This window comes from Rhinopithecus bieti, unplaced genomic scaffold (genome assembly GCF_001698545.2).
Source record: "Rhinopithecus bieti isolate Rb0 unplaced genomic scaffold, ASM169854v2 scaffold_27016, whole genome shotgun sequence".
Classification (NCBI taxonomy): Eukaryota; Metazoa; Chordata; class Mammalia; order Primates; family Cercopithecidae; genus Rhinopithecus; species Rhinopithecus bieti.
Window position 1 is genome coordinate 391,660 of NW_016812222.1, and position 72,089 is coordinate 463,748.

The 72,089-nt window shown below is 40.9% G+C and overlaps 2 protein-coding genes across 4 annotated transcripts; both read right to left on the bottom strand.

Moving 5' to 3' along the window:
- Positions 1-3,652: 3,652 nt before the first annotated feature.
- Positions 3,653-37,663, bottom strand: RAD21L1 (RAD21 cohesin complex component like 1). Of its 3 annotated transcripts, XR_001889883.1 has the most exons (15): positions 37,571-37,663; positions 35,111-35,286; positions 33,702-33,831; positions 32,074-32,167; positions 29,502-29,608; positions 25,497-25,667; positions 24,005-24,100; positions 22,981-23,094; positions 20,553-20,779; positions 20,207-20,306; positions 19,233-19,357; positions 16,788-16,883; positions 14,374-14,451; positions 9,047-9,326; positions 3,653-3,697 (listed from the first exon to the last, which is right to left on the bottom strand). XR_001889883.1 is itself a non-coding variant. In XM_017895753.1 (14 exons), the coding sequence occupies exons 2-14, from the start codon at positions 35,252-35,254 to the stop codon at positions 9,138-9,140; spliced, it is 1,668 nt and encodes a 555-aa protein (XP_017751242.1). In that variant the 5' UTR covers positions 35,255-35,286; positions 37,571-37,663; the 3' UTR covers positions 8,901-9,137. The 3 variants fall into 3 exon arrangements, 2 of the variants coding, with proteins under 2 accessions (XP_017751242.1, XP_017751239.1); XM_017895753.1 differs by lacking the exon at positions 3,653-3,697 and having other exon boundaries at positions 8,901-9,326; positions 16,788-16,880; XM_017895750.1 differs by lacking the exon at positions 3,653-3,697 and having other exon boundaries at positions 8,901-9,326.
- Positions 37,664-48,308: 10,645 nt separating this feature from the next.
- On the bottom strand, positions 48,309-53,288 carry CUNH20orf202 (chromosome unknown C20orf202 homolog). Its single transcript, XM_017895695.1, has 3 exons — positions 53,245-53,288; positions 52,932-53,109; positions 48,309-49,717 (listed from the first exon to the last, which is right to left on the bottom strand). Exons 2-3 carry the CDS (start codon positions 53,064-53,066, stop codon positions 49,484-49,486), a joined length of 369 nt encoding a protein of 122 aa, XP_017751184.1. The 5' UTR covers positions 53,067-53,109; positions 53,245-53,288; the 3' UTR covers positions 48,309-49,483.
- Between the last annotated feature and the right edge of the window lie 18,801 nt (positions 53,289-72,089).

Here is a 72,089-nt window from a genome sequence, read left to right on the forward strand (position 1 = left end):
CTTCTTTCTGAACCAGCCCTGTCTGATCTGTCATTACTTTGCTCTAAACCATCCAGTGGTTTTCTGTAACCATCCAGTGGTTTTCTGTATCGCTCTCCACTACATGCCCTTATCTTACTCCAGCTCTCTGACTTCATCTTACATGGCTCTCCCCATCACTCACTTTTCTCCCATCAAACTCTCCTTCTTGCTGAGGCCTCACTGCTGGGTCTTTGCATTTGCTGTCCCCTTTGCCTAAAGCATGCCAGAGAGCCACATGGTTCAATCCGTCCCCCCCTCCAGGTCTCTGCTCAAATGTTACTGTCTCAGGGAGGCCTTCCTTAACCATTCTACATAAAATACTAACTCCCTCCTCTCCATCTCCTTTGCACCTAGTTTTGCTATATTGAATTACCAGCTGACATAGTGTATATTTACTATTTGTCATTTGTCACTCCCACTAGAATGTATACTTCATGAGGGAAGGCACTTTGTTTTTTTCCCTTGCTGTATTTCCAGTGTCCAGAGCAGTGCCTAACATAGTAGGAGCTCAATAAATATTGACTAAGCACACATTGTGCCCAGCCCCAGTCTCCTATGGGAACACTCGGCCAGATGCCATCCTGGAAGTCTTTTTGTCTTAAGTCTCTTAAGGCTCTTAAGTCCTTACGTCTGTTTACTCTCACTGGTGCTGAACTTGGTACCCTCCACTCTCTGCGCCAAGCTGACTTTTCCAAGAGAAGAATTTGTGAAGTGCCTTCGCTGATTTACATCATGACTCTGCAGTACTGGCCTGGTGAGAAATAGTTAATATTGATAATGTACATGAAAAAATAATTATTTTAAGTTTACTGTTGCTTTTCACAGTCAAATCTTTTCCTATATCTCTGAGCTGCAATAACTCCATTACTTTTTTGCAACAAATGCTAGTAAATTTTGGAGGAGACATTGATTCTATTTTCTCCTGGATTCAGTTAAACTGTATCCTATCAGATAGCCATTATTATGTATTCTAGAAAAACATGGCAGAGCAATTGTAGCAGGAATAGGAAACGAGTTGAAAAAGCCATGTGAAATGTTGAGGCCTTCTGTCCAAAACACCTAACGCTATATTAGCAAGTTAATTGATAAAATGTTTTATCTGCTCTAACGCTCACTGAAATTATATAAGTGACATTTTTACACTTAAAGCGAAACCAAAGGAAGCCATGTAATTATTATATGTTTAGCAGGAGAACATTTCTGAGATTGTCATTAAAATTTTTTTTGTCTGTTCCCATGCTGTTTTGTTTATTAATAGAGATGGGGCTTTACTATGTTGCCCAGACTGGTCTCCAACTCCTGGTCTTAAGCAATCCTCAGCCTCCCAAAGTGCTGGGATTACAGGCTTGAGTCACCATGCCTGGTTGTCCCATCCTCATGTGTGTATGTGTGTGGGGTTTTGTGTGGGGTTTTTTGTTTTGTTTTGCTTGATACTTAGAAGACTACATTTCCCAGAAATCTCCACAAGGAACTTCCCCAAAGTAAGAGAGCACCTTCACTCACATTACTCCCATGTGGAATGGTGTTAGCCAGTATTCTCTTTAGCATCAGGAAGCAGATGATTGAGAACTGTGTTTAGTTATAATGTAAATTGCAACAAATGAGGATTATGCATATAAAACAAAATTATTCCTAAGAAATCAGTAATTTTGTTTTGTTTTGGACTAGTTGAAAATACATAAAATTTTTTTTTAGTTTCAAAACAATTTTATTCCAATTCTAGCTAAGCATACTCTCCCACAGAATGCAGCAATAAAACCTGAACAAAATGCATACAGCACCTATTTGAGGATTCTGAAGACAAAATACTAGCAGGCACATTGGGGAAGAAGCCAGAATTTGACATACCCTACCACTGAACTACTGGTGAATTTATCATTTTTATTTATTCCTATAATTTCTGGCCTGGTCTCAAGGCAGATCAAAATCTGGAATTGGGGCTCAATAAAGAGAAAGCTCCCAAAGAATCTCCCTAGTTTTGACTTGAAGATCAGGAAAAGGGACTTCTGATGCTCAGAGTATATGGGAGATATCATTTTTCTTCTCCTTTCAAATCTTTTCTCCATTGTCTCATGACCCAGTCTCTAGGCCATCCTGCAGTGGTGTCTGTGACAGCAGACACAGGTGTCTAAAACTCTGAGCGAGGAGAAACTACTTCAATAAAAGTAGCTGTAGTCCTGAGGGAGGGTGAGTCCCTGCTGTTTTTTTGTCTCTGTCCTCCTACCACCTGGTCCCAGATGCAAGTTCAATTGTGGAAAGTAGGCAGCAAAGCAGAACAGAGTAAATAAAGCTCCAAACTCCAGCATTCTGGTGAACCCTAGAGAGGATAAACCAAATGATGATAATGATAATAATAATAGTTTTCAGTTACTGCTGAAAATTAAAAACAAAACAAGATCTTGAGAGCAGTCAGAGAAAAATGATGCATTAATAATACAGGAATAGGCTGGATGCAGTGGCTCACACTTGTAATCCCTGCACTTTGGGAGGCCAAGAGGCAGATTGCTTGAGGCCAGGAGTTTGAGAACAGCCTGGGCAATATGGCAAGACCCCACCTCTACAAAAAATACAAAAATCAGCTGTGTGTAGTGGCGTTTGCCTGTAGTCCCAGTTACTCGGGAGGCTGAAGTGGGAAGATTGCTGGAGCCCGGGAGGTCGAGGTTGCAGTGAGCCATGACTGACTGCACCATTGCACTGTAGCCTGGGTGACAGAGCAAGACCCTGTCTCAAAAAAAAAAAAAAAAAAAAACCAGGAATAATAATTTAAATAACTGTGGATTTCTTACCAGAAACCATGGAGGGCAGAATATAGAACAAATTTTTTAAATTGCTTAAAGGGTTGTCAACCAGGATTTTGAACCCAGCAAAATATCCTTTAGAAATTTTGAAATTTCACTTTAGGAAGTGAAATAAACACATTCTCCAATTAAGGAAAATGAAGATAATTCATTGCCAGCACACTTGCTCTAAAAGAACTACTGAATTAAATTCTTCAGACAAAAGGGACATTATATTAGAAAGAAATTTGGAACATCAGGAAGGAAGGAGAACAAAAATGGTAAATATTTGGGTAAATTTAATAGGCTATCTTCTCTTGATCTTTTAAAATATGTTTGACAGTTGAAAGTAACAATTGTTGATGGGGGTTTAATGTATGTAGATAAGACAAGTACAATATAAAGGAGGAGTATGTATATTCCTTTACAATATAAAGGGACCTATATGGTGTAAGATTTTTACACTCCTCTTGAAGTGGTAAAATATCAATTCTAAGTAGGGCATGAAAAGTTAAGTATGTATTTTGTAACCCCTAGAATAGCTATTTTTAAAATCTATAACAAAAAAAATGATAAAAAAACAAAAAACAAAAAACAAAAAAACACAATGGGCCGGGTGCAGTGGCTTATGCCTGTAATCCCAGAACTTTGGGAGGTAGAGGTGGGTGGATCACTTGAGGCCAGGAGTTCAAGACAACCCTGGCCAACAGGTCTGTATTAAAAATACAAAACCCGGTCTCTATTAAAAATACAAAAACTAGCTGAGTGGGGTGGTGTGTACCTGTAATCCCAGCTACTCAGGAGGCTGAGGCACGGGAATTGCTTGAACCCGGGAGGGAGAGGTTGTAGTGAGCTGAGACTGCACCTCTGCACTCCAGCCTGGGCAACAGAGTGAGACTCTGTCAGAAAAAAGAAAAGAAGTAAAATGGAATTCCAAAAAATTCCAAATATTCCTAAAGAAGGCAAGAAAGGGGAAAACAGGGGAATAAAATTAAAGGGAACAAACAGTAAAAAAAAAAAAAAAAAAAAAAAAAAAAAAAAAAAAAAAAAAATCCAAAATCCTAAATAAAATCCAAAATCCAAAAATGTCAATAATTACATTAAATATAAGTGATCTAAAATTTACACTTCAATTAAAATAGAGATTATCCAAATGGATAAGAAAATTATTTAATGCAGTCTACAAGAAATTCACTTTAACTATAATGAATGATATAGGTAGGCTAAAAGCAAAAGATAAAAAAAGATATACCATGCAAATACTAATCAAAGGAAAGATGGAATAACTATATTAATATTAGAAAAAGTAGACTACAGAGCAAAAAATATTACCAGGAATAAAGATAATTATAAAATAATAAAAGGGTCATTTCACCAAGAAGATGTAATAATTATAAATGTATATGCACCTAATAAAAGAGCTTCAAAATATATAAAGCAAAAACTGACAGAATGGAAAGGGGAAATAAATAGATCCACAATTATAGCTGGAGACACATTTTTTTATCAGTAACTGATAGAACTAGTAGACAAAATAAACAAGGATGTAGAGGAACTAAACAACACTATGAACCAACTAGGTCCAACTGACATTTATAGAACACTCCACCTAACAAATGCAGAACAGAGTTGATCCTTGAACAACACAGCTTTGAACTGTGTGTGTCCATTTCTATGTGGATTTTCTTCTGACTCTGCCATCCCTGAGACAGCAACACTAACCCCTCCTCTTTCTCCTCCTCCTCAGCCTACTCAATGTGAAGATGAAGACCTTTATGTTGATCCACTTCTACTTAATGAATAGAAAATATATTTCTCTTCCTTGTGATTTTCTTAATAACATTTTCTTTTCTCTAGCTTGCTTTATTGTAAGAATACAGTATATAATACATATACAACATATGTGCTAATCGGCAGTTTATATTATAGGTAAGACTTCTGGTCAACAGTAGGCTATTAGTAGTTAAGTTGTTGGGGAGTCAAAACGTATACACAAATTTTCAACTTAGTATAGGGTCATAAAATAAATCTTAATGAATTTAAAAGAATTGAAATCATTTAAAGCATGTTCTCTCACCATAATGGAATTAAACTCAAAACCAATTACTGGAAATATTCCTTAGAAACTGAACATACTATACTTCTAAATAATCTGCAGGTAAAAGACCTGCAAGTCTCAAGGGAAATTAGAAAATATTTTTAACAGAACAAAAGTGAAGATATAACATATAAGCATCTGTGTGATGCAGCTAAAGCAGTGCCTAGAGGGAAACATAGAGCTTTATGTGTTTACATTAGAAAGGAGAGAAGATCTCAAATCAGTTATCTAAGCCTCCACCTTAATAAAACTAGAAAGAGCAAAATAAGCCCAAAGCAAGTCAAAGGAAAATAATAATAAATGTAAAAGCAGGAATAAACGAAATGAAACAGAAAGCAGAAAAACAAAAGAGAAAATCTTTTTAAAAGATCAATAAAATTAATAAGCCTCTAGCACAACTGAAAAGAGAAAACATATTAACAATGTCTGAAATGAAAGAGGGGTTATTACTATGGACCCCACAGACACTAAAAGGATAATAAGGGAATACTCTGAACAACTCTACACACATAAACTCACCAATGTAGATGAAATAGATCAATTGCTTAAAATAAGAAACTACCCAAACTCATTCAAAATGATATAAATAACTGAATAATCCTACAACTATTTAAAAAACTGAATTCATAGTTAAAAAAACTTTATAAAATATAAATATCCAGATCCAGATTGTTTATGGGTGAATTCTATCAACTATTTCAAGAAGAAATAACACAAATGCACACAATCTATTGTAGAAAACTAGAATAGGAGGAAACACTTTCTAAGTTATTTTATGAGGCCAGTATAACCCTGATACCAAAACCAGAAAAAGACAGTAAAAGAAAAATACAGACCAATATCAGATGACAAATCCACATGAAAGGATATTCAACATAATTAGTCATTAGGAAAATGCAAATCAAAACCATGAGATGCTCACTAGGATTGCTATAATTTTAAAAAGGGACAATAACAAGTATTGTCAAGGATATTAAGAAATTGGAACTCTGATGTATTGCTGGTAGAAATGTAGTATGGTGCAGCTACTTTGGAAAACAGTTTGACAGCTCCTCAAAAAGTTAAACATAAAGTTATCATGTGACCTGGCAATTCCACGCCTAGGTATATAACCAAGAAAAATAAAAACTTATATACACAAAAACGTAGGTACTAATGTTGATAGCAGCATTATTCATAGTAGTTCAAAAGTGGAAACAATCCATATGTCCATCAGCTGATGAGTGGATAAACAAAATGTGGTATATTCATACAATGGAGTATTATTTGGCCATAACAAGGAGTGATGTACAGATACATTCTACAACATGGATAAAACCTGAAACCTTTATACTAGGTGAAAGGAACCAGATACAAAAGGCAAAACATTGCCAGGAGTGGTGGCTCACACCTGTAATCCCAGCACTTTGGGAGGCCAAGGCGGGTGGATCAATTGAGGTCAGGAGTTTGAGTCTAGCCTGGCTGACATGGTGAAACCCCATCTGTACTAAAAATACAAAAAAATTAGCCAGGCATGGTGGCACGCCCCTGTAATCACAGTTACTCAGGAGGCTGAGGCAAGAGAATCGCTTGAACCCAGGAGGTCGATGCTGCAGTGAGCCAAGATCGTGCCACTGCACTTCAGCCTGGGTGACAGGGCGAGACTCTGTCTCAAAAAAAAAAAAAAAAAAGGCAAAACATTGTTTAATTCCATTTATGTAAAACAAAAACACCTGGAACTAATTTGTGAGTTTAGCAAGTTCATAGGATACAAGGCTAATCCATAAAAGTTAATTGTGCTAATGACAAAATTATACACATGGAGAACAGGTTAGTGGGTTTTAGGAGCCAGGGAGGACAGTAAGGAGGGAGATGGCTGTGGCTAACAAAGGGTAGCACAAGTGATCCTTGTGATGGAACTGTTCTGTTTCTTGACGATGGTGGTGGCCACACAAACCTACACATGTGATAAAATTGCATAGAATTAATACATACACAAAATGAGTGCATATAAAACTGGTGATGTCTGAATAAGCTGGGTGGATAGTGTCCATGCCAACTTCCTAGTTGTGTATTATACTAAAGTTATGCAAGATGTTACCATTGAGGTAAACTGATATATGGGATCTCTGTATTATTTCTCACAACTGCATGTGAATCTACAATTATCTCAAAATAAAGAGTAAACAAAAAAATCAACTGGAACTCTTACATGGTTACTGGGAATGCAAAATGGTACATCCACTCTGGAAAATAATTTCGTAATTTCTTCTAAAGTTAAACATATACTTGCTATACAACCCAGCAATCCCAATCCCATTTCTAGATATTTACCCTAGACAAATAAGAACTTGTATCTACACAAAAATGTACACAAATGTATGAAGCTCTATTAATAATTGTCAAAACTGGAAACAACTTAAAGATCTTTCAATGGATAAATGGATAAATAAACTGTGGTATATCTAGGCAACAGAATATTATTCAGCAATAAGTAGGAACAAACCACTGACACATGCAACCACTTGATGAATCTCAAAGACATTTATGAGTGAAAGAAGCCAGTATCGAAAGGTTACATGCTATATGATTCCATTTTATGACATTTTCAAAAGACAAAAGTGTAGTCATAGAGAAGAGTAGTTGCCAGATGTTATATGGGGGAAGGATGTTACTACAAAGGGATAATACAGCGAATTTTTTAGGGTCATGTTACTGCTGGAATCCTAATTGTGGAGATGGTTACAGGACTCTACACATATGTTAAAATTCACAGAACTGTGCACCAAAATTAAGAAGTCAATTTTTCTGTATGTTAATTTAAAAAAATAAAAGAAATTTTAAAAAGGCAATTTTGCCATTTAAAATTTATAGCTAATACATTTAGAGAGGCTATTTAGAATTTGTTGTTTGCAGCATATTTCCATATACAACAACATTTTAATAAGTACCATAGGCTTCACTTTACAGTGTATGATGGTGCTCACAGAGCATAATATGAAAATGTCCTAACTCAAACTTCAATTAAGAAAAAAGGAAAACAACAGTTTTAACGTCAAAAATGTTCGGTAAACGCCAAGCAAAAGAACATTTATTTTGGTGATCTTTACTCAGACTGTAGCTGCAAACAACATGCGGAACAAGTGTCTGCTAATTTTTTTAAACATAAAAAGCAGATTTAGTTTTGCTGACACATTAATGGTGATTATAATAATCATTAAATAGTAAATAAAAAGGTTAAATGACCTATAAATAGACTAAAACCCACACAGGTAATTTGAAGCAAAGATGAGCTTTGTAACTCTTCAATTTTAAAATGTTGGATTAAAAACCATAGCATTAGGTCAAATCAAGGATGATATGCATTGCAATCAAATAAACTGTCTGTGTAGAAATAAGGAAGTTTTCGTCATTAACCCCACAAAATTCAAGTAAACACTCCAATGTAAAATAGCCTTTTAAGAAACATCTTTGAATGTTTGTCAAAACATATAGCATTTTAAAATGCATACTAAATGTATGCTAAATGCAACATTCAAGTCAGGGAAATGATAAATGCTATATATTCAAATCAGCTAAGTTAAAAAAATTACTTAACTGGCTGGGCGCGGTGGCTCAAGCCTGTAATCCCAGCACTTTGGGAGGCCGAGACGGGCGGATCACGAGGTCAGGAGATCGAGACCAACCTGGCTAACATGGTGAAACCCCCGTCTCTACTAAAAAAATACAAAAAACTAGCTGGACGAGGTGGCAGGTGCCTGTAGTCCCAGCTACTTGAGAGGCTGAGGCAGGAGAATGGCATAAACCCGGGAGGCAGAGCTTGCAGTGAGCTGAGATCCAGCCACTGCACTCCAGCCTGGGCAACAGAGCGAGACTCCATCTCAAAAAAAAAAAGTTACTTAGCTATAATTAAGTACTTCTGAGCCAGGTATGGTGGCATGTGCCTGTAGTCCCAGCTATTCAGGAGGCTGAGGCAGGAGAATCACTTGAGCCCAGAGTTCAAGTCCAGCCTGGGCAACATAGTGAGTCCTTTGTCCTTAAAAAAACAAAAAACAAAACAAAACAGAATTTAAAGTATTTCTTTGTAAGCATGTAGGTTTCCAATTCTAGCTATGATTATTCTGAACTACAGAGAGGAAATAGGTCAGCCTATCTATGAAATGGATCAGACCTTCAGCTGCTTCCAGATGGCTTCTGCATTAAACTGAACAATCTACACAGAAATTCCAGTGATGACATAAATCTATATGTCTGGGTTTCCTTCACATGTTATAAAACATTGGTCCCATTGTAGCTATAATATCTGCATAGGGAGCACTCTGGCTCAGCTCGATAGCCCGCTGTTTTCTTAGGACAAGAAAGCTATAAAATTTGGCAGCTGCTTGTTTTCGGTCGCTATTTCTACAGAGCTTCATCAGACTAAAGGACTGCATTCCCATCTTGTTAGATTCCTGGGAAAATAGTTAGAAAAGAAAAAAGAAAAGGGAAACAAGATCATTAGAAGTAAAGCCAGCTATAAATGCATAATGAACAACAAAATATTAACATTTTGGATAAATGACTATAAAATCCTTAAGTGGAAAAAGGGAAATGACTCCTTAGTAAACATAAAAACAAAACAAGTCACTGACACAAGCTTGGTTCGTGAAGAACACGCATGCAAAAGAATTCCAAAATGTTATACAAATTTGTAATGTGTTACACAAATGTTAGACCTTTTTAAAATGGACGTTAACATAAATGGCTCCTGTGGAAAGGGCAATTAGTCTATATTTGCAGAGACAAAAAAAAAAAAAATCCACAGGACTTTGGGAGGCTTCAAATACAGTGAAAATGATCAGCCTATCAGTCTTCTTCTACTTAAAGGTACTAGTGTTGGTGTTGACTATAAACAACTCTAGTTTCAGTGTCAGGGGATTATGACTATGTAAACAACTCCCAATTTCTTTGCACAGATTAAAAAGATGTTGGATTCACTATATGACATCTGTGTACCTACTGAAAATAACTGAGGTACAATAAAGTATTTTAATTATGGATGAACATAATTCTTTTCATGAAGACTAGGATTTGGAATCAGATTCCTAGAGAAGTATAATTTTTTAGTTAGAAATACTGCAGTGTGGCCAGGTGCAGTGGTTCACGCCTATAATCCTTTGGGAGGCAAAGGAGGGCGGATCACTTGAAGTCAGGAATTCCAGACCAGTCTGGCAAACACGGTGAAACCCTGTCTGTACTAAAAATACAAAAATGAGCTGGGCATGGTGGCATGTGCCTGTAATCCCAGCTATTTGGGAGGCTGAGGCAGGAGAATCGCTTGAAACCAGGAGGAAGAGGTTGCAGTGAGCCGAGATCACACCACTGCACTCTAGCATGGGTGACGTGAGACTCCATCTCAAAAAAAGAAAAAAAAAAAAAAAAAAAGAAAGAAACACTGTAGTGAATACTGGCCAATGTCCCTAGGGGTATCATACTCCTCGGACAGTTGTGAAGCATATTTAGAAATACCATATACAAGGTTTTGCTTGTCTATAACATTCAACAAATTAATAAATTAAATACATTATCATACTTTATCTTAACCAAAGGTGTAGCCCAGGGTGAGTAACCTTTCAAAGATGGCATATCCAGCCTACATTTATTCCCTGCCTTGAGAGAAAAGATAAGAAATGGATGGCTTTTTCCTCCCGGGAGAGAACAAGGACAGCTTTTTCAATTTCAAGAATTCTTTTGAAAAACCCTAAAGGGACAAATATGCAAGATTAAACATAAGTGTTTATTTGTGTTCTCTTCAGAAACCTTTCTGAAATGAAGGTAAAGGAAGAAAAAGTGACAAAGGAAGGAGACAAAGACAAAGAAAGTGGAAGACATAACTGACTTAGTAGAGTAGAGACAACTGAATCCTAAATGCTGGCAGCGGGGAAGCCAGCAAAAAGCAAGCCGCTCTGAGTGAGATACAGTACCTTGGAAAAGCTCAGGAATTGGAGACATCAGTGTATCATAAACTGGGGAGAGGGATTAAGCTGAAAACAGGAGAATTACTTGAGAATCTACTTAGGAACAGTTAGCCCTTCTGTCCACTCCACCACCTCACAGAATCAGAGACCACTACTCACATAGCAGAAGGTGTGACGCTGCCCTTCTGGAGATACCAAGCATTGAGGCTTTGGACTTAAGGCACTAGCGCTGTGGATGGTGAAGTGTCATACCTCAAACAGTGGGATTAAGGGAAATTCTACACTCTGAACAGTGAGATAACCAGCCTCTCCTTTATCTCCTTTTGATTCCTGAGCTACTGACATCGTGCTTACATGTCCTAGGCAGTAGACTTAAAGATTACTCTGGAAAAGCCAACTATTCTGAGGGAGAACAAAGCCCAGTTACATAATACAATCTGGGGAAGGTGAGGGGTGCCACCCAATGACCTCAGTATAAAGACCATAAGTCTACAAGCCTTCATGCGTATATAACTTCCAATCAGTTTTTTGGTGTCTCTATCTTAAATAAAAACAGATAATCCTAGGATCTACAAGACATTTGAGTAAAATCTCTAATATTAAACAGCAAAAAGGAATGCATTCAACAACATCACTAAGGAAAGATAATGCAGGGAGCAGAAGTGCAATCTCTGAAGTTAAGAAGTTTTCATTGTATCCATGAAAATGGCTAGGATAATAGTGAGAGGAAGCAGATCAGTGGTTGCTTGGGAATGGGGGTGCCAGTTGGAAGTATGCAAATGAGGGATTCACAAGGGGCACAAGGAAACTTTTTCTGGTTTGAGATATGTTTACTCCTTGATTGTGGTGAAGGTTTTACAGTTGTATGCATATGTCAAGACTTATCTAATGCATACTTTAAATAGAAATAGTTTACTGCATGTTAATAATATCTCAACAAAGCTGCTTAAAAACCTAATTAAATAATTAAATAAAAATATCATGATGCTATAAAACAAAAGGTTAGTAAACAAGAAAAAACTCCTGGAAAACAAAAGGTGAAAGCAGATATAAAATTCAGTGAAGTCTAGAAGACAAAGTTGAAGAAATCTAGAGAGTAGAAAAACACAAATAAAAGGAAATTAATATAGAGGATAAAAGATGTTTTTAAAATTAAAGGAGCAGTTCAGGACATCCAACATCTGACCCATTGGCCCTTCAGGCAGACAAATAACAAGGAAATTGAGGCCAGGAGTTTGAAACCAGCCTGAGCAACACAGTAGGACCTTGACTCTATGAAAAACTTTAAAAAATAATAATAATAAGGAGAAAGTTCAAGAAATTTTAAAAAATTTTCTAAAACTCAGGAACATGAAATTTCCATATAAAAGAACACACTACATGGTAAGCACAACAAATGAAAGAAAAAAAAACCCAAAGCACATCATGAAATTCCAGAGTGCCAGGGATAATAATAATAATAATAATAAAAGATCAAAAGCTTCCAGAAAGAAAATAGATTTCTTACAAAGGATCACCAACTAAGGCAACATCTGACCTCTCAATAACATCACAAGAATCTTGGCAATGTTACAAAGCCTTCAACATCTGAGAGAAATATATTTTCAACTTATGTCTAGAGACAGTCATGTTAAAGGTAGAAGAAATGCTCAGGCTGGTATGGAGGGTCTCTATCTCTTATGAACTATTTATCTTGGGAAATCATGAAAGGATGTTAACCACCAAAAAATTTAAGATAAAGGAAGATCAAAGCACCCAAAACCACAGAGGAAATAATACATACAGGAAAGAGACACATTCTCATGTTTATGACAAAGCAATATCCCAAGACAAAAACTATGGAGCAGACCTAAAGAGCAACTGGTTTGTATCAATCAGAACAAGAGGATGGTGAACCCCCAGAGAGATACCTTTAAGGAAAAAAAAAGGAACTGATGGATCACTTGATAAGAGATATTATAAAATATTATAAAATCATAAAATGGTATTTTGTCAGAGTTTGGTCATATTGTCTGAGCTTGGAAAAGTAATTAAAATGGGTTTATAGACTGAGCAAATGAAAAAAAATGAGGTAATGATTAACTTGAAAAAAGCCTAATGACAAAACAATCATAAACTTGACAAGAAATGTAATCACGCTATGACGCTTCAATGTAAACTAATTTTTATACAGTATTTATGGCAGCAGCTGCTAGTTGTCCTTTAATTTCCATTCTCTTCTTCTATAGTAATGGAATTATTAGCTGGGACTAAGCTTACCAAATAAAGACTGCGTTTCCCAGCTAGATGCAGTAATGTGATTAAGTGCTGGTCAATGAAGCGTTAAAAGTTATAAAATTTCTGGCCAGCGCGGTGGCTTACGCCTGTAATCCCAGCACTTTGGGAGCCCGAGGCGGGGGGGATCACGAGGTCAGGAGATCGAGACCACGGTGAAACCCCATTTCTACTAAAAATACAAAAAATTAGCTGGGCGCGGTGGTGGGCGCCTGTAGTCCCAGCTACTCTGGAGGCTGAGGCAGGAGAATGGCGTGAACCCGGCAGGCGGTGCTTGCAGTGAGTAGAGATCGCACCACTGCACTTCAGCCTGGGCGACAGAGCGAGACTCCGTCTCAAAAAAAAAAAATTAAAAAAAAAAAGTGATACAATTTCTGGGTTGTACAGTTAAAGGAAACTTTGCTGCTGATTGGAGTACAGACCTGGTGGGTAGTTAGCCATTTTGGATCTTGAGAAGACAAGAGAAACCTGGGTCCCTGACAACTTTGTGAGCATAGCCGCCATACCAGATTGAACCTTTACCTGAGAGATAAACAAACTTCTATCTTTTTTAAGTCATTAGTATTTTGGCTTCCTGTCACAATCAAACCTGCATCATAACTATTACAAATATAACACTGTAAACACATAACACTATGCTAAAAGTATAGTAGGGAGGGGAAGGTAACTAAGTTAAACTTTTGTTTTCTGTCAAAAGAATTCAGTAAAGTTTAAAGCTGAAATACCAAGAAAGAGCACTAAAAGCATGTTTATTAAGAATATAGATATAAATACTAAAAGAAGCAGTTTAATGTAGTTGCTTCTGGTGAGCAGGACTTAGGGAAAGGAGGGGTAGGACAAAGGCCTTTCTGTCTTTTCAGCCTTATTGCATGGTGCTATGGAACTTTTAAAATAATATGCATGTATTATTTTCATAAAATATAAATTAAATTGAAAATTATTTGAGCTGTCACTCTTGAACTGCTATCAACTAAGTTTCATGTTGAGAATTAGTTGGTATCCTGCTAAAAATGAGAATGGGACACAGAATAGATAGATATCTAAGGGTATGAGTGTGGGTAAGAAGTTGATTAGAATATGCAGGCACCAAAACCAAACTTTTATATTTAGCCCTGGGTATACTACTGAAAATCATTGCACTCTAGTGGAATTTGGCCTCAAAAAAATAAGGAAAATTACTGCATTTTCATTAATATCTAGAAGCTTGAAGTCAGTATTTACTTATTTTTTTAAATAAAAATAGGGTTGACAAACCCTAGCATCTTACCCGTAAATGATTTAACAACTGAAGTATTCTTCGATTCCATCTCTCTGTCTCAATATTTTCTTCATTCCTCAATGACTCCTGTTTGAATGATTGATAAATAAAATATTAAATTTAAGCAAATTTTACTAAACGCTTACTATTCACGAATCATAGTGTTAGCTTCTACAAGAAACACAATTATTACAATGGGTCCTGACAAATAAAGAGCTTATAGTCTTTATTATTTATAAAGAGAATAAGGCTAACATACAAATATAAACCACCTTTGCACAATTATACCCATACTCTCCAGGGTGTCTTCTGATAAGAGGCTCCAAAATAGGAGATTCTGCCATCTTTATCTGGTAATGTGCCCAGGGCCTTTTGGTTACTTTGAAAAGTAAAATTAGCAAAGACAACAACTTTTGCCTAGGGCTATCCTAGTTCTGGTCAATCTGAACTCAGTTGACAGGAGTAAACATACAGCTATTTCTGCATTGTAAAGGCCTTTATCTGAACTTACCTGGTAATGGAAGCTCTAAACATAACTGCTGTTTAGTAGTTTGTGTACAATTGGGTTAGAAATCTTTCAGATTTTGAGATGCCTTGTCCAAAAAAGATTAACCCACTGCCTGATTGTCTGTCATTGTTATCTAAATAGATTTTTTTTTTTTTTGGTATTTAAGGCTTAACCACTTTCAGAAATACCTCAATATTTAAAATGGTAGTTGAAATTCTTTGCAAGAATTTATTCTAATCCCTTACAAACTAACACCTTATGATGTTAGAGCAGAAACTGGGCATATGAAAGGTGTTCATGAATCTGATAAAAGAGTAGGCTTACAAGGGGTTGGGGGAAGGGAAGTGGCACAAATCTGGCCTACTTTATAATTTTTCCTAAGCTAATTCTGACCATGCGGCCCAAAAGCATCTGTGTCACTCTCATCACATGTCCACTGTTTGTCTAGCCTTCATGTATAGGAGCCCAGACACTTGCTAAAAGTGCTTTTAATTTCATAGACTCCAAGACAATTAGAGAAAGCACCAGAATATTCCGCATGACATTTTAAATCATGTGAGGCTAAAGGGACTCTTTGACTCAGCCTGGGAACTACTGAGTCCCCATTTTCACCAACTATACCAGCTACCTGGGCCTGCCTATGCTATATGCTTTCTTATATCCCAAAGAGACTAATTTGAAAATATGGTCACTGTATTCTGGAGAGTTTTCCAAATCCCTTCAGCTACAATTTATGATTATTCTTTTCTGGTCTGTCCTTGGATAAATGAGGACACCCACTTATTAATGTTTATTTTATTGTTAAATAAACAAATGCAGTTTTTGAAATGTAAAAACCTCTTTGTTAAAGGTCCATGAGACTCTCGCTTCACCTATAATGCACAACTAAACTAACCAGAGAAAGGCTCAGAAGAACTAGTCTGTGCATTCTGCTAAAGCCTGTCTACTTGATCTATCTGGACACCCTACAGCTGAATCTATTGTGTAGAAAGCCCAGTGGATTATTAAAACAGCTGAACTTGTGCTGTGTTGTGGTTTGCTTGACCATGTATGAAAATAACCTGCATCTATAGAAGCAAAGCGAATAGCAAGAATGAATCAACCACTTCTGGCTCAGCTGTTTGGATACTTCAGGTAAAAAGTTCAGGTAATTTATTCCGCCCTAGATTATCTAGAGAATTCGGTCTCTTTTCCTTGTATGAAAAACAATCAAATAGTCTTGGAACTCATTATATAGATAATTTTATAGAAACAAATTAACATTAGGCTTACTGGGTGTTTTTATATTATTTACTAAAAAACTTTTACTAAAATTCCTTACAATCTTAAAAATGTTTTCAGTACGCTGGGACAAGACCAGAATAACAAGACAGTTAACAAGCAGGGAGTCAGGTAAATCAGACTTGACTTCTGTCTTTGCTATTGACATGTGGCCCTCTGACTACCAGATGATTTTGTTTCAAATTTCCAGAAGCCTTGTATAGATACAAGCCTCGTGCCACATAATGTTAAAGGAAAAATTACCTACAATTTTTGTTGTAAATAAGATAAAATTTCAAATGCCCTAGGCCATACTCTTAATATAGTTCTGTTTCTCTAGAGATGTTATACCAATAATTTAAAACAGTGATTCTCAACATTAATCCTGTCACTACTTTTGATAAGCACAAAAATCTCACATTTTCCCTTAAAAGTATTTGAAGTTTCAAAAGAAATTACAGAAACACAAAAAATCAGAGCAATTCAGAATATTTTATCAAACTATTCACAAACATCTCTGTTGTAATCACAAATTTAAATTATAAATTCAGAAAGTAACATGACAGCTTTAAAAGCCAAGTTTCAGATAAAAAAGGTGTTAAAATATTTAGGAATGAAGTTTTAAGAACATCCCCAAGACTATACATATATTTACCAATTCAACTGGACTACATTCAATTTCTTGTGCAAATAAGTCATTCGTTAAAGATGATTCCTCAGCAGCTAAAGACACCATTTCAACAATATCCTGCTGAAGCAAATTAGGGAAAGTTAGGTAAATCTGACAGTGGTTATACAGACACAATCTAATTTTGTTAAATGCTTTAATCATGTGAATGCTCATTTCTCAAACTAGTTTAAAATACTACCCACATTCTCAAAATATTATCTCTGAAATACCCCAGATAGGCAGTCTTTGACTTAAATGTTACTGTTTTCCATATGCCTCCCATAAAGGAAGAACTTGCATGCCCCTTCCCTCCTTGTTTCCTATCCTTTTCCTTTCCTTTTCCCTCTCTACTGCAGGCCTCACATTAAAAGTCTCTACTGCTGTGCTACTGAGACCACTTTGCTTTGAAGCATTTTATCTAGCCCCACTCCCCTACCTCTATTCTCATGCCAATACCAGGTGGCAGAGGAAAGAGATCTGTAATAGACAAGCAGAGAGGGAGTGAGAGTGAGGAAAGGGATATTAATATCCCTACTGAGGACCATGATAGGATTCCTGCCACCACTGCGGGAGCTGTCACGGGCAAAAGGGAAGAAGAACCTGTCTGCTGGAAGGGGAGTGAAGACATAAAGGAAGAAAGAAAAAGAGACAGCCAGAAATTTCCTAGTCCCTATCATCTCCTTCCCTTCTCATTGCTATAGAAGCTGTCAATCCGTTTTCATCTTCAACCTGTCTCCAAGCTTCATTCGCCGGGTGTCCTCCCCAATCTTGACTAAGGGCCTCCTCTAAGATAGTTTACTTTTTTTTTTTTTTTTTTTTTTTTTTTTTTTTGAGACGGAGTCTCGCTCTGTCGCCCAGGCTGGAGTGCAGTGGCCGGATCTCAGCTCACTGCAAGCTCCGCCTCCCGGGTTTACGCCATTCTCCTGCCTCAGCCTCCCGAGTAGCTGGGACTACAGGCGCCCGCCACCTCGCCCGGCTAGTTTTTTTGTATTTTTTAGTAGAGACGGGGTTTCACCATGTTAGCCAGGATGGTCTCGATCTCCTGACCTCGTGATCCGCCCGTCTCGGCCTCCCAAAGTGCTGGGATTACAGGCTTGAGCCACCGCGCCCGGCCGTTTACTTGCTTTTTAACTCAGTTTTAAAAACTGTTAGTAAACATAAGGAGTTACATTTTATTCTTTAATATACATATTTGTGAAGCCTTGTTTTTCTCTTTCAATTTCTATGAATACTCTATCTCAATTTTGCAGTTATGATATATAAAAATTCTGTTTTATGAAAATTTGAAAATGATTAATCAGAATCAATATTTTCTTGTCCCTTCTTGTTCTTGCACTCCCATGCTTGACTATATTTCACATTTGTTAACATTTTTGGAAGCAAAATAAGAGTAGAATTGAAAAAGCATAAGCATAGGGTAAAGGAGTAAAGGTTCAAAAAAACTGGTACATCAATCTCTCTTCTCTCTACTTCAAGCCCATGGGACAATCTATCTTGTTATATCTGTGATAAGTGCAGTTATATTTTCCTTCCAAAATATCATAAACTAAACAGGTTTACCTAATCATAATTTTCGGTAGGTACACTTTAAGAAATGCCTGAGCCCAAGTGAGGGAGAGAGTAGTACTGGCAACCCAGTATCTCAATATCCAGTATATTATCAAATATTTAGTAAAATACTTTCTGCTTGAATGCACTGTGAAATTGTCTTTCCTTCCAAGGGCATTCAGTTTCAACATGGGTTAACTTTGAATTCCCTGTGTGGTTATCAAAATACAGTGATAATGGAACAGACCAGAAAAACACTGGTTTATTTTTATCTGGTATAGCTATAATATTTATATTTGTAAACCAATAAAATAACAATTGAGAAATATTTCAAAGCATATGATTTCCAATTATGTTTTCAAATAGTAATGTTTTTCAAATAAAAAAATATATCTTAGAAAGTTTTTAAAATTTCGTTTTGGTTATAGATCTTTAGATAAGTCTTTCAGATTCAAGGCCAAGGTAATTGGTGAGTCTGAAATATATTATTCTTAGAGATAAAAGGGTAAATTTATGATGAGAAGCAAAACTTAGGTATACTGGCTGCAGTTCTAAAACATTCCATGACACAAAGAATATGAGGCCTAGTAGGATTCTCAGCATATAACCAGGTTTACATACAGACAATCATTGATTTAACGTATCATGCAAAATACTAGTTCAGTATGAAACCACCTTATCTTGCGATTTACATCCTAAACTCCTGGAAAAATTCTGTAGAAGAAAATCATGTTTTACCCTGCTACTTAGTAAACAAATTGCAAAACAACTTAAAATGAAATATGAATATACAAATGTAAGAAAATATACCAGAGTCCCAACATTCCTTTACTATATCTGTAGAAAATAAAATATGTTTACGATTCTCTCTGGATAACTTACCTCAGAGTTAATATGTTTATTGGTATCCTCATAAGAGCTATGCTGAGATCCACCAATCACATCCTTCCAAGTTTGAGGTTTACTTAACTCTTGCTGGGAATTTGGCTCTTGCATCATGAATGTCTCTAAATTATCAAGGAAATAAAGACAATTTCACCAAAATATCTTTCAAACTTGAATTGTGATATGGTTGTAACAAAAGAAAACTTCTGACAGACACGTTGGGATCCAAGAATTTAAGTAAAGGATACACAAACTTTCTTATTGCTCCCAAGTCTCACATATGTATCTTCCCTTTCCTGTCCTCTGTCTCTTTATCACCTCCACTCCCCATTCTCTGCCAACCATCTCCTCTACACACGCTCTCACACATTCACTCACAAGACAACATGGATAACTCAAGCCCATTGTGGTATATCGTTCAGTAGATTTAATGCCTTCAGGAAGGATGATCAGGAAGTGGAGGTTCCCTCATCACATCAATTGGTTTTATTATTACTTTATAATTATCATGATAATAATCAGTAATTATTAATATTCCATGTGCCTTTTGGGTAGACAGAAATACCCGTCTCAAGTTAACTGTATTAAGTGCTGTTCTTATCCTTACATGACTTTTCATGTTAGTTGTTTTACATTGAAACGTTATCTTGCTAGATAGAAAGATTTTCTTTTTTGAGGATTTTTGAGTACTGCCTTTGAGAGTGAAGGAGGTAGAAAAAGTGATAATAAGAATGGTTTACATAGTATATATACTTCATCTTTTAATGAAATCTCTGGGACAAAATTAATCCAAAATGCAGAAAAATGCAATACTGAAGTAATAATTTCATTTAAGTTCAACTACTCTTCCAGAGTTAGCATTTATACTTGAGAACATGGAATTGGATCCCATCTTCATTTTGAAATTTAAAACATCAAATTTTTGTTGCCACAACATTCCCCTCAACATCAAGAGAATTAAGAAATCTCACCTATGATATTTTGGTTTCCCACTTCTTCCCTTACTGACTCCTTCTGTATCATTTTTCTTCCAAGTTTAAAGCCAGAGGACAGAAAGCATTTTGTAAACAACTGTAAAAATACACACTTTTGTTTTTTTTGTTTTGCACCAGCAAAGCAATTCAAGAAAACACAAGCACATATCTAAAAAGGAAAAACTATAATTCATACACACAATCCAGAAAATTAATTCAAAATGAGGAAGTACTTTTTTGCAAGTTTAAATTCTGTTATGTATGTATGTAAAGATGTGTTTATTATTTATTTATTTATTTATAACCAGACATTGCTGTCATGTAGAAGTATAGAAACTGTTACCATTTTCAGTTCAGCATGAATCAAATCCTGGGCAGCAGTTGACAGAAGTGTATCCACTCCTCCCCTCTTCTTCCACATCATCAATCTTTGGGTAGGAGGTGCAAGTTCCAAAACCATGAGGGTGTCCACAAAGGAAGTAAGCTGTTTATGTATAACTTTGCTACTGAGCTCCTTGACAGGATCTATGAGCAATCTCCTCTTTTTACCTTTCCTTTTCTCAGCAATGTCTAAATATAAGAAATAGGCACAAATGTGATTGGTTATACAGCTTTCTAAAATCATATTGTAGACACTAAATACTTAAGAAATTTCTAAGCCAGGCACAGTGGCTCATGCCTGCAATCCTGGCACTTCAAGAGGCTGAGGTGGGCAGATTGCTTGGGCCCAGGAGTTCAAGTCCAGCCTGGGCAACATGGCTAAACCCTATCTCTACAGAAAATACAAAAATTAGCCACAGAATGCACAAAAATGCACCTGTAAACCCAGCTACTCAGGAGGCTGAGATGGGTGGATCCCTTAAGCCTGAGTGGCAGAGGCTGAAGTGAACTGAGACCATACCACTACACTCCAGACTGGGCAACAGAGCAAGACCCTATCTCCAAAAAAGAAAAGAAATTTCTACCACAGTACAACATACAGTGTTGCATTGGAAAGAAAATCCCTTCTCCCCTCTGAAAATTATGCTGAGCAACCAATAGCTGATACATTTTGTCAGGTGTTGCTTGGAAGTGCTTAGAGAGGGATCTACCTGTTAAGTGAGCAACTGAGGAAATGTGGGGAAGAGGGAATTCAACCTATCTGGAGGTTCCTTAAAATGCTTATGTAATAGAATAACTTTCTACAACACTAATTTGTATTTGTCCAGTGTATTTTTCCCTCTGCCACTGAAATTCATAGACATTCCAAGCAGGTTCCATAGGATTTCACTCCATCAGGGAATTTTAGCAGGCAGAAAGCAGAAGTTAAGCTTTTCTTTAGTAAAGCTCTAAAAGGGGAGAGAGGGTTAGATTTCTCAGAATGGATAAAGATCCAAGATCAATGGAGCCAAAAGGTACAGGAACCTGCTTGCTGGCTGATGTGCCTCAGTAAAATCCCAGGAACGAGGCAAGATACTGGATAGGTTGGCTATGTGATGATCCCCAAGGCTATGTAAGCTGGAGCACTGAGAACCACAAATTGGTATGGCTGATAACCAGAGGTTCCCTTCCACCTTCCACCTTCTATACCCCTCCCCCAAACTCTGGAACTACATGATGGAAAGAAGACAGGGAAGCTACACAGATTGAATTTCCTGCCAGCCTAGTGAGATAGAGGCTCAGTGGTGAACTCAGTTAAAAAAAAAAAAAAAAAAAAGCTTTACTGTTTGAATGCCTGAGTTTATAAACTGAAATTCCCATCAATTATACTACCTACAAACTAGGATGTTTCTAAATGACCTAGTTATATTAGTTAGTTATATTAGTTATATTAGACTAGTAGTTATATTAGACTCATACTTACTACTTATCCCTAAAACATGATGTTTGAAGTTAAGTGCTAGAAGTCATTGTGCCTCTCTTCTGACCCTTTTATTCTGCCTTATATTATATTCACTTGCATGATTATTTATCTTCCTAACTAGATTGTTTTCTAAGCTTCTTAAAAGCAAAATGTGTGTGTCTTCTTTATTCCCATGCCCACCACAGAGTAATGGCTCAATACATTCCTAAACTGAACTTAGTTTAAAATTTTTCAGTTTCCCAAACTGGATACATGGTTTGAACAGGACTGAATATAATGCAAGTGATACAGAGATACAGGACAAATGAGCCCCAGAGTGGAGCTTAGCCCATCTGGGTTCTTGGCTTTGTCCAGGAAAAGAATTCAAGGGCAAGTCAGAGGTAGAAGAAAACAGCTTTACTGAATAGGCAGTGTTACAGCTCTGGTGGTGTTACAGCTCTAGCATTGTGACTGCTGCTACAGCGCAGGGCTACCCAGTAGGCCCAGACTAGCAGCTCAGGGCAGTTTTGCAGTGATATTTATACCCACTTTTAATTGCATGCAGATTAAGGGGGCCAGTTTATGCGGAGAAGGAGTAGTAATCACTGGGTCATCGCCATGGAAAAGGGTGAATTCCCGGTGTTGCCATGGCAGCAGTAAATTGACATGGCACACTGGTGGGTGCATCTGATTGAAAGCTCCCCCCACCCACCTTGTAACTAATCATCATCTGGTCCGGCGTCCAACCCCCAATTCTAGAGTTGAGTCCCACTTCCTACCTCAAAAGGATCATCTAAAATTTCCTTCACGGTCTTCTCCTCTATTGTATTACAAGTGCTAGTACTAGATTGACTACCTCCTATAATATTTCAGTGATTATTCAAACATCTCAAAGTAAATAAGTTAACAGTGTATTAAAAATTAAAACAAAATGATAAATGCCTCTGACCTGAAATATCAATTGGATCAAGGGTAAATCCTTCCTCTTCAGTTGATAATAATGTTGTTTCATTCATTTTTTCATTTTCAGGTACACATATACACTCTGGGTTATCTGGTTCAACTAATCAACATCCACATAAAAGAAATTGTAAAAATAACAGTTAGGATGCAGGGTAGAGGACTGTGTGAGAATTAAAGACAAAGATAAACTAACTGAAGATTCATATTACTAACTGGAACATCTGAATTCTTAGAATCATTTATTTAATAGAGTTGAAGAAGCTTACAGATTATATGGTCTGGGACCAATAGTATTCAAGTAAGTCAAGTATCATCATCCCCTTTTGCACATGAGACATCTAAGGGTGGGTTAAAGTCATGCAGATGTGAAAACAGTGGTGGCAACCACAGTAAATGACTGATAAAAATTTGACTATATGTCTGCTAAAAAAAAATTGTATTCTGTTAAATACTTATCAGTTGACCCATAAAAAACCATAAGTAAAATTTTATTACTTAGCTCTTTGTATTTTCCGTTTCTACTATTGTTTTAGAAAGCAAATATAACATCAAAATTGTGGCTAATCAAAATGGGGCTAATTGTACTTTTAATTCTTAAGAAAATCAGACTAAAATACCTCAAATCATCTGAAGTACTTCCATATGAATTTCAAGTAGGGAAAATATCCTCAATTTATAATTTCTCTCAAATTGTATGTAGCTTATCAAACCATACTAGTTAATAAATTTTCTTACTATGTACCATATACTATTTTAATAATTCAAAAGCACAATATTTTGGCAGAGCATTCTCATGCTAAACCCAATCCTGGCTAAATACCCTTCAATGTACCTTTCTCAGAGTCCAATTTCCTATTTTATATTGTCTACAGTCAGATTGTTAACAGAGTCTGAAGGACATTGTTCTTTGTCTCTCACTATACTGTATTGCTACTTAAATTCAGAAGTTCTGAGGCTTAATTTAAACATTAGTACCCACTACTTTCTCATAAAGGAAAATTTCAACCTACCTGCTAAACTACTGGGAGGCTCAGGAGGCAGGGAAATTTCTCTGTTCAAATGCATGTCTTCTAACAGGATATTCTGATCATCTTGCAATAGATTGTCTTGAAAAACACAATGAATACTTTTTCATACAGATGGGAATCTGTCATTTGTTCACTAAACATTTATTAATGTTATTTTATGCATTTCATTGTAAAGGAATAATTAGATTTTTAATGTAAACTAGAGAATTTTTTAAAAGATTTGATAGGAACAGTCAATAAACAATCTTTAAAACGTGCATTTCGGCTGGGCGCAGTGGCTCGCTCCTGTAATCCCAGCACTTTGGGAGGCTGAGGCAGGTGGATCACCTGAGGTCAGGAGTTCGAGACCAGCCTGACCAACATGGTGAAACCCTGTCTCTACTAAAAATAGAAAAAAAAGTTAGCTAGGCGTTGTGGTAGGCACCTGTAATCCCAGCTACTCAGGAGGCTGAGGCAGGAAAATCACTTGAACCCACGTGGCGGAGGTTGCAGTGAGCCGAGATGGTGCCATTGCACTCCAGCCTGGGTGACACAGCAAGGCTCCGTCTCAATCATAATCATAATCGTAATCATAAATAAAACGTGCATTTGGACTTCTCAGTTTTTGTCTATCCGATTTCTATGACTATTTTATAATGTGAAATAGTCTATATTAAGAGTAAAACAGGCCAGGCGCGGTGGCTCACGCCTGTAATCCCAGCACTTTGGTAGGCCCAGGCGGGTGGATCAGGAGGTCAGGAGATCGAGACCATCCTGGCTAACATGGTGAAACCCTGTCTCTACTAAAAATACAAAAAATTAGCCGGGCATGGTGGCAGGCGCCTGTAGTCCCAGCTACTCGGGAGGCTGAGGCAGGAGAATGGTGTGAACCCGGGAGGCAGAGCTTGCAGTGAGCCAAGATCGCGCCACTGTACTCCAGCCTGGGCGACTGAGTGAGACTCCGTCTCAAAAAAAAGAGTAAAACAAATAAAACTGATAAAATAAAGAAGGCAATAAATTGGTAGAAGGCCTTGAGGATAGGTAGAGGTATTTGATACAGTAAGTCATGGGGACCCAAGGCACTTAAGCAGATGAATATAAATATAAAATAATAATATAAAATTCTAGAAAAATACCTTAGCTGCCCCACAATGTATGTTAAAGAAAACAATGTTTTCCAGTACATAGTGTAGTATATTTTATAAGGAATATACTAACCTCACTCTCTTCCTTCCAAGAATTAGGAATTTGTAAAAATAAAAACAAGCAGTAGTTCATAACCTCTATAGAAAATATATTTAAACAGATGGCTATTTACTTAGGCCTAGCCTAAATGTTTAAACATGCCATAGACTTTGAAAACTTCTATAAAAAATGTATTGACCTACATAACACAAAAACATATTTGAAATTTTACATTGATATAATAAATCTAATACATTATGGTAATTTGATTAAAATAAATATTTTATTTCTACATGACCAGATAGCATACCAATCATTTCTCCTGCAGCTCCTTCATCTCCAAACCCATCTCCACTGTGATAGAACACAGATCTTTCTCCAGTGAGGCTTCCAGAACTATGTTCAATTAAAGGACCACTGGAATTCAGTAATATGTTATCATCAAAGAAGCTATATCTTCTGAGAATTTCAGATTCCTCCCCTAAATAAATATATATCATTAATACTAATTCATAGAAACACAGAATTTTACAGTTAGAAGGAAATTCAGATATCATCTAGCATAATCCTGTCATCCAACACCTCATTTTATAGATGAAGAGAATGGCTGAAAGACTTACTTGAATTATTCAACTAAAGTCACTCAGTTAATCAGTAGAGACTGGATTTTTAGTCTAATGACCTTTCAAATACAATGGGAAAAAATGCCAAAATATTACATAGAGTTTATAGTTGTGATATAATTTAATAACTTCCTAAGGTAAAAGTACTATGGAAAATAATTTCTTCTATTTTAGGTAAGTAAGTTCTGCTTGACCAAGTATATTTCATAGTATTTCAAGGACAATTGCTTGTATTGTTCATGCATAGTGGAGGTTTGGAAAATAAGGAACATGTCAGTCATCTTAGGAAATGGAAACACAGGTAAAATATTAAAGAATGGGCTTACAACATTCATTCAATAGAAATCGAATATGCTAGGAGGTAGTGACACAGGTCTGAAAAAAAAAAAAACCCCGTCAGCTAACAATAACTGAGTGTTTATAGTATGTATTATATTATGTAATAGAAGATACTATTATAATTCTCATTGCACAGATGAGGAAACATAGGCACAGAAAGGTTTTGTAACTTGCACACAGTCACACTTTAATAAATGACAGAGTTAGGATCTGAATCCAGCTCTGATTCCAAAGCCTACATCCTGACAATCACAACACTACACTGACAGTTCCAGGGGACCAGAAGTCAGCTTTTCACCAGAAATCAGTTATTTCCCTGTCTTGGATTTGAATCTCTAGGTCCAGGAGTCTGAAATCCCAGAGGTCCAAGGTTAGTCTTCTCTTCCCTCTAACAACCCATGTTAGTGTTAGACAGTAAAGAAAATCATGAAGTATTACCATATTGAAAATTCTTCTATAGACCTAAATCTTCTAGAATGGAAGAGTGGAAAAAAACAACTATCATGACAATGGATTAAAGAATTGCTCAGAAAAAAAGACTAAATTACTTTTTAAAAAACTAAGAATATATTCACATCATCCAGGTACAGCTTGATAGCTCCCAAAGGAAAAGCCAGCGTTGGTCAGAGAATAAGACTTATGAAGACACTATATTCTCAGCACTGAACATCACAAGAATCTCAGATTACACAAAATACATAAAAGAAATAATCATTGCCTTTGATCTTATATTACAATCCAGAATAAGATGGATTAATTTTAAATATTTCTTAAAGGACATTAGGTTTGAAGCAGTTTTTAAAAAAGAGAAAAATCACATATTGGTGAAGATTAAAGGAAGGAATAAGGGAAATAACCATATGATGTTGTCAGTTATATCCCAACTTTACAAATGGGGCAATAAGGCTGAGAGAGGTTAGGCAATCTGCCCAATATCACACAGCAAATCAATAGAGAAAGTTCAGATTCAAACCCAAATCTGTCCATTTACTAAGAACATGTTCTTCCCACCTTTTAAAATTGTAAAGGAAGATACAGAAATGTGAACAACTAAATTGTACTGGTTGGGTGGCAAGACACTAGACTTGCTAGACTAGAGCAAAAAGTCCACATTAAGAGTAAAATAAATAAAACTGATGAAATAAAGAAGGTGATAAATTGGCAGAGGCCTTGAGTATAGGTAGAGGTATATGATATGGTAAGTCACAGGGACCCAAGGCACTTAAGCAGAGGAATGTGATATATCGAAAATGGAATTTAAAGACAATTGCTCTTACAAAGGCATAAAAAATGTGGGAAGAGACTGAAGGAAGATTTGTAGGAGGGTATTGCAATACTCCAGGTCTTTGGTACTGGTGAACTATATCAGTGGCTAAGGAAATAGAAAAAAGATCGGAGACATTTCAGAATTAACGAACAAACAAACAACTCAGCACTAGTATGAAGTTGACAAAAAGTATAGTTAAAAGTGATGCTGGCTGGGCATGGTGGGTCATGCCTGCAATCCCAGCACTTTGGGAGGCCGAGGAGGGTGGATCACCTGAGGCCAGGAGTTCAAAACCAGCCTGACCAACATGGTAAAACGCTGTCTCTACTAAAAACACAAAAATTAGCCGAGTGTCTTGATGCATGCCTGTAGTCCCAGCTACTCCAGAGGCTGAGGCAGGAGAATCGCTTGAGCCTGGGAGGTGGAGGTTGCAGTGAGCCAAGATAGTGCCACTGCACTCCAGCCTGGGTGACAGAGCGAGACTCCATTAAAAAAGAAGAAAAAAAAAAAAGGGATCCTAAAGTTTCAGGCCCAAATAAGAATAGTAGGGGAATTTGTAAAGAGTGCCTTGGGAGTAGGGAATATGATTACCTCTTTGCCAGTGTGTTCCAATTCTGGGTCTAGGATTATACCCAGTAAGAGATCAGTGCTACTTAAAGTATAATCTGGGGATGGGTACTGGTCCACAAGAAATAAAATACGGAAATAAAAGTACATGTTCAGAAAGTTTTGCAGAAATTTGACAGAGCAATTTTATATATATATTGACTGTAATAACAAAACTTGAGGCTTGTATTTTGATTTTTAATTTTTTAATTTTTCTAATAATTCATTTTATTGTATTTTACAAAGTAAAATATAATACAGATTGAAAATTGACAAAAATTAGAAAACTGGTCCTTCACCACAGGCTGAGAAACACAGCTACAGATATAGGAAGAGTTATGGAAGCAGAGTGAGAATGAGAAGCTGAGTTTGGAGATGTCACTCAAGCATTACTTTCTTGACTCCCTTCCCTGACCAAGATAGACACAGGCTATCTTTCTCCTATGCTCATTGTTTTGGGCACTATAGGAAATTCAAATATGAACGTTACACAGATTCTATCCTCATGGAGTTTGTAGACCAAGACAAGAGGTGTATAAATATCATAAGACAGGGAGTAGTAGATGCCAGAAAAAAAGAGCAAATACTCTACAGTTAAATTACACCATATTGCTTCCATTTTAAAATACACGAGCCAGGCACAGTAGCTCATGCCTATAAACCTAACACTTTGGGAGGCTGAGGCAGGAGGATTGCTTGAGCCTAGAAATTCAAGACCAGTCTGGGCAACATAGGAAGACCCTGTCTTTACAAAAGAGTTTTAAAAAATTAGCTGAGTGTGGTGATATGCACTTGCAGTCCCAGCTACTCAGGAGGCTGAGGCGGGAAGATAGTGAGCCCAGGTCAAGGCTGCAGTAAGCCATGATCATGCATTCCAACCTGGGCAATGAGAACAAAACCCTGTGTCAAAAATAAAAAAATTAAAAGTAAAGTACAATCGCCTTGCCCAAACAGAGTTTAACATCTTAAAAATCAGTTTATGTTTCACAATCAATATATACGTTTAGTGTGGTAGCGTTTCCTCTTCCTCACCCCCAGGCTGATTTAAAAGGCATTATTTTACAATTGATATTATCATATACCAGAATAGATTTTGAAGGCATTTCATACAGCATACATATCAAATCTTGTATGTATGTTGACCATCACAACTGTTTATTTACGTGTCTCTCTCACACCCAGTATCTCCTTGAGGGAAGAAACTGCTTCTTTAAATTTTGGTACTGCCCTGTCTATTGATAGCACTTGATACAGAGTAGGTATTCAGTAAATGGTTATACACTGAGAATAGAAGTATATCCTAAGACTGAGTCTTGGCATTGACATCTATACTAGGAAAAGGCAAGGAAAGATGTATTGGGAATTACATTTATGCATCAAAAGATTCACTCTATAGCTACGTCTACTGACATTGTTTCAATACACAAATACAAATATAATTGATTATAATTTGTAATTTTGAGTTCTCAAATATTCTCACCAAAGCTCTCAGCTTGGAAAAGTAGATCATTGTCAAAATTTTCTCTAAGAGTGATTTCTTCTGGTCTGCTTTGGTTCTGAGTAAAGCGTTCTGAAACATCAATAGCACTATGGAGAAATAAAAGGTTGAGAAAAACATGAGAACAGAAAACAATGATACTGTAAAAATATCATTGATATAGTGAAGAAACTAGAACAATTTTCATTTTCTCAATAGTATTACTCATAAACACTAGTTTATTATATATACATGTATATAAATAATCTCTAGGCTCCCAAATCCAATGGTCAATTTTCAGTCCCTTATCTTACTTGCACAAACAAACAGCATTTGACTTAGATGTTGACTTTTGCTATGGCCTAAATGTTTGTGTCTTCCTCACCTCAAATGCATATGTTGAAATCTAATCTCCAATGCAATGATATTAGGAGGTGGGAGCTGTGGCAGGTAATTAGGTCATGAGGGCAGATTCCCATGAATAAGATTAGTGCCTTTATAAAGAGGCCCCAGAAAGCTGCCTCAATCTTTCTACCATGTGAGAATATGGAGAGAAGGTTGCCATCTATGAATCAGGAAGTAGGCTATCACCAGATGATGAATCTGCTGGCAAGTTTATCTGGAATTTCTCAGTCTCCAGAATGATGATAACTAAATTTCTATTGTTAATAAGACACCCAGTTTATGGTATTTTGTTATAGCAGCCCAAACAGACTAAGACAACTCCCTTCCTCATGGAATACATTCTTCTCTTGGCCTCTGAGATATCACTATTTCTCAATTTTCTTCCTACCTGCTCCTTTTCTGTCCCTAATATCCCAGACTAACTACTGGGAATTACCAAATACTCAGTCCTCAGATCCCTCTCTCTCTCTCTTTTTTTTTAAAGGTATACTCACTACCTTGGGGATCTCTTAGAGTCCATGGTTGAAGTTCCATCTATACACTCACAACTTGCAAATTTATACATCCACATCAGACCTCTCTCCTGAATTTCAGACCCAGAGAGTCAACTACTTACCTACTCCCTTCGATATTGTCTTAGTCCATTCAGGCCACTATAATAAAATAACTTAGACTGGGTAACTTATAAACAACAGAAATTTATTGCTCACAGTCCTGGATGATGGGAAGTCCAAGATCAAGGTGCCAGCAGATTTGGTGTCTGGTGAGGGCCTGTTCCTCATAGATGGTGTCTTTTTGCTGTGACCTCACACAGTGGAAGGGACAAGAAAATTCCTGCAGGTCTCTTTTATAAGGGAACTAATCTCACTTATGATGGTGGAGCCCTTATGATCTAATCACTTCTCTTATGACTTAATCACCTCTCTTATGACCTAATCACTTCCAACTCTTTTGTTGTTGTTGTCCTAAAAGGTCATTGTGGCTTCAGAGCCCCACCTCTTAATACCATCACCTTGAAGGTTAGGTTTCAATATATGAATTTTAGAGGAACATATGCATTTAGACCACAACAGATGTGTAACAGTCATCCCAAAACTTATATACAAAACCTAGTTTACTTCCTTCTCTCTGCCCCCTTTAAATCTGATTATCCTAATCTTATTAAGTGTTAACTCTGTTCTCATGCCAAACATCATATAGCATCCTTCATTTTCTCTTAAAGCCATATGCAATTCATCAGCAAATTCTCCTGGCTTTGCCTTCCAGATATATCTGTAAGTTGACTGCTACCACCTGAGTGAGATGAAAACTGAGAACTGATCATAGACACTATATTCTCTTATCTGGACTTCTTACTACAATAACTTTCTCACGGGCTCTTTGATTCCTCCCTTTTCTCTTAGAGTAAGTAGCCAGAGAGATGATGTTGAAATCAAGTCAGATCCCATCACTTGTCTATTCAAAACCTTCCCGTGCTCCCTGGGTAAAATAAAAGTCCCACTGTAGTGTATCACACCCTACATCATCTGTGTCTCCTGCTACCTCTCTGACTTCATCTCCTACCACTCAGCCCCTCATTTACTCCACTAGAGTCTCACTTGCGTCCTTGCTGGTCCTTGAAAATGTCCAGTGTGTTCTGCTTTAGGGCCTTTCTACTTGCTCTTCCTAGAATATTTTTCCCCCACATTACTGATTTGTTCCTTTAGTTCCTTCAGATTTCTGTTCTTACCTTTTCAGAAAAGTCTTTCCTGTCTTACTGTTTATTTATTTCATTTTCTATTTCTCTTCACAATGGTGATCATCTCCTGACATACATTTATTTGTTTGTTTATTATCCACCCCAACTAAAATTTAAGATCCATGAGGCCAGCAGCTATGTTTAATTCACTGCTATCTCCTCAGTGCCTAGAACAGTTTCCAGCATATGGAAGGCACCCAGTGAATGTTTACTGAATGAATAGATGAATATACTGTCAATATTGCCAACTATATTCAATCTAATGACATACTTTTGTTGTACTTTGGGATTTTATAACAAATATAAGTCTTTATCAATCACATCTGTACTTGTTCAGTTGTTAACTACATTCCATTTGCCTCAATGAAATTTGAATATAAAAACAAAATATCAAGAAAATTAAATCGAAGGAAAATAAATAAAATATTTTACTTCATATTTTGGGTGTCAAAATCATGAAATTCTTCTGGCAATGTGATAGCATTGTAAGATGCTTCAAAATTCTCTTTTGGAAGGTCAACCAGTCCTGAAAAGAATAAAAAATCACACTCAATAAGCAGCAATGCTATATAAAATAAAGAACTCCCAACTAACTCCATATTCTTTTACTGGACTACTGCATATTCTAACTAGTTTTCTTCCATCTACTCCTACCCTTTTGTAGTGCATTATTTACAAAGCAGACAGAGTAATAGTTCAAAAAACTAATCAGATTAGATGTCTCTAAAACTTATAATGACTTAGTGACTTCTCCAGTGCATTTAATAAAATCAAAATTTCGAATTGGAGCCTCTGTAGCTCTACAAACCTATCAGGCATCATCTAATGACATTCACCATACTGACCATACTAGCCTTTTGTTCCCTGAAAAGTCAAGCATTTTTCCACCTGAAGACCTTTGCTCTTGCAGTTTCCTCTGCCTAGAATGTCATTCCCTCAGGGACTTTTTACATGGCTGGGTAGTTCTCATTTTTTAAGTCTGAGCTTAAATTCTATCCTCTCAGAAAGGTTTTTCCCAATTATTTTAACTAAAGCGAATTTCTGTTATTTTCTGTTGTAGCACTCTGTTTATTTTCCTTTATAGCACAATTACAATTGACAATTACTGTAATAAGTTTTTAAAATACTTAAATTATTTGATTTCCTCACCTGACTGAAAAGGATCTTATTTATCTTGTTTGTTTGTCTTTGTAACCCAGAGCCTAACATAGTGGTTGGTACAAAGTATGAAATCAATAAATATTTGTGGAATATGTAAAAAAAAAATGAACAAATGAATCATACTTGATATGAATATAAATCTACCTAGAGATTATACGAATATTTTAAATGAAGAAGATTAAAAAAAATCTGTCAATCCTGATTCAACAAATGTTGATTGAGGGAACGGTATGTGCAAGGCACTGAGACAGATACTATAAGAGATTCAGAAAATAGTTATGACAAAGACCTTGCCTTTAAGAAGCTTGAAGACTAGTGACAGAGGCAAGATCCATACCTAAATAGCCGTAATACAAGGTGGAAAATAAAAAATGTCTTCAAAGTGAAACAGATGCTACATAAATTTTGAAGGCATTATATTTATGACATATGTAAATCTCTGGCACTTTGGAATGCTTAGGAATTTTTGATATGTCATAAGTAGCATGCTGCTTGGAGTCTTAAGAATTCTGAAAACAATTACAATTACTGATATTTCTGTTTTGTCAATCATACTATTTCTAATTTCTCTCATAAAAGCAAAAACAGACATGACAAACTAAATGCCCATTAAAAACAGAATATCAGAGTTTCTTATGCAAGTGTAGTGGCTTTAAGTATATGTCTTACATAAACATGCAGGAACATTACAAGTTTTGGAAAGCATAACCTTTTCCTGCAGGCATACAAAAAGAGCAAGGAAATGCATACAATTTATCCTCAACCATGGAAACTTAGATTCATTCAAAACTACGTTTACATTCACCATACTCCCCTGAAGTATATTAAAAGAGCCCACCCCCAATTAAAATGCAAAAGGGAACCAAGAAGAGTGAGACAAATCAATATTACACGTATACCTGGGCGAAATGTCATCTTCATTTTAAGAAATGCTTCACTGCAATCTGCCAAAAGATATTTTGCCTTCCTGTTATAGATTCGAACAACTCCCAAAAGAAGGTGTCCTGAAGTTCGAAGTGCTATTTTCACCTTTCAATAATTTTTGAAGTATTAGAAGAGTAAAAATTAGGTTCATAAATCCTATTCTTTGAAAGTTACTTACATCGTAAGATTTGGTTCTCTTAAAAAAGCAGATATTTTGTATTCTTATTTAAAGTAAATCACTTTTTACCTCACCTTGCAAAATGATTTTTTTATTCTTATTTAAGGGAATTAATCTAACATGGTATTTAAGTGAAGTATACTATTATTGGTATTATGAGAGGAATATAAACTCTGTAGTCAGAATTGGGTTCAGGTCTTGGTTCAGTTGCTGAGGCTGTCACTTAACCTTCCTGAACTTCAGTTTAATAAAAATGGCTATAATTTATTTTTTTAAAATTATTATTATTTTGGAGATGGAGTCTCGCTCTGTTACCCAGGCTGCAGTGCAGTGGCGCAATCTCGGCTCACTGCAACCTCCGCCTCCTGGGTTCAAGCAATTATCCTGCCTCAGCCTCCCCACAATTTATTACATACTTATTTTATGCCAGGCATTGTCCTAAGAGCTTTTCATACATTAACTTATTTAATTTTGACAACAGCCTCTATTTACAGAAGAAAAAACTGAGACTCAGATATTTTAAGTAGGATGCCCAAAGTAATATAAAGTGATAAAGCAATAATTAAATATAAATTTGACCAACTCAAAACATGCTAACCACAGTTCACAGAAGCTAAAAGAAGCCGACTTCATAGGGTTGTTGTAAAGATTAAATAGATTTATAGGCATAAAGTCCAGTCCAGTGCCTAACACACCATAGACTTTCAATTTGTCCTTCTCTAAAGTTGAAAAATACTTAACTTATAACAATATTAAATACTGTAATGCAAATTCTAATCAATGTTTTAGTGTTTTATAATGAACATAGTACTTTACTGTTTATGACATATTTTCACATATTTTTGGATTTATAACCAGTCCTCTTTCTTTCTACCCTCCTCATTTGTTCATTATTTTCTAAGAGATGCTTATTAAGTACCTACTATGTTTACTGTATTTTGTTAGTGAATAAGAAAGGAATATGAATATGAATAAAATATGGCCTTCATCCCTTAGGGTCCAATCTATCTATGATAGATATATGAAAAAGTTAATTACCAACAGAAACCAATACGTTTGTTATAACACTAAATGCTACAGGAATTAAAGACCATTTGACAAGTAAAACTTCCTTGAAAATGTATTTCATGATATAAGTGTATCTTAATGCCTTTCCTCCTCCAAAGTCATGGTAAATACAAGCTATCATTTTAATCAGCAACATACCTTGGGTGAAAGAATTTTTTCAATGGTTATCTCCAGATTACATTCAAATACATGGGACTTTGTGAGTTTCTTCTCCCAGTGAGCTGCAAGCCATATTTTGGCCAATGGCCCTCGTTTACTCATAAGCACATGTGTGTAGAACATGTTGCCTGTATTCCTTACTTGTATTTAACAAACTAGAGAGAACACGAAAAGATACTTAAAATTTTATTACAAAAACTTTTTATTGCTATTTTATAAGAAAAATATTCATTAATTCTACAAAATAACATTCAGATTGTGTTCTAATCGAGTTATTCAATACAAGTTATTCTCTTGTAAATAAGAGAAATTTATTTAGAATGTAAAATTATAACCTAATGACAAAGCTGTAGTAAATTGTGAACTACACCTCTACATCTGGCTTAAATGCATCCTGATTAATGATTTCTTCTTACACTTCAGTTATTTTATCCAAAAAAGGATTTGAGTTCTCTTCTTACTAACATGGTCAAATAAATAAAGGAGGAAGACTGAAAATATAAGATATGGAAATAGGAAAGAAACAAGAGTAGGAAAAGGCAGACAAAACCAAGAAAAGCTAATACAGGGCACGTCTTTTCTAAAACTTAAGAATTTAAGAAGTGTTGGATTATTGATTTATATGCAGGTGTTGGAATTTCATTGCCCTCTTCAAGATGCTCTGGTTTATTCAACAACATTTTAATTTTTGAAGTTAAAATCATGGAATTCCAAAAAGTGGAGTGGAGTTTCCACTCCATAAAGTGGAAAAATGAAGAAAACAAGAAACTATAGGAAAATAATTAGAAGGCAAGGGAAGAAACAAGAATCAAATTTAAATGTTTTGAAATAAGAACAATAAAAGAAAATCTTCACTTAAAGAGAAGGAATTAATGCACATTTTTACAAACGGTACTATTCTTGGTAACACCGTAGGGCTCTATTACTAAGCTAAAGATGAGAAGGGATCTTATAGCACTTTGGTTGACTTCTAGGAAAAATCAAATTATTGCTTACATATAAGTAAATTTACACTGCCACAATGGAAGCTTCTTTTTGCTTCTTTTCTACTTATTTCTACTTAAGAGAAAACTGAGCCAAGACAAACACAAAGTTGGCCACAGAATTAAAAACTTAGGTAAACTTCGATCAGTGTCCATTTGTACCGCAAGAATTCAATCATTATGCCCCAACTAAAGGTGACGCAATCCGCCAAACCATGTTCCCCTACGGGGCAGCTGGAAATTTTAATGTATATGGCTTGTGCCTTGCGTTGGTTCCACTGCTTTCCTTTTTAGTCTGTGTTTCGCTATCTCTGAATAAATTCCTATTTATCTTTTTAAATTGCTCCCAGTGGTGTGAGGTACTTTTAAAATGTACTTTTTGGCCTGGTGCAGTGGCTCACGCCTGTAATCCCAACATTTTGGGAGGCTGAGGTGGGCGGGTCACTTTGATGCCAGGAATTGGAGACCAGCCTGGCCAACATGGTGAAACCCTGTCTCTACTAAAAATACAAAAAGTAGCCAGGCACGGTGGCGGGCATTGTAATCCCAGCTACTTGGGAGGCTGAGGTAGGAGAATCGCTTGAACCCGGGAGACGAGGCTGCAGCGAGCCGAGATCGCACTACTGCACTCCAGCCTGGGCGACAGAGGGAGACTCCTCAAAAAAATAAAATGTACTTTTTAAGTGATGGACTTCTTAAAAAAAAAAAAAAAAAAAGCAGAAACCACAAATCCTGCGATTTACTATTCCTGAGACATTGATTTTCCCGAACACATATTACCTACCCTTTTTCCCCTGGCCACAAAATATGCACACAAACTCCCCCCCACCCCATCCCCCCACCACGTCCTGGAGGCTATTTCTATCTCTAGATTGAACTGACTTCGTGCAAAGTGAAGCTAACGGGATGGGGCCAATCCGTGGGAACCTGTCCCTGAAGGGCAGAGTGGCGGCTGTGGCGGGGAGGGAGGGAGGAAGGGGCCGGAAGGAGACCAGGCGAGGACCCTGGGAGAGGGGAGTTGGGGGAGAGGAGAGTGGGGAGAGAGGGGTGAGCCAGAGAGGGCAAGACCCTTCGGAGGGTGAGGGAGGGGAAAGCAAAGTGCTGGGCTGGGAGGAGCTGACGGCCACCCTCAGGGGCAGGGGGACGCCAAAGGCTCCTCCACAGACGACTCCTCAGAATGCAGGGCCGGGTGCTCACAGAGGGAAATTGAGGCCACAGCGCCCATTTTCTTCCGCGTGCGGGCGAGGAGACCCCGGGTCGCGCGCCCAGCCCCAGCTGGGCTGCGGGCGACGACCTTTCTTCCTCAGGCCGGACCCTCCCGGCTTGGCGCCGCGAGCTAACGGGACGGTGAGGCGCCGGGGCCGGGTGCGTGTGGGGATGTGGGTGGTGGCGGCTCCCATCTCCCAGCCCGCCTATAGCCCTCGGGGTCCGGCCGGCCTCTCAGGCTGCGCCCTACTTTCAAAGCCTGGTCTGAGGGGTGGCGCGCCAGAGCAGGGGGCTGCGAGGAGTGGCCAGGTCAGCGTTTCGGGTCCGTGGCTCCGGGTTCTTGGCGCCGCTGGGCGTCTGCAATGCGCGGCAGGCGCGGGGCGGGGCGTGGAGAAGGCGGGGCAATGGGCGACGGGTGGGACTGACAGGGGATGGGGCGGGGGGCAGTGGGTCGACGGGGCGCGGGGCATGCAGGGGCTGAGAGGGACGTTACAGCCCGCCGCCGTGTGGAGGGGCGGTGGAGGGGGGGGTCATGGAGGGGCGCGGTCCGGGGCACGGCCTGAGCGGACGCGGCGGCAGGCGGGAGGGGAGCAGGAGGGGCGGGGGGAGGGGCGGGCTGAGGGACTGGGGTGCAGCGGCTGCGGCAGCTGGGGGCTAGGACAGAGTTAGGGCAGTGCGCTAGACTGGAGCGGACCGGGACTGAGAGGCACGAGGGCGCGGGGCGTTGGTGGGGACAGTGGACGGGGCAGGAGGGATAGAGGCAGACAGTGAGCAAGGCGCACCGGTCCTAGCGCGCAGTCTCCGGCTTTGTCCTGGCGCTCGGACCCGAGACACCTGTGCAGGGGCATGACAGCGACGCGGCCTGGGCCCCGTAGTCCTGTTGTGAAAGGTGATCCTTCTGGCTGATCTCTGAACATCCCTGATGCAGTCCAGTCTGTTCTCTTCCGCTTACTAGCTGGAGGTCACTGGAGAAATTCTTTAATCCCTTGAACCTCAGATTTTCTCATCTGTAAAGTGAAAATAATAAAAATACTTGTGCCGTAGGGTATTGTAAGAAATAAATAAAATGAACCATGTAAAGAGCCAAGCAATAATAAGTGCTCTACAAATATTAGCTATTATTATTATTATTAAAAAGATTATTCACATTGACCTGCCCTTTGGGGACAGCAAATATTTTCCAGCCTGGAATATCAGTTCTCAGTAGCCAAAGCCAAGTGCTAGAACCTGAGAAAAATCCTGCAAGAGTATCAGGATGCAAAGCTCGTTTCCTCTCTTGAGTTTGATAGTAAATGCTAATAAATCTTGGAGCGGGAATGCCATCCAATATAAGGTTATTGACAAGGTTCAGGCTCCTGGCTGGGCATTTTCATGGGTTTTCTCATTTACTTTTCAAACAATCTCACAAGGCAGTTATTGGTTTTCCCTCTTTTGAATAAGGAAAGGGCTGGGGAAAAAAATAGCAACCTGTCTAGGGTCACGTGGTTGGGAACTGTAGAGACAGGATTCAAATTGAAGTTTAGCTCCCAATTTCTGACCTCAGGAAATGGGGTCACGGCAACCATTCAAGAGGATGTCTGGGAGACACCCTTGGTGCCACCCTCATGTCTACTTTAATGCCAACCCATCAGCAAGCCCATCACTCCACCTTCAAATATGACTTTAATCTATCCCTTCTCAAGATCTCCACCCACTCCATCCTAGTCTAAGCCACCTCTCTCCTGGAAAAGCTCCAACCTCCTGATCGGTCTCCTTCCTGTCATTCGCCTCCCTAAAGATCATTCTCTACACCAGGGGTTCCCAACCCCGGGTGGGAACAGGGCCGCATAGCAGGAGGTGAGCAGCGGGCGAGCGAACCTCACCGCCTGAGCTTCGCCTCCTGTCACATCAGCCTAGGCATTAGATTCTCACAGGAGCGCGAAACCTATTGTGAACTGCGCATGCGAGGGATCTAGGTTGCGCGCTCCTCACGAAACTCTCATGACCCCCAGCCCACCCAGCTTGTGGAATAATTGTCTTTCACAGAACTAGTCCCTGATGCCAAAAAGGTTGGAGACCGCTGCTCCACACTGAAGCCAGACGGGTCTTTGAAAAATATAGATCATGGACGGGTGTGGTGGCTCACGCCTGTAATCCCAGCACTTTCGGAGACGAAGGCAGGCGGATCACCTGAGGCCAGGAGTTCCAGACAAGCCTGGCCAACATGGCGAAACCCCGTCTTACCACTAAAAATACAAAAATTAGCCGGGAGTGGTGATGCGTGCGTGTAATCCCAGCTACTCGGGAGGTTGAGGCAGGAAAATCGCTTGAACCGGGGAAGCAGAGATTGCAGTGAGCGGAGTATGGGTCACTGCACTCCAGCCTGGACAACAGAGAGACTGTCTCAAAATATAGATCAAATCCTATTAAGAGCTGTAGGGTCCAGCCCTACTTGACTTAGCGGGTATTCTCCCCGTGTGCGGAGGCAAGAGATTGTAATAAATAAAGACACAAGACAAAGACATAAAGAGAAAACAGTTGGGCCTGGGGGACCACTACCATCAAGATGCAGAGACCGGTAGTGGCCCCGAACGGCTGAGCTCGCTGATTTTCATTGCATACAAGACAAGGGGGCAGGGTAACAAGGGTGCATTTTCTAAGTGATTGACAAGGTGAAGCAAGTCACCTGATTACAGGATAGGGGGGCCTTCCCTTTCAGGTAGCAGGAAGCAGAGAGAGAAGGCAGCATACATCAGCATTTTCTTTTCTGCACTTATAAGAAAGATCAAAGACTTTAAGACTTTTACTATTTCTTCTACCACTATCTACTGTGAACTTCAAAGAGGAACCAGGAGTGCGGGAGGAGCATGAAAGTGGACAAGGAGCGTGACCATTGAAGCACTGCACCACAGGGAGGGGTTTAGGCCTTGGGATGACTATGGGCAGACCTGGATAATATCCAGCCTTCCACAAGAAGCTGGTGGAGCAGAGTGTTCCCTGACTCCTCCAAGGAAAGGAGACACCCTTTCGCAGTCTGCTAAGTAAGGGGTGCCTTCCCAGACACTGGCATTACTGCTTGACCAAGGAGCCCTCAAGTGGCCCTTATGCAGGCGTGACAGAAGGCTCACCTCTTGCCTTCTAGGTCACTTCTCACAATGTCCCTTCAGCACCTGTTCCTATACCCGCTGGTTATTCCTAGGTTATATTTGTAATGCAACAAAGAGTAATATTAAAAGCTAATGATTAATAATGTTTATAATAATGATTGGTAATGGTTTATGATCATCTCTGTCTAATTTGTATTATGACTATTCTTATTCTAACTATTTTCTTTATTATACTGAAACAGTTTGTGCCTTCAGTCTCTTGCCTGGGCGCCTAGGTAATCCTCCACCCACAACCAGCGGGTTTCCCTTTTAAAGCGTTTTAAGCCTTCCTGTTGTTCTTAGAAAAAAACTCAAACTTCCTCCTAATAACTACAAGGCCCTACATGGTCTCCCTCTTACTTGTAATTCTGGCTTCACTTCATGTGGGTGGATTTACCTTAACAATTAGGAATCGTCAGTTTCAGGACGCTCACTTGCAAGGCCTCCTCCAAAGCCCTGGGAGAAGCATAGCAGTGTTTTCACATGGGCGTGTGTTTTTGTAAAGTTTTCGAAAATAAGATATTTTATCATGATCTTTGAAGATGGATGTCTCTTTCCACTTTAACTCTCTCTCTGTCACACTGTGTGGGTGGCAATGAAGTAGCTGAAGGGTGCGGCTGAGGCAGAGCTGAGTTACATGTACACTTAATACAGGTTCAGAGGGATCTATTTATGTGGTCTACAGTCACTTTGATCTATAGTCAAGTCATTGCTATCTATCTTAGTTGGGAATGGCTTCCAGGAACACATCTACGGCCCACCATACTGACTCATCCTGCACTGTGACACGAAGGTACAGGGCCATAAATCGTTTTAAAGCATAGCATCAGGAGTACGTATGTATTGGATAAGAAACAAAATTTGAAACATACAGAGTCAGAAACTAGTCTGTCAAGAATTCTTCCAATCATCAGACATATTAAACTATTAGCAGAGGATTTGGTTCTCATCAAAGCCCAGTTAAAGCAGAAGTTCTTTCCTGTCTGTCTACCTGAAATCTATCTGACAACACAACATATGCAATTATAAGTGCACTGCACATTTTTTCTTCCTTTCTAATAGGAATTGCACAAACTAGAAGATATCAGAGTGTCATTTATGTTCATAGAGCACAAACAGGCGACAGTGCTGTAAACAGCTAGTATATGCATGTGGGAAGCTGCATATTTATGATCTCATTGTATTGGCTCATGTCTTCTTTGGCCATCTCTGCCTTCGCGATGTCAGGTGCTCACAGATGAACTAGCCTGCACATCATAACAAAAGTAGTGATTCATTAAGAGAAATAGATACATTTCAAATCAAAGTGTCAGGGAAACGGGAGCATAGGAGAGCCAGGGTCACACCATTTTAAAATTGACTCTATCGTAAAACTAGCAAGACCCATTCCTGGCCAGTTATGACCCATGTGCATAGATGTTTACAGTTGAGAAAACAAAGACACCTGCAAGGACATACTCCTACAACAACAGAAAGTCCAGATGTCCCAGTATCCATAACAATATGTGCTCTCAAGATAATTATAGTCATCTTGATGAATATTTTTGATTGTAGTCATTTTGATGGATGTATACACTAAAATGCCAAGGATAACTTTCTTTAAATCAACAAAGTACTAAATTTTGTCATGCTGTTAGTCCACCCACATGTAGACATATCTTAATCTTTATATAGATACATGCCCTCTATAAGAAAAACTTAAAGATGAGGTATTTCTCCTCTTGCTTTCTGAGGACGCCCTACTCTATAACTGAGTAGCTTTCACTAAAACTACTTCTTCTCAGTGCCCTCTGCGACTCTCCTTGAATTTCTTCCTGTGCGAGATCTAAGAACTCTCTCGGGGTCTGGATCAAGACCCCATTTTCCGGCAACAAAAGTAATTAATAGACTTAGATTGTTTGGTAATCTAAGTAATTAAAAGGAGTGAATCATATAAATACATTGGGAAAGTTTTAATTTCTCAATTATTTAACATGAAATACTGACATACAGGAAGAAAATGTAGAACTCCTAATACACCCCTACAATAGGGACAGCAACAATAAATTGGATAACGTACCATCCCCTCAAATACTATTTAAAATTAGTCACTTTACAAGAAGGCTTACAGCTCATATATAAAAGGAACGTAGAGGTTTCCCCAAAATTGACAATAATCCCAAAAATATACATGGCATTTTTTACAACGTTTAAATTGTTTAAAGTACCACACAAAAAAATTAATCTTGTAGAGGACAGACTGAATTATTTCCACAGTCTCTTTGAAGAAAATAAAATAACAAAATTGTTATCATCACTAGATGATCAAAGAGACACAGAAAAAAAGTAGAGAAAAATTATTATAGAGCCATATCATGCAGCTAATATTGTGCTATTTTCCTAGATTTTATGTTTTGTGATTTTTGCCAGCTAAAGTTTATTTCATCTCTCATTATTAAAAAAAAATCTCTTTCTAGCCTAATTCTGTATTTCTGACTTTGCATTCTTTCTCTTAGGGTATGTGATTGATACTCTAAATTGTATAAGCTTCAGGCCCCACAAACCTGGACTTGCTCCCTCCCGTTCCCCCGGCTTCCTGGGTTCCAGCCATATTAGATACCCTGTGTGCCCATTGCTTGTGAAAGTGCTGCACACAGGAGTGCCAGAAACATATTTGTAAATGAATGAATGAACGACTCAAAAACTGGAATGCGGACTATTAACCACACGAAAACATAAATTTTGTCTGTTTTATTTGTTGCGACATTCTCACATCCAGAACAGTGCTTGACACACAGCAGGTGCACATTAAGTATTTTTTAAAATGAATCCAAGCCTGATCAACTGCAGACAATGTTTCTTTCCATTCTCTCCAGTTATTCCCAGTTTGTTACAACGCATTTTCCAACATCCTCTCCACAGCTCTGAGAGGTGTCATTTTAATTTTAGAGTTAAGGATAAGTGGAGGATCAGAAAAGGAGGCCCCAGATCACTCTGTCCGTGGCAGAGCTAAAGTTCAAACGCAGATATCTGGGGCCAGCAAGCCTCTTGGTCCATGGTCCTCCCAATAGGATGCCCCACAATGGGAAAGCTGATAGGGAGCCAGGCTCGCAACCCGGAACGGGCTGATTCACAGAATAATTGCTCTGTATGGACACTAGGTGGCGCCCACACACAGCGTAATTACCCTAGTCTTCGCTGGCGCACGTACGAAATCTAAACACATTTGTCAGAAGCTCAAGTTTGAAACTTCAGTTTCATCTGTTTGCAATTGTCCTGCTTTTGCTTCCTTGGGTCACAATTTTCTCCGCTGTCAAATGGAAATATTAACACGTACTCACTGGTCAGGTCTGTTACAATGCCTGTGCATTGTAGGTGTTCAACAAAGATAAACTCTTCTGACAGCCACCAAGGTAATCTGCAGCTATGTGAGATTCTGCTTAGCCCTGCACATTGGCCAGAGAATGCTTTCCAGAAGCAATGAGAGGGAAATTCCCTTTTGTTGATCACCTACTGTGGTAAACTGAAAAATGGCCTCCACGTCCTAATCTTTATATGTTACCTTATAGGGAAAGAAAGGCAGGTGAAAGTCTTTAGAGATGTGATTAAGAATCTTGACATGCAGAGATTATCCGGTGTTATCCAGGTGCCCTAATTACAATTATGTGATTCCTTATAAGAGGTAGATTGAGGGAGATTTAACACTCACAGAGCAAAAGGCTATAAGAAGACAGAGACAGAAACTGAAGTTATGCAGCCTAAGTCAAGGACTACCAGCAGCCACGAGACACTGGAAGAGGTGAGGAAGGAATTCTCTGTTAGAGTCAGCAGGGAGTATAGTCTGACCAACACCTTGATTTTGGTCCAGTGAAACTGACCTCAGCCCAGTGAAATAGGAGCTGTCCCCATGACCTGGGGAGAGTTTGGGCAAAACAAAACAGAGTGGCAGAGACAGGACAGAACTGGGGCTCAAGATATGCTGGGAGCAGGGATGGGTAAGCATTATTGGGGTCGCCAGATTCTGTGTCTTCTTACTTACTAGAGAGATAACAGAGGTATTGTTCTAGAGTTGCCTTCACACACATTAGAGATTGTCTTGCACCAGACCCTGCCAGAAGGAGGGAGTAGGGATCCTATGAGCCTGACATCACTGCTTCTTCTCTTCATGGCACCCCTCCCCTACTGTGGCTGATCAGAAGAGCAACATCATATCATAGTAAGAGCTCTGCTTAGACAGGAGATAGACCTGAGATTCAGTACCACTACTGCCATTTACTCATTGTGCTTTTTCTTGGGCAACTTAGCTCAACTGAACTTCAGTTCTTTCATCCATAAAATGGAGTTTTAATATCATCCTTGCAGAGATGTTGAGTGTGTTTAGTGCAATAAGATCTTTACAGTGCCTTGTGTGGTGCTGGTAGTTAGGGCAGATGATTGATAATGACGATGAATAGCTTACATGACACATAGTTGTTAGATGACAAGCACTGTTGTGTTTTCCATGTATTAACTCATTTATTCCTCACAAAAACTCCAGGAGATAGGCAATACTATTTTCCCCATTCTACAGATGATAAAACCAAGGCATAGAGAGTTTAATGACTTGCCCAAGGGCACACAATCAGTATATTGTAGAGCTGGGATTTGAACACAGGCAATGAGGCTCCAGGCTGTATTTACAATCACTAAACTATCCTGACTTTAAAAATGGTAGCTATCAGACAGGCGCAGTGGCTCACGCCTGTAATCCCAGCACTTTGGGAGGCCAAGGCGGACAGATCACCTGAGGTCAGGAATTTGAGACCAGTCTGACCAACACAGAGAAACCCTGTCTCTACCAAAAATACAATATTAGCTGGGCGTGGTGGCGCATGCCTGTAATTCCAGCTACTTGGGAGGCAGAGGCAGGAGAATTGCTTGAACATAGGTGGTAGTGGTTGTGGTGAGCTGAGATCGTGCCATTGCATACCAGCCTGGGCAACAAGAGCGAAACTCCATGTCAAAGAAAAAAAAAAAAAGGTAAAGGTACTGTCTATTGTGGCACTATTTACAGCAGCAAAGACATGGAACCAACCCAAATGCACATCAATGATAGACTGGATAAAGAAAATGTGGTACATATACACAGTGGAGTGCTATGCAGCCAGAAAATCAAATGAGATCATGTCCTTTGCAGGGACATGGATGAAGCTAGAAGCCATCATCCTCAGCAAACTAACACAGGAACAGAAAACCAAACACTGCATGTTCTCATTCGTAACTGGGAATTAAACAGTGAGAATACATGGGTGCAGGGAGGGGAATAACACACACCAGAGCCAGTCGGTGGTGGGGGGCAAGGGGAGGGAGAGTATTAGGACAAATAGCTAATGCACATGGGGCTCAAAACCTAGATGACGGGTTGATAGGTGCAGTACACCACCATGGCACATGTATACCTACGTAACAAACCTACACGTTCTGTACTTGTATCCTGGAACTTAAGAGTAAAATAAAATAAAATAAAATAAAATAAAATGGTAGCTGTCATTATTAATAATAATTGCTAAGATTTACTGAGCACTGCTTATGTGCCAGGAACATGTTGACTCATTGCATTTGCTCAATAGTCCTATGCGGTAATTTCTATTATCCCCACTTTCTAGAAGAACAAACTGAAGCACAGAAAACTTATGTTACATGCCCAAGGTTAGAGAGCTGATAAGATGCAGATCTAGTATTCAAACCCAGGCAGCCTGATGTCAAAGTCCTCCCTTTTAATTACCTATGTATGATGATGGGTGTCAAAAGTTAAGCTGACCAGATTCCCTCTCTATAAACTGCGCCTTAAAGAAATAGGAGAGTAAAATCTTTAGCAGTGGGAGTGGACCTGAAAAGATGCAGAAAGACCAGAAAGTAAAGCCCAACCCTTGACACAATACTATGAGGAAGCCTGGCCACCTGGAGGGTCACGTATAGGCGTTCCAGCTGACAGCCTCAGCTAAGGCCAGCATCACCTGCCAGAGGGGAACAAATCAGCCTTTGAGATACCACCTGACTGCAATCATTTGAGAGACCCAAAGCCAAGAACCGCTCAGCTGAGCCCAGAACTATGGGAAACATAATTTACAACAATAATAAATGGCTGTTGCAATAATAAAGGGATTGCTGTGTTTAAGTTTGGAGGCAGTTTGTTACACACCAATATACACCACAACACATGGGCTCCGTAAGGTGTCACAGCTGACCCAGGACTGGAAGCTGGCTCTCATGTAAAGGTGTGAGAGATTAGATCATTTCTAATCAGTCACAGTATAAGTAAGCCCTGCCTTGCCTGCCCTGACCCACTCTAGGTTTCACATCTTGAACCATTCTTCTTGCTCCTAAATTTTTAGTTTCTGACCTCATGAATCCTTTTTCCATCTCTGTGCCCTCCTCTCCTCATCCTGGATGCCAGACTTAGGTGTGCAGTCCTGTTTTTGCTGCCTTAACAGAGAAAACCCTGGATTTTCCTGAGACCAAGATCCACATGCTCCCTCTGGTGCTCACTTTCCTGCATGGCCATGATTTCCAACCCAGCCCTCCAGGACCAACGCTGAAGATGTCATTTCCATTCCAACTCTTTGTCCAGCATCTGGGCTCAGCCTTGGCTTTCTCTGACGCAGGATCAGGAAGTGAACATTGGTTCCGAATGTAGGGTCTTGGAGAACAACAAATATCCCACCAGAAGGGCAGGTTCCGGGGCTCTAGATCTATCTTCCCAGATTGTAGATGGAGGGGTTGGCAGGGGTTTTTGGTCTTTGGGCCCAAATGTGGAAAGCAGGGAGAGACAGAGGGTGATAGTGATTAGCATTGGGCAGGGGAGACCAATGTCATTTCTACTTTACATGGCCAGGCAGATATCTCTCAAGATGATAGTGGCTAGTCAGCTTGTCCATTTGTAACAGTCATAGTTTCACAAGTCAGAACATAATCATGCAGCAATAATAAGGTGCCATTCATTAGCCTTTCCAGTGTAACCAAGAATGGTTACAGTGGCAACTGGTAATAACGGCGAAAAGCTGTGTCAGTCTGGGACAGGTAGGAGACAGAAACCACACCAGTTATTTTAACACAGAAAATTTAATATAAAGAATTGCTAACTAGGTATAAAGTTGTTAACTGGGTGACTGAAAGCTTATAAAAAGAACTTTAAGGTAGAAATTGCAGGAAGCATCTGCCACCTCCAGGCCTGAGGGAACAAAGAAAAGAGGCAGAAACTATCAAAACTTTAAAACTTAGAGGAGGAATTCCCTGGAGCTTAAATTCAGCTATCTGAGAAAGGAACTCAGCTCAGCTGGGGCTGGTGTCGCTGAGCTCAGGGAAGGGCCAGGTAGGTAAGGCAGGGACCCACACTTCAAGGGAAGAGGGACTGACATCTGAAGCTAATGTCTCTGAGCTCCTGGAAGGGGCCCAGGGAGTCTGGAACTGGGATCCTGGAGAAGTCTGGTGCTTCATGAAGGAACTGCTGCCTGTAGTGAAGAAACATTGCTGGGGGATGCTCATAAGAACAGGAGGCCCACAGGGAAACAAGAAGAAGGAGCAAGTCCCTTTTCTCTCCTCTAGACTTGTAGTCTAACTCCACCCTGTATATTGGCAAAGCCTAATAAACTCTAACAGGGAGCAGCTGGTAACACCAAAAGGTAGTTTGCAGGAACCCAGCCCCAGCATCACAGAGCAGCTATCATTTATATTATCAAATATAAAAATCACAGGTGGATCTGACTACAAGCATTATTCTTAGAATGCACCCCCTCCACTCTGCCTCTACATGCAATCGATTTACTTTTCAAAGTCATAAAACAATGTCCTAGCAACACACAGGTAGATTTTCAAAACAAAAGGCCTACTAATCATCAGACCATCTTAACACCATGACTTTCTTATTTTCACATTTTCTGTTTTAGTCTTTCTTATAGGCAGATGTAATTTTTCAGTTATGACTGCAGCACCCCACAAAACTGAGTGTCTCTGCTATATCACAAGCCTGGTTGCCTGCTGTTATGGAGGTTGTTGTCACAAACCCTCATTGAATGAAATGCCATTTCCTTATTGATTTCTCCTCTGTGATTCTTTGAACATCTGGATCGTATTCCTCAGGACCATTCTAGCTGCAAATAAGGGAAACTGCTCAAATCAGCTTAAACAAAAACAAATTGATGTGTGTGGCTGTGGTGGGGGGTGAAATTGACTGGCTTTGGTCACTGGAAAGAGTGCAGGAGTAACTCACAAAACTAGGAACTAAAACCAGGGATCAAAAAGAGCCAGCGCTCTTCCTCTCTGTCCAACTGCTGTGGAGCCCTCTCTCTACTTCTCTTTGGAGATTAGCCTCTTTCCTTTCTACTGCAGACAGTTCTTCTTTACCTGGTAGGAACATGGCCACCAGCAGCCTCAGTCTTCTAAGTGTAATAGAAAGAGCATCCAGGTAGCAATCTCAGGGAAGGTCGGTGATTGGCTCTGTTGGTTCACATGCCCATCCATTGGGCCAATCATCTTTTTAGGGCAACCATGAATTATATCATTGGCCAGGCCTGGTAATATACCCGTGCTTATGGCCAGGGTGTTTACAGGGCTTAATATGTTATCAGATGAAGGGGAATGGGAAGGCTTCCTGGGAAGACAGAAAACAGCCACTAAGTCACTACACAGGGTTTGGAATTTTCACCATGGCAACACTTGGTAAACATTACTGCACATCTAGTTCTTTGTTTTAACAATTGCCTTGTGAGAAATTTCCAAGGATAGGGTTACTGCCATGGTGCTTGCCAGAGCACTAGAGCACATTTGTGTTTTCAGTTGAAAAGTGTGTTCACATCCAATACCTTATGTGTGCCTCACCAAGAAATCCCAAGTGACAGAAAAAGAACCAGAGACACAGAGAAGTTGAGTGACAGATTCAGGGACGCACAGCAGATGAGGGCAGAAGTGAACCCAGAGCCCTGGCTTTCTGATTCCCATTCCAACACTCTGCCCCTAAAACATCACAGTGAAAGGTTAGACTAATGGTGAGAGTGTTAAAGCGCAGTGTCATCTCTGTCCAGTTAAGGGAGAGAGCTTCGTCTGCTCTCTTCTCCTCGGAGGAGCTGGGCCAGACTCCTTGAGCAAACAGGCTGGCAGCCCCTGCCTTCAGAGCCTGCTCGAGCTCTGATGGGGGATGTCCCTCCGCTGGACCTGGTGTCCTCCCAGTGGGCGCTGTCAGCACGCAGCTCCTCCAGGACACTGTGAAGATGCCTCAGTGTGAGCAGGAGCCTCTGGTCTTGAATCTGCATCTCAGACTAGGAGAGAGAAGGAGCCTGTGAAGGGATGCGCGGAGCCCTGGATGTTTCCCCATCAAGCCCCTTCCCTCTCTGTCTCATCAGAGACAAGCCCACTTGTGATTCGCACAACCTCACAGAAGCTGTATCCACCAATGCCTCAGTTTCTTGCTCTGCAAAGCAGAAAGCAAATTGCTTACTTTTCAAGGCTTTCATGAGGACTGAATGAATTTGCCCATGGGAAAATTCTTTCAAGGGGTCAGCGAGGTCAAAACTACTTTGATTACAATACCAAGATATTATTTTCCTTTTTTTGCTTTCATTTTCTTGTGAGCATACCGTGGAGTTTTCCAGAAGCTAATGACATGTAATATCTCAACAGACTGAATGCAGGAGCCACTATGAGAATCCAGCTGTGTTCTATTAAGACAGACATTAAAGCAATTTGCAACAATGTAAAATGGGGCTACTCTTCCCACTAAATATTTGCTTTGAAAAATACAGTGATTTTGAATGAGTAATGTTTTATTAACATATTATGAGTTTGTTATTATTTTAGAATGCATTAGTAAATATATTAAAATGTCTCAGCTTTGGCTTCTAATTCAGTCAGTATTGTTCTATATAACTCACATAAACAAAAGCTTTTTGGTGGCCTTAATAATTTTCTGGGCATAAAGGGGTCCTAAGACCCAAAAGTTTCAGAACTGCTGCATTACAACTATACTATCATCTTCAACCAGTTCCATTCTTTCTCCCATTTTTCCCTGGGAAAATTTTCCAATACATTTTCTCTCTTTTTCTTTCTGTTTATTTGTTTATTTATTTTTGAGGCGGGGTCTCACTCTGTTGCCCAGGCTGGAGTGCAGTGGGGCGATAACGGCTCACTGCAGCCTTGAGCTCCTGCCTCAACTGATCCTCCCACCTCAGCCTCCCGAGTAGCTGGGACTCCAGGTGCACACCACCACGCCCGGCTAAATTTTGTACTTTTTGTAGAGGCAGGGTCTTGCCCTGTTGCTCAGGCTGGTCTCAGACTCCTGGGCTCATGCGATCCTCCCAACTCAGCTCCTAAAATTTGCTTTCTCTTTAAAAATGCTAAAATTCTATTTTCTGACTAAGTAATCCTTCATACATGATAGAAAACTTAAAAGCTACAAAAGGACATATATTTAAAAGTCTCTCCCACCCACCTTACTTTATCCCTCAACTCAACCATCCTTCCCCAGAGGCAACCACCGCAAATGCTTCCGTTTTCCTTCCGAAGCTGGTCGGGGCAACACATGGTTAGATATACAGATTCTCAGCCTCTCTCTTTCTCTGTCTCTCTTTGCAAGAGATACTTATGAACATTATTTCCCCACTAAAAATAGCGTTTTCATTTTTGTGACAAGCTGATTACAAGTGAGACGACCAAGTCTGCATCCTCTACCCAAGCATGAGTAACACTGCCAAGAGAATAGGTAGCTAGAAAGAGAGACTTGAGGCCGGGCACAGTGGCTCTCATCTGTAATCCCAGCACTTTGAGAGGCTGAGGTGGGCAGATTGCCTGAGGTCAGGAGTTCGAGACCAACCTGGCCAACATAGTGAAACCTGGTCTCTACTAAAACTACAAAAAAATTAACCAGCCATGGTGGCATGCGCCTGTAATTCCAGCTACTGGGGAGGCCGAGGCAGGGGAATCACTTGAACCCAGAAGGCAGAGGTTGTAGTGAGCCAAGATCGCACCACTGCACTCCAGCCTGGGCGACAGTGAGGTTCTGTCTCAAAAAAAAAAAAGGAAAGACGTGAAGTAAAGGTGTAGTTGGCCTCCCTCAGAACACTGGGACAACTCAGGCTGCAGAGCGAGTGGTCCTGGGCCCATTTTTTTCCTCAGAAAACATTCACTCTGTGTTTTCTCAATTTTAGGGTTTTCCTCCTGCACATATTTTTGTCCAACCTTCAGCACCATTTCTGGGTATGTGACTGTAAGACCACAATGTGGTTCCCAGCACGGAGGTGATGTTGAGGCACCCAGGCACCCACAGTTTCAGGGAGCATAAGGAAGACAGCTGCTCAGTGCTGGATGCCTGCTGACTGTGGGAAGCTGCAGTCCCTGCCGCTGGAATCCCCTGGTCTCATGAGAAGCCCTACTGGGTCAGCCCTTCTTCTGGGGTGATGAAAGGGTTGGGTCCCAGCTGACCTGTTGCCTGGCAACCCAGAAAGGTCATTTTCAGACAATCCTGTCTCTCTCCAGAATGAGAAGTGGGTGTATAGAGAAACAAACCTCTTCTGAGGTTTCCTGAACTGCCTCCTCTCTCCTGGCAGGTGTCCCCACACACTTGGGGGCACTCCTCTTTTTCCGGACTTGGAGAAAATATCGTAATGAAAGGTTCCTGAGCAGCAACCACGGGACCAAGTAACATAATACAGGTTCAGAAGAGTTAGTGCTCCATGGGGGAGGCCCTTGCCAATGGGAAATGAGAGACAGGAATGCGCTGGGCAGATGAATTTCCTCTCGTTCTCTCTCCCCCAGTGTGCAGTTCCTCCTTCAACCCCTGCAGAACATCTCAGCTGCTGAGACACCCACTGGGCCTCCTTGAGGCGCCTTCTGAAGCCGTAGGCCGCTTGGTAATACAATGTCTGGCGTAATTGCCTGGCATAGCATTGGCCTCTGCTGCCGCACCCTATGTTCCTCCCTATCACCACCCTGGGCTTGTACTTCCAAATAAAGTGCTGGTTTCTCAATCCTTGTCCAAGCCTCTGTTTTCTAGAGGACCCAGGCTAAGACATTGGGTGTGCGCATGTCCATCTGGGTCAGGGTTATAATAGCCAACATCAATGTGCCAGGTATTCGTTAAGAGGATTACAAGCATCTCTTCAGTGAATCCTTACAATACCCCATACGATATTGGTAGTAGTGTTATTCCCATTTTGTGATAAGGAAACTGAGGCTCAAAGAGGTAAGGTCCCTGCTAGAGCCACACAGCAGCAGAGCTGGGCACACACTGATGACTCAGTGTCTTTCTAAAACCAGTCTGGCCAGCACCACACCCAGTGCCTCCTATGTAGGCCATGACCTACTTATCCCCGCACCTGAGATCACAATTGTGCATTGTGTGGCAGGTCCCAGAGGGGAGACTGCAGGGTCCATACCGTAGCCTGCAGCCTCTGCCCCAGGGGGGACCCGGGAGGGAAAACCAGAGATCCTTGGAAAATATGTGGTCGGGGCATCAAGGAAAAGAAATGAAAACCTTACCAGCTCCTTTCTCAGCCACTCCAGGGTCTGCGCAAGACTCGGGCTGGGCTCTTCCGCTGTTTTCATCTCTGTGTCCTTGGGAGTGACCTTGACACTGACCTGGTTCTGTGCCTGAGGGATCTTTGACTTGTACATTCCCCCAGCTCCTTCAGACTGGCAGCAGGTTCTGGCCAAAACACTAAAGATGAAGTCAATGAGAGCAGGAAGTAGCTCACATTGAAAAATATAATTTGACTTTTTTTTTTTTTAAAGGGCTTTAGTGCTCTAAACAGAACAAGGAGGAAGGGAGGGAGACCATTAGGGGTCCAAGTACCTTGGTGCCTGCTGGTTCCAGAAGCGAAGAATATGTGATGCCAACAGGATCACAGAGACTGCAAAGCTTTAAATGGCAACAATAATGATTATTAGGAAAATAGGCACTCTTTTCTAAGGGGTTGCTTTGTGCTTTACATATAAAGTATGTATATGTCTCATTTGGCATATACCTCCACCGGTGTCCCAAGTCCCTGTCCTCATTTACGTATCTATAGAGTCTAGATAAAGGGAAAAGCTCACTTTCCAAGTTCCCTTGTTTCTGGAATCCCCATGTGACCCATTTCCAGCAAATGAGATCAAAGCAGCAATTTGCTGTTAGGCTTCCAGAAAAACTTTTACCTTCCTAATAAAAGGGAAAATGTCACTGCTGCTTCCCTTTTGCTCCTATTTTCTCCCTTTTCCCTCTGCCTTGAATGTGGATGTGATGTCTGGAGCTACAGTAACTATCTTGCAACCATAAGACAAAGCCCAAGAAAATCACAGAGTCATTAGATATCATTGCACCCCCGAATCAGCAACAGCATCTATATGAGACAAAAGACCCCATTTCTAATGGGACACTGCTACTTGCAGGCAAACACAGTCCTGACACACCATTTAGTCTCCCCATCGTTACAGGAAAGGGATCCCAGCCCAGACCCCAAGGGAAGGTTCTTGGACCTCATGCAAGAAAGCATTCAAGGGGTGTCCATACAGTAAAATGAAAGCAAGTTTATTAGGAAAGTAAAGGAATAAAAGAATGGCTACTCCATAGATAGAGCAGCCTTGAGGGCTGCTGGTTGCCCATTTTTATGGTTATTTCTTGATTATATGCTAAACAAGGGGTAGAATATTCATGTCCCCCCTTTTTAGACCATGTAGGGTAACTTCCTGATGTTGCCATGGCATCTGTAACCTGTCATGGCGCTGGTGGGAGTATAGCAGTAAGGATAACCAGAGGTCACTCTTGTGGCCGTCTTGGTTTTGGTGAAATTTAGCCGGCTTCTTTACTGCAATTGTTTTATCAGCAAGGTCTTCACGGCCTGTATGTTGTGCTGATCTCATCCTGTGACTTAGAATGGCTTAACCATCTGGGAATGCAGCCCAGTGGGTCTCAGCCTCATTTTACCCAGACCCTATTCAAGTTGGAGTTGCTCTGGTTCAAATGCCACTGACATCATCACACTGTGAAGCAGGTATTCAATTCTGTCTTTCACCAAACACTTATTGAATGTCTACTATGTTCCAAGTTCTGCTCTAGATACTGGGGTTATCAACCAAAATCAGAGAAATAAAGGCCCTGCTTTCCTGGAGCTGACATCCTAGTAGTCATTGGAAACAAATTAATGCTATGATGAAAATAAGTAGAAACTATTCTCACATAGGTCTTTTAAAATATAAATTTATTGGGCAGGCGTGGTGGCTCACACCTGCAATCCCAGCACTTTGGGAGGCTGAGACAGGCAGATCACCTGAGGCCAGGAGTTCGAGACCAGCCTGGCCAACATGGTGAAACCCCGTATCTACTAAAAATACAAAAATTAGCTAGGTGTGGTGGTGGGCACCTGTAATTCCAGCTACTCAGGAGGCTGGAGCAGGAGAATTTCTTGAACCCAGGAGGAGGTGGTTGCAGTGAACCAAGATTGCAAATTTATATATGTATAAATTTATTCTATTCACATGCACTAGAAACTCCAAACCAAGAATTAGCATAGTGACCCCAGATAAAGAAGTGAAATGACTTGACTGGCAAAACAAAGTCAGCCCAGTTTGTGGAAACTTGCCCTCAATCTGGCTACACAAAATCCTCAGATAGAGCTCCCCTGAAGATGAACTCAAAATCTAAAAGACAAAACACACATGGAAGCCATTCACCATAAATGAGAGTCAACAGACACCATTCATCCCCTTCCCCCAAGAACTTCAGATGAAGATAATTAAAAGTATTTTGAGGCCAGGTATGGTGGCTTACACCTGTAATCTGAACAATTTGAGAGGCCAATGCAGGAGGACTGCTTGAGGCCAGGAGTTTGAGACCAGCCTGGGCAACATAGCAAAACCCCATATCTTAAAAAAATAAAATAAAATGATTATCCAGGTGTGGTGGCACGTCCCTGTAGTACCAGCTTCTCAGGAGGCTGAGTCAGAAGGATTGCTCGAGCCCAATAAGTCGAGGCTGTAGTGAGCTTCGATTGCACCACTGCACTCCACCCTCTCTCAAAAGAAAAATATTTTGAAAAGAATAAGAGGCATACAAGAAGGAATACAAAATCATACAAAAAAAGAGACACTTTTTTTCTTTTTTTTTGAGAAGGAGTTTCACTCTTGTCACCCAGGCCGGAGTGCAATGGTGCAATCTCGGCTCACTGCAGCCTCTGCCTCCCAGGTTCAAGCAATTCTCCTGCCTCAGCCCCTTGAGTAGCTGGAATTATAGGCACCTGCCACCACACCCAATTAATTTTTGTATTTTTAGCAGAGATGGGGTTTCACCATGTTGGCCAGGCTGATCTTGAACTCCCGACCTCAAGTGATCCACCTGCCTCAGCCTCCCAAAGTGCTGGGATTACAGGCGTGAGCCACTGTGACGCGCCAAAAGAGACACTTTTTAAAAGGCGAATTTGAAAAAGAATGCAATAGAATTTATAGAACTTAAAATTACAGTAAATGTTTATAAATTAAAGAGAAAAGACTGTATATTTATTGTAGCACCAGAAGACAGAGCTAGTGAGGTAGGAGATCGGCAGTGCTTGTTCTCTGAGCACTGGTTACAATCCCAGTCACAACTCCACTGATCAAAACAGGATCTGTTCAAACAGGATGCCATGAAGTAGGCAGCCAAAACCAACTAAAATCGAGATGGCAATGAAAGCAACCTCTAGTTGCCCTCATTCCTCATGGAATGTTAATTATAATTCATTAGCATGCTAAAAGACACTCCCACCACTGCCATGACAGTTTACAAATGCCATGACAATGCCTAAAACTTACCTTATATGGTTTAAAAGGGGAGGAACCGCCAGTTTGTGGAATACCCCACCCCTTTTCTTGAAAATTTGTGAATAATCCACCCCTTATTTAGCATATAATAAAAAGTAGTTATTCATATAGTCAGCCAGCAATCCACGAATGCTACCGTGCTGATGGGGTAGCCCTGCTCTGTCTATGGAGCAGTTATTTTCCCGTACTCTGTTGCTCTAATAAACTTGCTTTGCTTTCACTTTACTTTGTTGGCTCACTCTTGAATTCTTTCCTTTATGAAGCCAAGAACCTTTCCTGACTGAACCCTAATTTTCAGGTTCACCTGCATCACTACAGCGGTAGCTGTATATATATATATACAGTGAGTACAGGACAAAGGGAAGCAGATTGGGATTCAGTAGGAGGAAGGTGTTGTTTAGAATTCTTCCAAGCAGTGGGCACTCAGTCAATGGAGGACAGAAGCATAGCCCAGATGATCAGAGACTGGAGTAGGGGCTCTACTGGCTTGGAGATGGGACCTGGAGTTCCTTCCAAGTGTAAGATTGACTGGGCAGGAAAAGGGATACTGTAATAAGGAGCCAGGATATCTGGGTTCCAACTCCAGCTCTGCCAAACTGTCGGTGTGAACTCGGGCCTCATCCTTTCCCTGTTAGGCATAATGAGGCTCAAAATAGTTACTATATCGAGTTGTAAGGAATGTCACATTTCTTATATGCTGGCGTTTACAGCTTAAGAATCATTCTGAGTGCCACATGCAGACAAATCTTATGTGCTATTTCTCCTAGTTCAGCTGTCACTTTTCAGAACGCAAGAGAATCAGAGAAACTCCTGCCTGCCACATTCACACCCCTTGAACACAAGAGGCCAGAGATGATTCCTCCAAACAGGCCACCAGGCTTTATGTCACATGCCCTATAATCATGGGACAACTACCTGGAGCAGAGATGAGTGCCCCAGCCCAAAGCAGCCATCTACAGACTGGACAGGAGAGAGATCATTGGCTCATGAGTGACTGGTTTTTGAGGAGCTGCATTTTGGGTGGTGACCAAATGATCCAATCAGATCTTCTCAGACATGTTGAATTTGCCACAGATTGAGAGGTTGGATTATCACAAGAACACTGTGTACCAGACCTCTCTAAAACTCCACATTTCAAACAACAATCATTTATTATTGCTCATGTTTGCAGATCTGCGGCTCTGAGTCAACTCTGCAGATCTCTTGTCCTCCTCCTGGAATCACAGGGCGGCTGGGGCACATTTACTTGGCAAAGGAGAAGAGAGCAAGTGGAACCATGGGAAGCCTCTTAAGGCTTAGGCTCGGAACTGTCCCATTGTTGCTTTTGCCATGTGCTATTGGGCAAAGTTAGTCACATGGTCAAGCCCAAAGCTAAGGGGCAAGGATGTATATGCCAATACAAAGAGATCATGGCAAGTGTGTGGACTTAGGGAGGGAGTAAGAAGTGAGACTGACGATTCTATGCCAGAAGACAGCACTGCATGGAAGTGGGGACACAGGCCTGGAGGTGCCCAGAGGGAAGGTCAGAAGTGGAAACCATGAGGTGGCAAGAGCAGGAGGCCAGAAGTATTGTTGGCTCGGTATCAGACAGATGTCATTGTGGCAGTTGGAGGAGACACACAAGGAACGAGAGAGAAAGTGATCTCAGGATAAGACTTGAAGGATGGTTTAGGACAACCAGCATTATTGATCTCCTACTCCAGACCAGGCATCACACTAAGTCCTTGACATACATAACCTCATTTCATCTTTAAAACCTGATGACCGCAATTTCAAAACTGTGCACTGAGGCACCCTGAGGCACGATAGGAAACCCACAAAGGCACTACAACGTATCTAAAATTTTGAGGGAAACACAATGACATCTGTCAGATAATATGCCAACAACGATTATTATGTTGTTTGAAGCTAACTACCTGATAAACAATGGCGACACCTTCTGGGGGGCCTGGTACACTGTGAAAAATTACTAAGATGCTAAGGGTGTCATGAATTGAGAAAGTTTGGGGACCTCTGCCTACGAGGTTGGTACCATCATTATCTGCATTATGTAGACAATGACAGATAGATCCTATTACTCACAACTTACTACAGATGTGAAAACTGAGGCTCAGAGAGGCATGGATTTCCCTAGGATCACTTCAGCCAATAAGTGACAGAACTGGAGTTAGGACCCATCCTCCCTCACCTTTGTGGGGAGGGTCTTGCCTGTGTCTCGAAGTGGTGGAGACTCAAGCAAGGGCTCAGGCCAGGCCTAGGGTGTTCTCTGCCCTGCACAGTAGTGGTACTGGCAGGAGCGCTTGGCGGTTAGAGTCTGGCGCTCTGTCTTTGGCCTCCAGCGCTGACGCCTAATTACCCTGGCAAGCCATTTCTTGTGGTTAACTTGTTTTGATGCATTTTCATTTATTTTTAATCCCACTCTTAGGATTCTGGCTCACAGCACATTTTACTTCATGGGCTCAGAAAGGTTTGGCACATGAAGATGACAAGAGGCGGAGCCAGGAGGCCTGCAAAGGGAAAGAACTTAAACCCCTGAGTGGGGAAAAATGTCACTAGCAAATACGAAAGCCAGAATGGCCAGCCGTTCATCATCCATGGGCAGCCAATACTACTATGGATTCCCTGTGCCAGACTCTGCAATGCATGCTTTGAGTACAGTGGTGAGCAAGAAAGACCTCTCAGGGCTTGTGGCCCAGCAAGTAAGAGGGTCCATTCGCAATCAGCTGGTTCAAAATCTTACTTTATATCACAAGCCTGGTGCATACACACACACACACACACACACACACACACACATATATATGGCAAGTGGGCTCATGTATTTTATATATATACATTTTACATATATAAATTATATGTATATAATATACTTATATGGGAAGCGGGCTTATGTATTTTATATAAATACAATTTTATATAAATGTATATACAATTTGACCAGGCATGGTGGCTTACACCTGTAATCCCAGCACTTTGGGAGACTGAGGCAGGTGGATTGCTTGAGCCCAGGAGTTCGAGACCAGCCTGGGCTATATGGTGAAACCCCACCTCTACCAAAAACACAAAAATTAGCCAGGTATGGTGGTGTGCGCCTGTAATTCCAGCTACTCGGTAGGCTGAGGCAGGAGAATTGCTTGAACCCAGGAAGCAGAGGTTGCAGTGAGCCAAGATCAAGCCACTGCACCTAACACTGGGCAACAGAGCAAGACTCGGTCTCAAAATAAACATATATATATATAATTTTATATTATATATAATTTTATATAAAATATAATTTAATATTCATATAAAATACATAAATGAGGCAAGTCAGTGGCTATGACAAAAATTGCAGGCTGTCCCTCAATATCCCTTCTTCCTTTCACACATGGCAAAAGACTGCATTTCTCAGACTCATTTGCAGGTAAGTGTGTCATGTGATTAAATCCTGGCCAATGGGATACAAATGGAGGTAATGAGTTCAATTTCTAGGTTAAGGTTCAATGTCTCTTAAGAAGAAGGAAGAAGGTGCCTCCTACTTCCCCACATCCTCCTTCTGCTGATGCAATGTGTGTGACAAGGGCTGGAGCTGGAGCAGCAAGGTGCAAGGTGGCCGAGCAACAGTGCAGAAGGAGCCCGGGTCTCTCGTGATTGGTGAACCAGCATGTCAGCCTTAGCTGCCAAGTAGACTTTTCTATGAGAGAGAAATATGTTCTGTTTTATTGAAAGCATGATTATTTTGAGTGTCTTTATTAACAATATAGCACAGAGCTAGAGCAGAAGCCAAGTCCCCTAATTTCCCCTTCCAAGCATTTTCCATAATCCCCCCATCTATGTATTTAAGTGTTTTACCCTCTTTCAAGTGTTATCTTTTTCATGACCATATCTGCTCCTTACAATAGCTCTCTGTGAAGTCCATAGGAGAGAGAGGACTTCTGTGACCCTCACCATGCAGACAGGGAAAACAAGATGCAAGTGTGGTAGGTAATCTGCCTTGAGACAAGAGGGTGGAGTTATTCCCATTCCTCAGATGGGGCAAGTGGGCTTGGAGATGTCATTTAGCTCTGCCTTTGTGTCCAACTCCTAGTCCAGAGCTCTTCCCATCCTTTTGGGCTGCCTCCCCTTCTATTCTGGGCACATGAGTGCTCATCCCCTTTGTGAAATACGAACGAGGTGGAGGTCTGGCAGAGAGAAGTGTCTGCACCGTTAGAGCCCCTGAACCCTTCAACCTGCCTTTCCTACCACACAAGCATATGCAGTCACTCTAACCAGAGGGGGCATGGGGACAGAGCACCAGTTGGCTCAGGGGGCCCATTACCATCTCTCTGCAGCTCCTTACTCACTTTCAGCAGGCTCTTCCTTTGGCCTAGACAAGCAAGGCCAGTAATCCAATCATGTGTCTTCTGCCTATGCCCTGTACTGTGTCCTTTTGGGTCCTGAACACACATGCCCTGTTCTCTGTGTCTTCTAGCAAACGCTGTGGGCCCCACCCATATTCCCTCAACACCTACCTTCTCCATGTGTGTCTGTGGCTTCCTACTGCAAGCAGGTCTTACTCTGCTTAAGGAACATGCTTGACGTGTGCAGAGGACAGTCTAGAAGTGCAGGAATAGCCCCTAGCAATGACAAACAGGTGCTGGTGGATAAATAGTGAGAGTCCTGTGGCCTCAGATCTCAGGTGGAACAGTACTCAGTCCAATGGGACTAAGCCCCAGTTGCTCATGGCCGTCAGGGACTCACAAATGCACCTGTAGTGTATTGGATGCACTTCCTTCTTGCTCTCACTTCCCATTCCTCTGCTGTGCTTCCTGGGATGACTTTCCAAATAAACCACTTGCACTCAAATTCTTGTCTTGGGCCTACTTCTGAGGGAACTCAACTTACAACACATTTGCTATGGTTTGAATGTTGGTGTCCCTTCCAAAACTGATGTTGAAACCTAATCCACAATGCAACAGTATTAAGAAGTGTGGTCTTTGGGAGGCAATTCATGAGGGCTCTGACCTCATGAATGGAATTAGCACCCACATAAAAAGACACCAGGCTGAAGGGAGCGCTTTCTTGCCTTTCTGTCTTCTGCTGTGTGAGGACACAGCAATGAGGCACCATCTGGGAAACACAGCAGCCTTTATCAGATGCCAGTGTTGGTGTCTTGATTGTGGATGTTCCAACCTCCAAATTTCTGTTGTTGTTTTTTTTTTTGAGACAAGGTCTCTGTCACCCAGGCTGGAGTACAGTAGTAGGATCACAGCTCACTACAACCTCAAAAGCCTGGGTTCAAGAGATCCTTCCTCCTTAGCCTCCCAAGTAGCCGGGACTATAGGTGTGCACCATTATGCCTGGCTAATTTATTTATTTATTTGTAGAGATGGGGTCTCTCTCTGTTTCCCAGGCTGCTGTCAAATTCCTAGGCTCAAGCAATCCTCCCGCCTTGGCCTCCCAAAGCACTGGGATTACGGGCATGAGCCACGGCACCTAGCCATGTTCTTTATAATTTACCCAGTCTCAGGTATTTTGTTATAGCAGCAAAAAGGGACAAAAACAGTGTCCTATCCATATGTGCCTTGTACACATCAGCACCCTACACCCCTTTCCGCACATATCTATCATTTGTGTGTCTGTCCAGAGTGTTCTGGACACAGGTATTCTCACCTCTGCTCTGCACCTGTGTTCTATGCACACCTGTCTCATGCCGGTGTATCTAGGACACCATCCTGCCATTTTCTACTGTATGGAGGGCAGCCCTTGACCCTGATGAGATGGTGGAGACTCTGGTGAAGCAGAATAGGACAGAGAGAAGAGCATCCCTTGGCCTCAACTAGCCTTGGGTGTGACTCTGAGGCAGGTAGCCTGATTGATCTGAGCCCCTGTTTCCTCCCATGTTGAGTAAACTCCAGGTTACCAATCTGTCAGAGAGCAGAGGGACCAAGTGCAGGGACTGCCACACAGAAGGTGCTCCGTCAAACAACCTCCTTTCTCCCTGGGCCCACCCTCTCCCAGGGGAGTGGCTTGGAGTCTACCTAACCCAGCACTCCCAGTGTGCTAGGCCCTGTGCTGGCACATGGATGAGAGACAATAAGACCTCTGCCCCTAAGGAGCTGCTAAGTAGGGGCACTCACTCTTGGAGAAGCTAGGAATATGGGTCTTGATTTCTCTTTTTCCTTGCCTCCCCGCTTACTCTTTCCACAGCAGAGAGAGAATGCAATACTCAGGATTTTTATTCCCCAAGGCTGAGAGATCCATCCAGACCAGGTGGAAAGGGAGGGAATGCCAGCCAGGTCGGTGGAAGATTTGTGTGCGTGTGAGTGTGAATGTGGACACTCCTTCCAGGGCCTGGAGCATGACCACCAATTAATTTCCTGAAATCCCTGAACCATGTCCCATTACCATGGTATCAAGGCCACTCCATGAAAGTATTAGAGCTCCAGGAAAGCCAGATGAGCCAGGCTCGTGCCAGGGGTAAATATGACATAAGTAAACAAACCCAAACACCAGATCCCAGCCAGATTCTGACAGAAAGGTGAAAACAGTGGGGTATGGGTGACTAGGCAAGGGGCTGATCAGCCCCAGAACTTTAGATCTATCTAGGGTCCCCAAATCAACCTGAAGTCAGGGGCCCTTGGGTCTGACTGAAATTTTCCTTCCTTAGTGTAGTAGTAAGGTAATCTCCTTTCTCCTTGGCACTCAAATTTCCCAAATGTGAAAATGGAGATGATAGTAACAGCCTCTTAAGAATTTTATGAGTGCTTTGAAAATTGCAATGAAAGCCAGCAGAGTGGTTACAAGCACTGAACTGAGTTCTGGTTTTGAAGCCCCAACTGGTTTTGAGATACCAGTTGTGTAACTTTGGACACAGAGTTATTAGCCATTCTGTGCCTTGATTTCCTCATCTTAAAATGGAGACAATAATAATATCCACATGATCAGGTGGTTAAGATGATTGACTGAGTTAATATTTGTAAAAACATGTGCCTCGCATAGGGGAAGGGTTATGTAAGTGTTCATCAAATAAAATAAACACACAAATAATTCGCTACAATTACTTCATCTCTGGGCTTAAGTGTTGTTTCCTTTTCCAGGAACTTTTCCTTGCTCCACTCACTCCCTTCACCTAGAAAAACTTCGGTCTCCCTTGGGTTATTACTTCTCTCATATCATCCTCCTGGACACACTACAGGTTGGCTTCGGAGATTTCTTACCTGGGACACAGGGGATCAGATTGCATCTGTATTTCTCAATCTTCAGCTATTCATATACCTATTCAGTTTTTGCCTACTTATTCTACTTTTTTTTTTTTTTTTTTTTTTGAGACTGAGTTTTGCTTTTGTCGCCCAGGCTGGAGTGCAACGGCGCGATCTCAGCTCACTGCAACCTCCACCTCCCAGGTTCAAACGATTCTCCTACAGCCACCTGAGCAGCTGGGACTACCAGTGCATGCCACCATGCCCAGCTAATTTTTGTATTTGTAGTAGAGACAGGGTTTCACCATGTTGGCCAGGCCGGTCTAAAGCTCCTGACCTCGGGTGATCCACCTGTCTTGGCCTCCCAAAGTGCTGGGATTACAGGGGTGAGCCACCGTGCCCAGCCTGATTCTACTTTGATTAACTTAGTTTTTCTGAGTGACAGAAAATCCCAAGTAATAGTAGCTTATACAAAACAGATGTTTCTTTCTCTCACCCACAAAAGAGGAACTATCCCATCCTAGTGTTTCCAACTAGTCATCTGTGATCCAGGTTCCTTCAATTTTGTTGCTCTTCCAACCTAATAGGCTTCCACCTCATGACCCAAGATGGTTGCTCAAGTTCCAGCCATCAGTTCTGCATCCTGGCAGCAGGAAGGACAAAAAGAGAGTAGGAGGGCACACTCCTTTCCTTTCAGGAGACTTCATGCATTTTTCCCACACTACCTCCTCTCATATCCTAATGGTCTACCATCCACTTGGCCATACCTAGCTGTAAGGAAGGCTGGGAAATGAAATCCTTCTTCTGGTGCACTGTACCCACTACTGATCAAAACTTCTATTACGGTGGAAGAAAGAATGAGTGAATACTGGAGGAAACCAGCAGACTTTAATGCATCAACTTCATATGGACTCATATTTCTGCCCTTACTCTAGTCAATATCACCCATGATATCTTTGGTTTCATGAGCTAGTTATATATTTTCTAAAACAATTTAAAATAAACACTTAGCCATTGAAATGAATACACACGTATAGATGTGTGTATATAGTATAGATAATGGGGGACTGTTACTCTAGTGGCTCCCAATGACACATGCCTCCTGGTATTCATATCCTTATGTAGACCCCTCCCCTTGAATCTAGGCTGGCCCATGACCTGCACTAAGCAATAGAATGCAGCAGAAGCAATGCCAGGCCAGTTCCAAGCCTCCGTTTTAAGATGGTCCAGCAGCTTTTTCTTCTGTGCTCTGGGAAAGTTGCCTGCCATGTAAGAACTCTGACTACCTCGAGACCACCATTATGTAAGGAAGCCTACACTAGCTACATGGAGAGATCACGTAGAAGAGAATGAAAAAACCCAGCTGACAGTGAGAACCAAGCCCATAGACACACAGTCAAGTCTGAGCCAGCTCCCAGCTGTTTGTGCCACCCCAGCTGACACCATACAGACAAGAGCGGAGCTGTCTCAGCTGAGAGCAGCCCAAACTGCAAAACTGTCAGCAAATAAATACTAATTTTCTTTTAAGCTGCTGTTTTGGGGTGGTTTGTTATGCAGTGATAGATAATCAAAACATCTTTATTTACTTAACACCTAAAATTATGTTATATACCACTACCTTTTGGAACATTGCAGACTAAGTGATGCTCTTAATGTTCCTATGGGAAGTCCTCATTCTGTCTCGCACAGATCACACATCTCCTCAGATACATAATTACAGCTATCTGATTGAGGACTTTCTGTGTGCCAACATGACCATGATAATCTCTCACATTATCTGTTTTCTCTCTTGTCCCCTTGCACCTGGGAGTAGCCAGAGGGAGAATGTTTTCACAGTGCAAATCTACTCACATCACTCCCTCACTTGTCACCCACTGCCATGTCCACAAGGGAGTCTTCTTAGGTTCAACTACACATTCAGGTTCAGCAGATGACCACACTTGGCATTGACCTACTCTGAAGGATATAGCACAAGAACTTTCGCTTGCCAGCACAGCACTTGGTGCTCTTCTTGGCAGGAATCTTTGCTTCTTCCGGCAGAGCAGTACCACTCAGATGCCAGATGAAATTCCCATCAGGTGGGTGTAGGAACTGACTTAAAAGTTTCGTGTCCCACAGGAGCCAATGTCTTTGGACCTGTCCGGTTACATGAATCACTATGCTCAGGACGCCAAAAGTATGACTTCCCACCAGATATTTATAGTTCCCTCCGGCCCAGATGCAGGTTATCTCTCAGGGGTATTTAAAAGCATCATCAACAACAACTTATTTTTTTAGAACAGTTTTAGATTTACAGCAAAAATGGGAAGATGATACAGAGAGTTCCCATATATCGCTGTTCTTAGTCTATTTTGTGTTGCTATAAAAGAACACCTAGGCAGAGCACAGTGGCTCATGCCTGTAATTCCAGCACTTTGGGAGACTGAGGAGGAACAATTGCTTGAGCCCAGGAGTTCAAAACCAGCCTGGACAGCATAGTGAGACCCTGTCTCTACCAAAATAAATAAATAAATAAATAAATAAAAAGAAAAAAATTAGCCGGGTTTGGTTGTGCACACCTAGTCCCAGCCACTTAGGAGGCTGAGGTGGAAGGATCGTTTAAGCCTGGGAGTTCGAAGCTGCAGTAAGCTATGATAGTGCCAGTGCACTCCAGCCTGGGTGACAGAATGAGGCCCTATCTCTGAAGAAGAAGGAGTTGGAGAAGAGGAAGAGGAAGAAGGAGAAGGAGAAGAAGAAGAGGAAGAGGAAGAGGAAGCAGAGAAAAAGAAGAAGAAAGAACAAGAAGAAGGAGGAGAAAGAGGGAAGGAAAAGAAATGAATATCTGAGGCTGGGTAATTTATAAAGAAAAGAGGTTTATTAATATTTGGTTCATGGTTTTGTGGGCTTGTACAAGAAGCATGGCATTAGCACCTGATTCTGTTGAGGACTTCAGGAAGCTTCCAATCATGGCAGAAAGAGAAGGGGCCAGATACCATATGGCAAGAGAGGGAGCAAGAGGGAGAGGGGAGGAAGGTGCCAGGCTCTTGTTTTAACAATCAGTTCTCTAGTGAACGAACAGAGTGAGAACTCACTTATTACGGTGGAGATGGCACAGAGCCATGATTCAAACATCTCCCACCAGGCCCAAAGTCCACCACTGAGGATCAAATTTCAACATGAGACTTGGAGGAGACAAACATCCAAAGGACATCAACCCCATACTCACTTTCCCCTACTGTTAACATCTCACATTATTAGCTGAAGTCCATACTTTATTTAGATTTCTGTAGTTTTTGCATAATTTTCTTTTTCTTTTCCAGTGCCCCATCAAGGGTACCATACTACATTGAGTTGTTATGTCTTTTTAGGTTCCTATTGTTTGTGACAATTTCTCAGACTTTCCTTGTTTTGATGACCTTTTGAGGAGAACTAGTCAGATGTTTTGTAGAATTTTCTTCAATGGGATGTGTCTGATATTTATCTGATGATTAGATTATAGCTATGGGTTTTGGGGAGGAAGACAACAGAGGTAAAGTGCCATTTGTGCCACATCATATCCAGGGTACCTACTACCAATGTGATTTGACTGTTGGAGTTGACTTTCATCACCTGGCTGAGGTCATCAGGTTTGTCAGTTTCTCCACTGTAAAGTTGCTTCACACCGCCCTACCCCCGCCCCGCCACCCCAGCGCTTTCCATAAAACACTCTTGGAAAGGGAATCATTATGTGCAACTCACACTTTCAAAATGGGGAGTTATAGTTCCCCTCCTCGAGGACTGAGTTATCTACCTACAGAATTTGGAATTCTGCATGGGAGATTTATCTTTTCCACCTGTTTGTTCAGTTATTTTTATCAGTATGGACTCAGAGGTATTTATTTCCATACTTTTTGTTACAATCCAATATTACCTTATTTATTTTCTCACTCAAATTTTTCCAGCTTTGGCCATTGGGAGCTCTTTCAGTTAGCTCCTACCCCCATTTGTGTGTGTGTGTATGTGTGGTGTGTGTGTATGTGTGTGGGGGGTGTGTGTAGTGTGTGGTGTGTGTGTAGTGTATGTATGTGATGTGTGTGTGTAGTGTGTGTGGTGTGTGTGTGGTGCGTGTGGTGTGTGCATGTGGTGTGTGCGTGTGGTATGTGTGTGGTGTGTGTAGTGTGTAGTGTCTTGTGTAGTGTGTGTAGTGTGTGTGGCATGTGTGTAGTAGGTATGTGTAGAATGTGTTGTGTAGTGTGTGTGTAGAGTGTGTGTGTGGCGTGTGTGTAGTGTGTGGGGTGTGTGTAGTGTGTTTGTAGTGTGTGGGTGTGTAGTGTGTGTGTAAAGTGTGTGTGTGGTGTGGTGTAGTGTGTGTGGTGTGTGTATTGTGTGTGTATAGTGTTTGTGTTGTGTAGTGTGTGTGGTGTGTATGTGTAGTAGGTATGTGTAGAGTGTGCGTGTAGTGTGTGTGGCATGTGTGTATGTGTGTGGTGTGTGTGTAGTAGGCATGTGTAGAGTTTTTGTGTTTTTGTAGTATGTGTGTGTAGTGTGTGTACAGCATGTGTGTGGTGTGTGTAGTGTGTGTGTGGTGTGTAGAGTGTGTGTGTTGCGTAGTGTGTGTGTAGCGTGTAGAGTGTGTGTGGTGTGTGTCGTGTGTATGTAGTAGGTATGCGTAGTGTGTGTGCTGTGTAGTGTGTGTGTAGAGTGTGTGTGTGTAGCATTTCTTTACTTTCTGGCACTATCAGATGCTCCAGGCTCATCTTGTAGTATTTCCTGCCCAAGTCCTATAAACAGCAATTTCTCCAAGGAGCCTTGGATCCTTTTATTGGAGAATGGTATTAGAAACCAAATTTCAGTGCTACGTGTGCTTGTTGCTATGGAGTATCATTGATTCTAAGCCCTCTCGCCTGACAGTAAGGAAATATATGTGTGTATACTAGCGCGTGTGTGCGTGTGTGTGTGTATATATAACTTTCTATATGTAATCATCTGCATCTATATTAAGCTAAACATGAGTTCATTCTGGTATCTCCAATTCTAATCTGTTGCCACATGGATCATTCTAGCCTCCTCCTCAGGGGTCATTTTTATCAGAAGCAATGTTGCTTAGTAACATAGCAGACATATGTTTATCTGTTTCTAGGAAACAGAGCTTCCAAAGGTCAAATTCTCATGCAAAAGAGGAAAAGGTTTTGTTAACCCTTTACTTATATTTATCAGTGAGGCTCTCCACTGCTCTGAGGATAAAGAACAAATTCTTTGACCTGCAAGGCTCTGCAGTGACCTGGCCTGGTAATTCCAGGCTCGTCTCCCACTACGTTCCTTATCGAGCCCTCCACGACAACCACACGGGTCTCCTTCAACTCTCAAACTCATCACACACTTCCTTCTACCCCAAGTTCTTCGCCTATGCTAGGCCCTCTGCTGGACTTCTCTTTCCTCCCCTCTACCTGGATGCCTTCTACTCATCCTTCTGATCTCAGCTCAACCCACACTTTTACAGGAAGCCATTCCTATCCCCAAGACCAGGTTGGCATCCTTGTTTGAGGCTTGCACTGTACACTTTTATTTTGTAGCACTTACTATAACTGCAATGTTACATTTACTTATCCTTTCCTCCCACTAGAATATGAACTATTTGAGTGTAGGGTTGGAGTCTACCTAGCTAACTAGTATATAATATTTGCCCATTTTCTCTGTTCTTTATTCAATGAGCACTTATCCAGAGCTTCCTAGGTGTTAGCCCCTTTTCTAGTGTCTGGGGATACTGCAGGGAGGGAAACAGGCAAAAACCCTCTTCTCTTGGCACTTATTTTTTAGTGGAGGTGGCAATAAGCAGACAGAAACTAATGTCAGTTGGTAAATGCTGTAGAGAAAAATTCAGAGTGAGGGAGTAAAGAGTGCTGGGGCACTGCTATTTTTGAAAGGAGGGCCTGGAATGGTGTCTCTGAGAAGGTGGCATTTGAGCAAAGACTTGAAGGAAGTGAGGGAAGGGGGTGAGGGCGGGAAATATCAGAAAGAAAAACATCCCAGGCAGAAGGAACAGCCAGCGCAAAGGCTGAGGTTGGACAGCGCATGACTGAGGGAAGGAACAGTGAGTGCTTTAAGGGAGGTGTCTCATCCCATTCCCATAAAGCTTCCCACATCCATTTCACAGAGGAGGAAACTGAGCTCCAGGAGGGGAGTCCTTTACACCAGGGCACCCAGCTGTGGCGGTGGAGCTGGGGTTTGAACAGGAGTGTGGTGCAAGGGCTAGCATCCCTTTGAAGTCTCTAACAACAGGCCAGGCCTCTGCCAGACCGAGAGGAAATGGAGGCCTTCCCAGCCCTGGTGGACCTGCCCAGAGCTAGGCTATGCTGGCCTTGAAGGCACAGGCATCCATCATCCAGGGTGACTTCCAGTCTCCTGGTTGGTGAGGACTGCACAGAACTTTGGAGGAGGACAGGTTAGGCTCCGCTCATAAGGTGGCCGAGGAGGACATGGCACTCTCATTTGCCTGTCCTTCCACATGGCCAACTTCTGCTGGCCCTCCCACAGCCCTTGAAGCCTGCACATTCACGATCCTCATGGACAAAAGTGTACACAGGCTCAGAGGCCAGAAGTACTACCCGAGGCCACACCATTCAGCTGCTCACCGTGTCTTCCCTGAACCTGCACGATTCAGACCAAAGCTTTCTCTGGGGTTGGCGTGTGTTACCCAAAGAGGGAATGTCTCCTTGAATTTGGTACTCTAGGCACTTCACTCGACTCATCTTAACTCCAGCCCTGCCCTGTAAAGGAAATAAGTGAAAGTCACTCCTATTCACAGCCTGTTCACCCGCACCCACCTAGGTCGTTCTAGGCGATCAGACATGGGTCCTGTTCTCCAGGAGCTGCCAATCCGATGGAGGAGTCTGACCCTTAAACAAAANGTGTATAGTGTTTGTGTTGTGTTGTGTGTGTGGTGTGTATGTGTAGTAGGTTTGGTTAGAGTGTGCGTGTAGTGTGTGTGGCATGTGTGTATGTGTGTGGTGTGTGTGTAGTAGGCATGTGTAGAGTTTTGTGTTTTGTAGTATGTGTGTGTAGTGTGTGTACAGCATGTGTGTGGTGTGTGTAGTGTGTGTGTGGTGTGTAGAGTGTGTGTGTTGCGTAGTGTGTGTGTAGCGTGTAGAGTGTGTGTGGTGTGTGTCGTGTGTATGTAGTAGGTATGCGTAGTGTGTGTGCTGTGTAGTGTGTGTGTAGAGTGTGTGTGTGTAGCATTTCTTTACTTTCTGGCACTATCAGATGCTCCAGGCTCATCTTGTAGTATTTCCTGCCCAAGTCCTATAAACAGCAATTTCTCCAAGGAGCCTTGGATCCTTTTATTGGAGAATGGTATTAGAAACCAAATTTCAGTGCTACGTGTGCTTGTTGCTATGGAGTATCATTGATTCTAAGCCCTCTCGCCTGACAGTAAGGAAATATATGTGTGTATACTAGCGCGTGTGTGCGTGTGTGTGTGTATATATAACTTTCTATATGTAATCATCTGCATCTATATTAAGCTAAACATGAGTTCATTCTGGTATCTCCAATTCTAATCTGTTGCCACATGGATCATTCTAGCCTCCTCCTCAGGGGTCATTTTATCAGAAGCAATGTTGCTTAGTAACATAGCAGACATATGTTTATCTGTTTCTAGGAAACAGAGCTTCCAAAGGTCAAATTCTCATGCAAAAGAGGAAAAGGTTTTGTTAACCCTTTACTTATATTTATCAGTGAGGCTCTCCACTGCTCTGAGGATAAAGAACAAATTCTTTGACCTGCAAGGCTCTGCAGTGACCTGGCCTGGTAATTCCAGGCTCGTCTCCCACTACGTTCCTTATCGAGCCCTCCACGACAACCACACGGGTCTCCTTCAACTCTCAAACTCATCACACACTTCCTTCTACCCCAAGTTCTTCGCCTATGCTAGGCCCTCTGCTGGACTTCTCTTTCCTCCCCTCTACCTGGATGCCTTCTACTCATCCTTCTGATCTCAGCTCAACCCACACTTTTACAGGAAGCCATTCCTATCCCCAAGACCAGGTTGGCATCCTTGTTTGAGGCTTGCACTGTACACTTTTATTTTGTAGCACTTACTATAACTGCAATGTTACATTTACTTATCCTTTCCTCCCACTAGAATATGAACTATTTGAGTGTAGGGTTGGAGTCTACCTAGCTAACTAGTATATAATATTTGCCCATTTTCTCTGTTCTTTATTCAATGAGCACTTATCCAGAGCTTCCTAGGTGTTAGCCCCTTTTCTAGTGTCTGGGGATACTGCAGGGAGGGAAACAGGCAAAACCCTCTTCTCTTGGCACTTATTTTTTAGTGGAGGTGGCAATAAGCAGACAGAAACTAATGTCAGTTGGTAAATGCTGTAGAGAAAATTCAGAGTGAGGGAGTAAAGAGTGCTGGGGCACTGCTATTTTGAAAGGAGGGCCTGGAATGGTGTCTCTGAGAAGGTGGCATTTGAGCAAAGACTTGAAGGAAGTGAGGGAAGGGGTGAGGGCGGGAAATATCAGAAAGAAAACATCCCAGGCAGAAGGAACAGCCAGCGCAAAGGCTGAGGTTGGACAGCGCATGACTGAGGGAAGGAACAGTGAGTGCTTTAAGGGAGGTGTCTCATCCCATTCCCATAAAGCTTCCCACATCCATTTCACAGAGGAGGAAACTGAGCTCCAGGAGGGGAGTCCTTTACACCAGGGCACCCAGCTGTGGCGGTGGAGCTGGGGTTTGAACAGGAGT

What these genes read in the sequence shown, in the direction of transcription:
- RAD21L1 (XM_017895750.1), bottom strand. Translation starts at nt 35,254, where the DNA reads ATGTTCTACACACATGTGCTTATGAGTAAACGAGGGCCATTGGCCAAA. An exon ending in AGCTGCAGGAGAAATGATTG is followed by an intron (nt 24,101 to 25,496) that starts GTATGCTATCTG and finishes GTGTTTTTCAAG; the next exon opens with ACAATCTATTGCAAGATGAT. An exon ending in AATGTAGTCCAGTTGAATTG is followed by an intron (nt 14,452 to 16,787) that starts GTAAATATATGT and finishes TCATTCAAACAG; the next exon opens with GAGTCATTGAGGAATGAAGA.
- CUNH20orf202 (XM_017895695.1), bottom strand. Translation starts at nt 53,066, where the DNA reads ATGTACAAGTCAAAGATCCCTCAGGCACAGAACCAGGTCAGTGTCAAG. An exon ending in AGTGGCTGAGAAAGGAGCTG is followed by an intron (nt 49,718 to 52,931) that starts GTAAGGTTTTCA and finishes TCTCTCTCCTAG; the next exon opens with TCTGAGATGCAGATTCAAGA.